Source organism: Ziziphus jujuba, chromosome 3 (genome assembly GCF_031755915.1).
Source record: "Ziziphus jujuba cultivar Dongzao chromosome 3, ASM3175591v1".
Lineage (NCBI taxonomy): Eukaryota > Viridiplantae > Streptophyta > Magnoliopsida > Rosales > Rhamnaceae > Ziziphus > Ziziphus jujuba.
The window spans coordinates 18,573,265-18,645,353 of NC_083381.1; the positions used below are offsets into that span (position 1 = coordinate 18,573,265).

A 72,089-nucleotide genomic window follows, 5' to 3' on the forward strand; every position below is an offset into this window, starting at 1 on the left:
TATTTGAATCTCAACTTGTTTTGCCCATAACTTTCAAACCGTAGCTCCGTTTTTGACGTGCTACTAGTCTACGAACTCGTGCCAACGTGTACTTCGTAACGGTACCTTAGTCATCCTAGAATTCCATCCGAGTCAAAAAGTCAACTTTTGACCCCTTCGGTCAACAGTCAATGGTCAAAGTCAACGGTCAATGGTCACCCTCGATCAAAGTTGGAAAATTTCCGGTGTACTTCGGGACGGGGTGTTACAGAATGGTGTAGTTGAGAGAATGAATCGAACGATTATGGAGAAGGTCAGAAGTATGATCAGTATGGCTAAGCTGACAAAGTCATTCTAGGGAGAAGTTGTTCCTGCCACCTTCTATTTGATTAATAGATCGCCATCAGTACCACTAAATTTTGAAATTCCAGAAAAAGTGTGGTTTGGTAAGAATCCTTCATACTCTCATTTAAGAGTATTTAGATGTTTAGCCTTTGCACATGTATCCAAGGAGTTCAGACAGAAGTTCGACACAAGGACTGCTCAATGCATCTTTATTGGATATGGAGATGAAGAACTCGGATACAGATTATGGGATCCAAAAGCAAAGAAGGTTATCAGAAGTAGGGATGTAGTATTCCATGAAAACCAAACTATAGAAGACATTAGGTAGCCAATGAAGTCTTCTAGTACCAGTACCCATGATTTTGTTCCTGATCCAACACCAACACAACTCACCACAGATGACAACAAGGTGCATAGAGAATTAATAGAAGCAGAATAGGAGAGAGAAGAGGATATTGAGCAGGGAGATGCTCAAACACCAAAAGCTGCAGGACCATCACAACAGTTAAATGATGGTACACTTCTCCAAAGATCTGAACGAGGCCGTATTCTGTCAAAGAGATATACAGAATCTCAATATATTCTGCTTACTGAAAATGGGGAGCCAGAGAATTTTCAGGAAGCTAATTCTCATCAAGACAAAGGAAAATGACTGCATGCAATGCAAGATGAGATGGAATCTTTGCAGAAGAACCATACCTATGAGTTGGTTGAGCTTCCAAAGGGAAAGAAGGCACTGAAAAACAAATGGGTGTTCAAGCTCAAGAAACATAGCAGCGGACATGTGGTGAAGCACAAAGCCCATTTGGTTGTCAAAGATTTTCTTTAGAAGAAAAGAATTGATTTTGGTGAGATTTTCTCGCCAATGGTGAAGATGACTTTGATATGAGTTATTCTCGGTTAAGTAGCCTGTTTAGACCTAGTGCTTGAGCAGATGGATGTGAAAATAACATTTCTTCATGGTAATCTATATGAGGAGATTTATATGGAGCAGCTAGAAGGTTTTGAGGTTTCAGGGAAAGAGAACCTCGTTTGCAAGCTAACAAAGAGCTTGTATGGCATCAAGCAAGCACCTAAACAATGGTACAAGAACTTTGACTTTTTTATAGTGAGTCAAGGATACAAGAAGACTGATGCAGACTAGTGTGTTTATATTCAGAGATTTCAATATGCAAACTTCATTGCACTTTTGCTGTATGTTGATGACATGTTGATTGTCGGACAAGATGCAATGAAAATTAGTCAGTTGAAGAAGGAACTTTCCAAGTCATTTGATATGAAGGACTTGGGACCAGCTCAACAGATTTTTGGAATGCAAATAGCCTGAGATAGGAAGAATCACAAGTTGTGGCTATCTCAAGAGAAGTATGTCAAAAGAGTGATAAAGAGATTTGGAATGGAGAAAGCCAAACCAATCAGCATTCCATTGGCCAACCATTTCAAGTTGAGCAAGAGATCATGCCCTTTATCCAAAGTAAAGATAGAGGAGATGGCTTCAGAGCCTTATTCTTCAGTGGTGGGAAGTCTGATGTATGCACTGGTGTGTACTGGACCAGACATTGCTCATGCAGTTGGTATCATAAGCAGATATTTTTTCAAATCCTGGAAAGTAACATTGGGAAGCAATCAAGTGGATTCTCAGGTATCTTAAGGGTACATCAAAAGTATGTTTGTGTTACGGGGAAGGTGATCCAGTTCTATATGGCTATATAGATGCAGATATGGCCAGAGATCTTGATAGTAGGAAATTGACTTTAGGTTATATTTACACTTTAGCTGGAGGAGCTGTGTCATGGCAGTCAAGATTACAAAAGTGTGTAGCTTTATCCATGGCAAAAGCAGAGTACATTGCTACAGCAGAAGCCGGTAAGGAGATGTTGTGGTTAAAGCGTTTACTCCATGAATTGGGCTTCAAGCAAAATGACTATAAGATACATTGTGATAGCCAGAGTGCTCTGGATTTAAGCAAGAATTCAATGTATCATTCCCGAACAAAGCATATTGATATCCGCTATCATTGGATATGCGATGTGATTGAGCATAAATTGTTCAGATTGGTGAAGATTCACACAAAGAAGAATCCAGCAGATATGTTTACAAAGATTGTCACACCAGAGAGGTTGAAGCTGTGTAGAGACATAGCTGGTTTAGATGGTGGGTGACCATTAAGTTTTTGAAATGTGGCTAGATGGGGAGAATTGTAGGGTCCAGCCTATTATCTCCTAAAGCCCAAGCCTAGGGTTGAAACCCTAAAGAGAGCATTATAAATAGATGCTCATTGTCAGTCTTATAACACATAACACACAATATAAAAAATATAGGTTTTTTAAGAGAGGCTGAGAGAAGTTTTTTGTTGTATAAATTTTATAGTTATAATACATCTTTTTTTTTTTTTTCAATTTTCGTGCTTTTATCTCTTTTTATTTTTCTGTATTAGTTTTGTGTGTTTTTGGTGATCAAAAGATCACAACATCTTTTTGGTCTTATCCCTTTTAAAGGTTTACTTGTTTTAATTTATATTAATTTTTTTAACAGCTAAAATGATGTAACATCAGTTGGCAAGTAAGAGTTATGAATTCGTATAATCATCTAAAAGATAAGCGTAACAGCCCAGACCACCTGTGTCCGATATTATCCTCTTTGGACCTGGGCAATCCTCTTACAACCTAACTCTTAAGGTTTTATCAAAACACATCGTACGGGAATGGGTATCCACACCACCTTATAAGGCGTGTTTCATTCTCCTTTCCAACCGATGTAGGACTTCACAATCCTCCCCCCTTGGGGCCCAGCGTCCTCGCTGGCACACCGATCTAGGTACTGGCTCTGATACCATCTGTAACAGCCCAGACCACCCGCGTCCGATATTGTCTTCTTTGGAACTGGGGAATCTTCTTACAACCTAGTTCTTAAGGTTTTGTCAAAATGTGTCGTATGGGAAATGTATCCACACCACCTTATAAGATGTGCTACGTTCCTCTTTCTAACTAATATGGGACTTCATATAAGAGCTATGGATTTTTTGGTTTTTTTTTTTTTTTTTTTTTAAATTCATCCTATATTCTTCACCGCCCATTTAGTGAAAGTACTTATCACTCATGGCCCATATACATAAGAAGCTCATTCCGTACCTTTGGATACTCTGTTTTTCTAATTCAATTTATTTCCAAGAGTCCATTTTGCTATCAAAATGCGTATAAACCTTATTTAATATTAGTAGGGACTTTATTTAAAGAAATTATCAATTCTTCCATTTAATACAACAATAAACTAATGCAAAAACATAAATACGCAAACTTAATTTTTTTTTTTCAATTATGTCCAATCATCCAATCGCTTATAGATATGTATAGACAAGGATACATAGGATAGGACATGGATATATGACCACCACAATAAATTAACAAAAGCCTCATATTGTGCATACAAAACTATGGGATATTTATCATCCAACTAACGTAACATCCCGATCCAAACCACATCGGAATTCGTGCACGTTGATCGAGGTTGTCCGTTGACCGAGTGGGTCAAAAGTTGACTTTTTATTCCAATTGAAATTTCTAGTTGACCATGGTACCGTGGCAAAGTGCATGATGCCCCGAGTTCGTAGACTAGTAGCACGTCGAAAACGGAGTTACGGTTTGAAAGTTATGGGCAAAACAAGTCGAGGTGCAAACTGTCCAAAAGGTGCTGGGAGTTGACTTTTTATCGTTGTATAATTTTGTTTTGACTTTTGTATGGTTGTAAAATACTCGTCGATACGAGTTCATAGACTAGTAGCACGCTTAAATTGGACATCTGGTTAAAACGTTATGGACGTGTGAAGTTCGTCGGATACCGTAATATTTTATTATATCTGGCTTAAACGCATAGTAACGCCATGTGTCGACACCTGATTGGTCCACGTGGGTGAACAGTGTCACCCACGGTGGCTTTTATTTGGCAAAAACGCTGGAGAGGAGAGAGAGGAAAGAGAGAGAGAGAGAGAGAGAAACGACCGGCCGCCGGAGTTGTCAAATTTTCTAGCCGATTCTTGCTACATGCGCCAGCCAGATGGGAGTGCCTCTCCATTCTCGGCCAACCTTCAAAATTTCACGGCCAACCGACAGGCGCCATAATACTTGCGCGTTAACCACATATACACCGGAACACCAATACTGTATGAGTGCGTCTAAAATAATTGCTAAATTAATTATAACCGTACCGATTTTCCAAAATCACTATGGGAAATATACCAGTTTTCAAATTTACCATCCCACATATTTTCCTTTAACATACCCGGTACGAAACCATCGATAACAATATAAAAATAATTTTTCTCGTAACACGAAGTCCAACAAATAATATTCTACGGGCATAATTATAAAATTTAAACCACCAATTAAACGAATAATTTCCTTAAAATATTTAAACCAATTACGCCCAAAATAATATTAAAACCATATACGATTTATTACTGAAAATACCTTGCTCATGCGTAATAAATAAAATTAAATCACAATAAAATAATAATCGAAAAATTTTTAGTAACCCAAAATTCCGTTTAGCACCAATAAACATACACGTACTTATAAAATAATATTTTTCCATAATTATAATTAAATTTCACCACATGAGCATAATTGCAGATATCAATTAAACACCAATTAAATATAATTAATTGCCCAAAATATTTTTAAAGGTGGGTCACTCACCTCGAGCACGCAATTAAACCACGATCCACCATAGGATCGATTCCACAATGCACACGTGCTCCTAGAACAACGATTCACACATAGTCAAATAAATTAATATTTTATTCGGATAAATAATATCCGGTACCTGGGGGGTCTAACACAAACGTTAACCAAAATTGACAAATTATATGTCTATGGAAAGCTTGTGAGATGAGGATCACATTACCGACCTCCATTGGGCTCAATTCAACCGGCGGTGGCTGAAATTTCGCCAGAAAGCTTCGGCCGGTCTTGATCCCTTCGTATCTTGCAAACCGCTTCGAATTTTGGAAATTGGAGATCATAATTGAACTCAGAGGACCCAAAATAGGGGGAAAAGGGTGGCAATTTGGACTGGGCTGGCCGGAAACGGCAAAATCGCCAGAAAATTTAAACTCGCCGCCGTTGACTTCACCGGCCCGATCTGGGCTCGTCGCCGGCCGGCTGGCCGCCAAATTTGGCTGGTGAGCTCGCCGGCGTGTGGTCTTGGACGATGGCCGGCGCGTGTGGCTTGTGGTGGCCGGAGAAAGATGAACACGGGAGAGAGAGAGGGACGGCCGGTGGGAAGGAAGAAAGAAGGAAAGAAAGAAGAAGAAGAGGCTCAGGTGTTTTCCCACGTGGGGGAAAAGAAAAAAAGAAAAAAGAAAAGAAAAAGAAAGAAAAAGAAATAAATTAAAATTAATTAAATAATATTAAAAATAATATTATTATTTAAAATAATAATAAATAATATGATATTAAACATGGTTGACATGTGGCATCTCAACATGGTGACACATGGTCACATTTATTAAGTCACACGTCGCACATTGTTACACGTTTTAAAAATAATATTAAAATAATACAGTATTTGAAAAACTCTACAGGTCCATAACTTTCAAACCACATGTCCAAATCGGACGTGCTGCTAGTCTACGAACTTGTATCAACTAGTACTTCATAACCATGCATGAGTCAAAGCTCAACTTTGCATGAATAAAAAGTCAACTCCGGCATCCCTTGGACAGTTTGGACCTCAACTTGTTTTGCTCATAACTTTCAAACCGTAGCTCCGTTTTTAATATGCTACTAGTCTATGAACTCGTGCCAACGTGTACTTCGTAACGGTGCCTCAGTCAACCTATAATTCCATCCGAATCAAAAAGTCAACTTTTGACCCCTTGGTCAACGGTCAAAGTTGGAAAATTTCCGTTGTACTTTGGGACGGGGTGTTACAGGTTTCCTCTTCTAATCCAAATAGGAATCTTTTGTCTTACATGGTAAACAATTAGTCCAGCTTTTATATTTCCTCTTAATATATTGTTTTAGAAGTTTTAGCAATGGGAAAACGAGTAGTAAAGAAACAGGTATGCTCCTCAAATTCCTCATCAAATTGGGCAGGTCTTCCTGATGATCTTTTAGATTCAATCTTGGAAGTTTTATTTCTCTTTCTGATATAGTCAGATTTAGTTAAGTTTGCAAACCATGGAATTCCAAGGCCAAAGAAAAATTCATACACCAACCTCCTTGCCTAGTAGTAAACTCTATGTTTTGGCTGAACCCCACAAAACAAAGCAAACTTTATACAATTTTATCAATGCCTATAAAATCCTTAACTTCAAGTTACACATCCCATACAAATACAAAAGTAGAGAATGTTTTGGTTCTTCATATGGTTGGTTGTTTTATAAGGAGATTAGGAACAGTATGATTGTAGTTTTAAACCCAAATTCTAGCAATGCTGTTTTCTTCCCCAGATATTTATCCCGGGCAAATTAGGGCATCATTTGGAGATTTTAAAGATTTTATATTGTCAAGTAACCCTTGTTTGAGATCTGATTTTGAGTTCCTTGGGGCTGGTTGTAGTGATGATTACGACATAGTAGCTCATCTAAAATTTCGTGACAAATTTTTGACATATTCACAAAGAAAGACTACTCTGGATCATTTGTACATCTTTGCATTTTATAAAAATTCTATACTTGGTGTCTCTGAATCGGGTAAAATTTTGTCTTTGGATATAATCCATTCTTTTGATAAGTTTTCTTGGAGCATTATGTTTAAAGAAATTCCACAAAACTTAAATGAGGTTCGAAATTCTTCACCTATATTTTCAAGTACTTTTGTGAGAACCACCAACGATGATCTTCTATCGGTGCATAGCTATGGAAAGTGTGGTGATCCTCAGAAGTATTATAAGTTATTCAAAATCATATACTCAAATGGAAACTTTGATATCATTTAGGTCGTGAACTTGGATGGTCATTCCTTATTTTTGAAAAACAATCAATATCATCCAAATCCATGTATTTCAGTTTTTGCATCAAATTTCAACCAATATCATCCACATCCATGTATTTCAGTTTTAGCATCGAATTATGATGGGATATGCAAGGCAAATTCAATATATTATTCATATGTGATATGTGAAATCCCACATCGATTGGAAAGGAGAACGAAGCATGCCTTATAAGAGGGTGTGGATACCTTTCCTTTGAGATGCGTTTTGACAAAACCGTGCGGCCTGGGTCCAAAGTGAATAATATCTTATGCGGGTGGTCTGGGCTGTTATATGATAGGAGAAAGAGAAGATTTTATTAAATTGTAAAATTGAAGAATTCAACTTGGGGGATGGAAGTGTGAAGATGAAAGAACAATGGTTTCCCATATCTCAAACTGAGTGTATGTTTAAGGATCAAGGTGTTTGGATGGTGCCTTCAATAATGATATGAAAACTTTAATTTAGTACTTTAGTTTTTGTTTAGATATGGATTTAATGAATTAGATATACATTATTTTGGAATCGGGATTCTCACTTTGTTTTTGTTATGTATTTGTTTATGGTTTGGTTTTTACAGTTGAAATATATGTCAAATACATATTTATCTTAGATTTTATTATCCTACTAAAAGTGTAATTTGTTGATACTATTCATTGGCACTACAAAAAATTTGGGCAACCGTTACAAAATTCTCACTGACAAATATAAATTTGTCACTTAACATACACATTACATGACAAAAATAAAAATTGTCATCTATTTCATTTTCAAGTTCAAATACGTGACAAATTCTTTTTCACCATAAAATTTTACCACAAATGTGGTAATTGCTACAAAAATGCTAATGGAAATTGAAAATTTATCACTTTATATAGGCAATTAGTGACAAAAATTTTCTTTATCACATTTAGTGATTAAATCATTTCATTGGTGATAAATTCTTACCTTGTCACCTACCAATTGCCTTTTAAAATTGGGAGGGAAATTTTTTTTGAATTTATTTGATGATAATGGTGACCAACATGTTTTGTAACTATTTTAAATATAAATAATAAAAAAAAAGAGGCAATCACCAAAAAAATAAAAATAAATAAAAGGTAAAGAGGCTCCCCCCTCGATGAAGCTTTCTTCTTCTCCAGCCAGCAATGCCGACCTTCCACAAGTTCTAGTCCTTGAACCACCACCAATCCTGCAACACTATCCAAACTATTTCTCCAATAAATTCCAACTTCTCAAAGCATGGGGACTATTTGCTTCCACTGAACCAGTTCTTAGCCACCCAAGCTTAGTCCGTTAGAGCCCTTCAAAACCCACGCAGGCCGGACTTCCACTCGAAAACCGCTCTAATCTCGACACCGACCTACAACACCGCCGCCTCAACCACCAAACCCAGTCTACCAGTGACTGAACCACGGTGAGAATACTCCAAATGACTACCCGACGCGCTGGGGAAGAGCTGGCCTTGGGCGATCAATATTTCAGTCCGATCACTGGAAACCAGTGGTTCTCAGATCTTAGGGCTGACCTTTTCCACCATTAGTGGACTTCTTGAGCTCGAATCAAAGTTGGATTGGCTTGAAATTTGTTCGTTTGCAAAGTACAAAGGAATCCACTTTGACAGCAACTTTCAGGCGAAGTTTACGGTCACCGACGGCCACCGTTGAGCAAAGTAAGCTCACAAACCTATTACTCTCTTCATAAGATTCATTTTGGTATATAATTTGTCCATTATTGTTGGTTATTTAAGATTTTGCCATTTTTGAGCTGTGATTTTTCTTGGAATTAGAATGGAAGTTTCATTCAAGGATACTACCAATTATATATGATAGTATTCAATGTAGTATATTGTACACTTTTGTTACTGATTTTCTCCCAGCTAAATTCGTTTCTTTATCATTACTATATATGCGTGTATATATATATGTTGTTAGTTTCTGTATATATATATATATATATATATATATATGTTGTTAGTTTCAGTTGTGATTGACCATGGTGAACTGAGAGATAGAAAGGAGCTTGCTAGCTTCTTTTGGTTGGTATACAAAGTGAAGCGGGTGGGTGGGTGTGTGTGTGTGTGTGTGGGTGTGTGTAAATAAATAAAGATGGTGGGTATAAATATTAATTTGTAAATTATGTTTTTTTTTTTTTTGGTTAGAAAATTTGTAAATTATGTTAGTGTAGAAGTAGAAAGAGATGTGTATTGTACGGGATTTAAATTGAATTGAATCAATGAGGTCCGCATAGGAATTCAGTTTTTTGTTAAATTTTAAAACGTTTTTGAATCTTGAACGGTAAAGTGAAGTAGTCCAAATTTTTCTTGTTTTGAAATTGTAGGTGCTTGATGCTTTGGTTAGTCTATTTTGCCGTTCAAATATATCTGCAGAAACATTGTGGGATGGGGGTTGGCTTTTGCGCGCGCCAATTACTCCCTTATAGTGAGGCATAATTTAAGAGCCATCATCTGAGGTTGCTCAATGTGAGTTGTATTTCTTACGAGTAGTTATATACTCTCTTGAGTCTCCTCTATTTTATTACGTGGTGGCTCATGTATTTGCTAAAAACTAAATGTGATACTTCTACTTCTCTTCTCTGATATTTTAGTATAAATGTTACTTTTTTTTTCTTTTTTTTTTTTTTTTTTTACCATATTGTAGCTGTAACATTAATTGATGCTATTTTTCTCTTTTATGCAGGATTCATACAATAACTATGCTGGTACTCTTAAGAAGGAGATTAAAGGAATCTGGCCTGACCTACTTATAACAATCCTCTGTGATGAGTGGAAGAAGTGTAAAAGAGGTATTTAATCTCACGTTTGGTTTTGTGAATTTGTTTAAAGTGGTAATGTGTTTGTGAAATCAAACTTGCTTGTAGTAATTGAAGCCTCGTCCCCACGGAAAGAGCTTAAGTGGATGCTGTTGTCGTCTTAGAAGTCTTCTTCAGAAGGTGAAAATTGAGATCTGTTATGGCTTTCTAATTAAATACTTTTGGTTTTTATTATTTTAATTATTATTGTGTGTAAGGTGGAAAGAGATTTAGTACTGGGTATAGAGTTATTTGTTTAGGAGAGTTTTGATTTGATATCTGTTATACTTGTAGGCACTTTCCTAGGCGAACATATATGCAAAGAGAGAATGTTAATATAATGGGCTAGTAGTAGTGGAATAGGTGGAACTAGTGAAATGACTTGCTAGTTGATTAGCTCATTTGCTTTGTTCATTACAATTGTTCATATATATATATAGGCAGTGTCTGCACACTCACATAAGTACTCTGTTTGTTATTTTTATTATTTTTACAATTGATGCAACACTCGATGGCCTTATTTTTTTTAAGAAGCATAAATGATGCAACACATGTTTATACTACCATTGATGCTACACGAGCTGCTGATTGCATACATCTAATGTTCAGGATGTAGTCATTGATTTGGATAATGATAGGTTTGGATTGTCATATGAGCATGCTCTATCTCTTTGGGCTACCAAGACGAGCAAGCTAGACCAAGTTATAGACAAGCTCATGCTGCAGCTGTACACATTCAGAAAAAGTATCGTGGTTGGAAAAAGAGAAAAGAATTCCTAATCAAAGACAAGATAAATGCCTAAGCTTACCTTATACTTCAGTTTTTTTTTTTTTTTTTCCACATGCCTTGAAAAGAGTAAGTTCAATGAAATATTTGTCCTCCTCTGTTATGCCAGTAGTTGCAGAAAAGAAGCTAAAAATTTTCTTTTCCTGTCCTAGTTTTTAATTGGAGATTTTTCATCTAAGAATTGTTCTTATTATTCCTTTTGAAAAATTGTTCTCAAAATTGATGGCATTTTATACTCTGATAGTGTGATTATTACTGATTCTCATGTAACTAATGATTGGTAGATTTGGAATAGTGGTTGGGAAGCTGGGGGAATTGAAGAAGAGGTTGGAATGCTTGGCAGGTAAAGGATTGGCAACTTATAGGAACTTAAGAAGTCTTGAGCTTGTTCTTTACTCTTTTGCTAATTACATTGGTTTTTTACTAAATGATTCATGTTTTTTTTTTTTTTTTTTTTTTTTTTTTTACATAGGATCTTTGGAAAATATATTAATAAACTGCATTGGAAGATGGAGATTGTAAAGATTTAGTGGGTATAGGCAGGCATCTTGTATATATATTTATTTTTACCTAGAATTACAAACTGCTTTTTGTTTATATATTTTTTTTAATGTAATCTTATTGTATTTGATACACATTATATGGTATTAGTTGCTGTCTAGTGAATTTTGTAGTACAAGATAATTGTTTAATAAAGTATTATTATTTTTTGTTAATTGCATTTTAAAAGTGTCATATTATATTTGTAAATGATAATTAATGATATTGTAATCAATTAGCAATATCTAATAAAAAGTTGTTTATTTGTCATGGGAAGGGTTCGGTGACAAATTAGATGTGTCACTGATGTTTTAAGTGAAATTAGATGTGCCATTGATGATTTAAGTGACAAATAATATTTTGTCATCTAATTGTATGCATTGTCACTAATGGATAAGTTTGACCAGCTCATCCATATGTATTGGTGACAAAATTTATGTGAACAATGACAAAATAATATGCTTTACATGACAAAAATTGATGTCACAGTAAGATTCCAATCTATGACGAAAATTTTTTTCATTGCAATTAGATGTTCTTTTGTGACCAACTAAAATGTTCGTCACGAATAAGCTTTGTGACGGATCTATCATGGCAAACACAAGACAAATTGATTTTGTCACCTAAACTCAATAAGGTGACAAAAAGTGGCCTTTAAGTGACAAAACAGCGTTGTAGTGTAGATTGGCAGTAATTGACAACTAATGTTGGTATTAAAAAAAATAATAAAATAAACGAGCAAAACCAAAGCATAATATTTTTTAAAAAATGGTTTTAAATTTGGTATTTAGTAGAAATTGTGCGATAGTTTAATAAACAAAAAATTTGAATCTTTAAATGATCATATTTAATTATTTGTACAAATGAACCAATAAGGATTAGTGTTAGTAACTTAAAATACTTCAGTAAGCTTGATATAGATTAATGTGATCATATTGCTGTTTGCAATTGTTGATGGGCATTATTATTAAGAAAATAGTACGTTTAAGTTGTATGCTTATATATTATAGCATTATTATTAAGAAAATTGTACGTTTAAATTATATGCTTATATGTTACACTAAGTCCCACTAGCTCTATATTAAAAAGACATATATATATATAAAAATTAATCTCATGCTTATCTGGTTTAGTGAAAATATCATAATAATAATAATAGTAATAACGCTAAGGGACAACTAATTATAAGACATATACAAGCTTGAAACTGAAACTGATAAGCTTGCAGTTATAGTTTTGAAATTTGAGTAGCTAGGTATTCTTTGGCATATGAATTTCCTTTAAAGAATGTCGATTCAGTTTCTTTATCAAAATTAGAAAGATAATTAAAAGAATTTTTTTTTTTTTTTGGGTATTAACAGGGTTAACCATGCGTAACTTATTGCACAAGTAAGATCCTTCATGGTAAAATGTTGCCATAATGTTGTCGGGGATCAATATCGGGGGAAGATGAATAACGATGCCAGAAAATGGGTCTAAAAGTACTATAACACGGTTCCTCATCTTATAAAAGGGTTCTTTGAATGTATATGACTCTTCTCAGAGCATTAAATTTAAAGAAATTTCACAAGACTTCAAGGAGGTGAGTGATGATTGTTTACAAATACTTTCAGCTTTTATGGAAACCACTAATGGTGATCTTATATTGGTGCACAAGGGTCCTCAGAATTATAAGTTATTCGAAATCACATACTCAAATGGGCAATTCAAATGCATTCCAACTGTGAATTTAGATAGTCATTGTTTATTTTTGAAGAAAAACAAGTCATGTATTTTGGTTTTAGCATCGAACTATGCTAGCTGGAATTTATAGGGAAAATTCAATATACTATTTAAGCAAGATAAAAGAAGGAACAGGACATTTTTTTTTTCTTTTTTAATTTTAGAATTGAAGAATTCAACTTGGAGGATGAAAGCATGCGGTCGAAAGAACAATGGTTTCCCTTAACTCATACTAAGTCTATGAATATTGATGATGTGTTTTGAACTGTGCCCCCAAAAAAGTTGTGAATAGCTTAATTTAGTACTTTTTTTTTATATTTATATATGATTAACTGATTTTTTGGAAGCATATAGAATATCTGGCTGTGCATCACATGCAATGAAATTTCATGGTTACTCTGCTTCTAGTTGATGCACTTGTAGTTTGTAACCTTATATATATATATATATATATATAATGGAGAATTAGCTTGTTTATCTCACAGATTCCTTGTCAGGACCCGTCCAGAATTCCTTCCCCGGAACCCTAGACAAGCCCTGATCCCAGGGAAATACCACCGAACCTTCCAACGGAAAATCCGGCAGCACCTCCCCTAAGGGTAGAACTAACCAAAAATTTCCTGCACTGAAAACACACTTCTATAATTGTCCCCTTATTCCTCCCACAGTACTACAAGTTGATTCCACAAATTTCAGCACTTCAAAATAAATACAGTAATCCAGTGCATAATAAATACAACAAGAGTGAAAGAAATAGTACAACTGCAATAAAAGAAGAACAGGATACTTCACGAAGTAAAACAGCGATGAAGATCAAGTCCGCTCCGAATGAACACCGACAACCTGGTACCTAGAGGAACGGAATTTAAGAGTGTGAGATGCTAATCATCTCAGTGAGCGACCCTATCTACTATACAATATAATACCACGGTAATAGGTATATAAATAATAATTATTTGGAAATAATATTTTCTCTCAAAACCCTTACAATTCTCTCAGTTGGAAAGGTTCCCCTTTTAAAACATTTTCACAAAACCCTTTATTCATATTCCCCGAAAACCAAGACATCAAATAAATATCCGAACAGTAATAATTATATTTTTAATTCCAATACAGTTTCCAAATATTTTATTTTTAAAACACAGTTCTGAAAATCATTTGATGCACCCACTATATACCAGTGGCGCCAGAGTACCCAGCGTCCCGAGGTACTGCCGGACAGGAGGTTATAGAGAGAAACCGGCATACGGTCGCGTGGCGTCCCACTGCGCCGCTACTAACCTGGTGTCCCGGCCAAAGGGGGGTGGCCGCCCTCTCCGATGGCATCCACAGGACACCCTCATAATATCAACCGCGCGCTACTCACACCCACCTGCGCGCTAATCACATCACCTGCGTGCTAATCACACCCACCTGCGCGCTAATCACAACCGTGTGCACACTAACCATATCACATATAAACAGAACACCAGTACGTGCACGGTGCATCTAAAAATCATAAAATCCATAAATTTAAATCATAAAACAAATTTCACATTTTTCATAAGCATAGCGGGCATAATCCATCCGCTTGAACCGGGAAATTCTCCACAATTTCTTTATAATCAATGCCATAATTTCCATGATTTTCAAATCCACCAACTCCCAAATCCATCAATTCAAATATCCACATTTTCCCAATAGCATAAATAATTTCTCGAAATACCATAATCAAATCTCATAATATTTCATGGGCATATTTTATAAAATTTGAAATCACCAACATAACCAAATATTTTCCTTGAAATATTTGAAAATCAAATCGTGCCCAATTTACCATTAAAACCACACCAATTCCAAAATCCTCAAAACCATAAAATAATTTCACATGGCATAAATTGGTGAAATACACATTTTCTTAAATCCGATAAATTCACAAATAATTCCACAATAAATCAAATAAATATTTGGCACATGGAAATTAAATTCCAAATATTTAAATCACACATAATATATTCATCAATTAAATTCCCCAAAATTAATTTGAAGGTGGGTCACTCACCTGGAGCACGCAATTAACCCATGATCCACTACGGGATCAATTCTACGACTCACCGGTGCTCCTAGAACAAAATTCACAGACAGTCAAATAAATTAATATTTTATTCGGATAAATAATACCCGGTACCCGGGGGGTCAAAACACAAACGATATCTAGAATTTACGAGTTATATACCGAATCGAAGCTCGAGTGATGCTGATCACAGATTCGGTCTTACTTCCCGGTGATCGGACCCGACGGGGTCGGAATCTCGCCGGAAAGCTTTTCGAGTTTCGGCTCTGCAATTCTCCCAAACCGTCACGAATTGGCGGAAACGGAAGCCGGATTCAGATTCAGGAGGTTGAACACAGCGGACTGGAGCCGGCCGGAAATTTCGGGTACTCGCCGGAACAGTATTTTTCGGCGGGCCGCCGCGGTCACCGGCAACCGTCGCCGGCGGCGCGTGCGTGCGGTGGCCGTTGGCTGTGAAATTTTGCAGACTTGTAGATCGTGAGGAGAGCAATCCAACAGGACCGACGGTGAGCAAAACGGAGGTCGGACGGCGGAGAAATCACCGTTTGAAGATTTCCGACCCCTCACCGGAAAACGCTCCGATCCCGGCGCGTCGGTGGTCCGATGGCCGTGATTTTTGGTGAGTAGGCCGGACTTGAGGAGAGGATGATGGGTGTACGGCGCGTGTACTGTATGTCAGCCGGAATAGTGCCGATTCGCGGTGGCCGGCGGTGGAGGGGGAAAAATCGCCGCCAAACTTCGGACGTCCGATCCGGGCGCGTCCGGCGGCCGTTCGCCGTGAAATTTGGAGGTTTTGCCGAAAATGAGGTGGGCAATCTGGCTGGCCTGCATGTGTACAGTAACTAGGCCGGAAAACATGAAAATGACCGGCGGCCGGTGACTCTCTCTCTCTCCTCTCTCTCTTTCTCTCTCCTCTCTCTCTTCCCCGAGTGTTTTAACAAATAAAACCCCTGCGTGACACTGTTCATGCCACGTGGACCACTCAGAAGCTGACACGTGGCATTTCACTGTTCACCACCCAAAAACATTAAAATAATACGGTATCCGGTAAACTTCAAACGTCCATAACTTTTTAACCGGATGTCCGTTTTGAGCGTGCCGCTAGTCTGTGAACTCGTATCGACGAGCACTTCACAACCATGCATGAGTCAAAGCTCAATGCCCCATAAACAAAAAGTCAACTCCGGCACCCCTTGGACAGTTTGGACCGCAACTTGTTTCGTCCATAACTTTCAAACCGTAGCTCCGTTTTCGACGTGCTACCAGTCTACGAACTCGTGGCATCGTGCACTTCGCCACGGTACCCTAGTCAACTCAAAATTATCACCGAGTCAAAAAGTCAACTTTTGACCCCTTCGGTCAGCGGTCAACGGTCAACCTCGGTCAACGTGCACGGATTCCGGTGCGATTTGGGACGGGGTGTTACATTCCTTCCCCCCCCCCCCCCAAATTCATTGATTTCATGGAGGACACCGATTTGATCAAAATGTTTAAGACTCTGTTTTCCCACAATTTATTTCCGACTTTCACTTTATTCTTAAATGCAAATGAAACTTCCATTTATATATTGAATCTGGTTTCAATTATATTGCAGAAAATGCACATAACCATTAACGATCTAGAGAGGTAAGAGTTGTGAATTTTGGAAAGTTCGGATAAAAATAGTTTTTATCTCATATTGTTTGAAGAAGATTGTGAAAATCTGAAAGTTCGAAATTCTAATAATATGGATAAATACGGACGAAACAGAGAAACCTGAAAATAAATAAATAAATAAATAAAAGGATGTGAATGTGCTGCTTCATATAACCAATCATTTAAATACCAGTTTTGATATTTTGATGCATAGCTTATAGTTCTACAGTCAATGGTGAAAAGGTCATGTTCTTCTATTCAACTTCATCAGCCCTCTCACCAAACTGGGAATGTCAATGGTGAAAAGGTCATGTTCTTCAATTCAACTATATCAGCCCTCTCACCAAACTGGGAATGTCTTCTTACTGATCTGCTAGATTTAATCTTAGAAAAGTGAGTCCTTCATTCTAATTATTTTTAGTTCAGTGCGTATGCAGATGGTGGAATTGCATTGCTTTGAATCATAAAGGCGTATGACAACCAACCGCCAACTTCCTTGGTTACTTACAAGTTCCTATGATGAAGATAGAAGAAAGGCTCATGAGTTTACAAAATTTGGTTACAATTGAAATCTGCAACTTCCGGTTATGTATCCCTTCCATATATCTCCATATGATTCATTTTGGATCTTCTCATGGTTGGATGCTCTTCTCGTCAAGTATTGATAGATAGAAGTTTTAAACCCATTTTCGGGTACAACCATTAGTCTTCCTCCAATTGAAAACAAAGGATATTATAGAAAAATGAAATAATGTTAAGGGCCCTTCTCTGGGATCTTTTGAGATCTTTGACAATAATTCTATTTCAAATCAGGTAGCCTATTTGAAATATGGTGATGAATTTTGGACCTATTCAAAAATGAGGAAGAGATATCATGTCTGTATAGCTTTGCATTCTTTAAAAATCGTATACTTGGTGTCTCTCAATTCCATGGAATTTTATCCTTCTAATGAGATTTCTCATAGCATTAAGACTGATGAAATAACCCAAATTTTCACTATAAGAACTTGGATTATTCACCTATACTTTCAACTTTCGTGGAAACCACCATAGGTAATCTTCTAATGGTGCACAGATATGAGGAGAATCTTGGTCAGACATATTAAAAGATATTCAAAATTATGCACTGAAAAGGGAAATTTGATTCCATTCAAGTTCTGAATTTAGATGGTTCTTGTTTATTTTTGATGATTTATAACTGGAAACAATATATAGAAGTTATTAATGTAGTATTACATATAAGTAAGAGAGTAAGAATAAACAGGCTCAAAAAGCAGAGGCCATATTCTATTGTAAACTATAATTAGTTTTATCTTATCTTCTCTCTTTGTCTTTCAATATATGTTTTTCATTATTTTTATCTGAGGGGTTTGTGCTCACGAACACTGCAAGTTTGCCAATGCATGTGCTGTCTTTCAATGTTCTAAACTGTTTCGTTTTCTTAAAAACAATATTATTAAAATTAAAATGCCTATTAGTCACCAAGAAGTAATTATTTAAAAAAAACTCTAGCAATATTTAAGTAAAAAATAATTCTTTCTTTCTTTATTTATTTTTTATTTTTTTTCCCAGTAAAACTCTAGCAATATTTAAGTAAAAAAACAAAGTAATGCAAACATAAATAAACATAATATGACACCTTCTTTTAAAAAAAAAAATATTAATCCAAGTGGACCATTCTATGATAATAGTTTTTTTATTTTTTCATTAGAGAGAGAGAGAGAGAGAGAGAGAAATGTTTGTCGTAAAAAATTCCTTTCGTAAGTTCTTGTTTTTTTAGTCTCGTTTTATTTTATTTTTTTCTTTCCTTTTTGGTTTTGGGTTACATTATTTATATTATATAGAGAAATAATATTTTTTTAAAAAAATATTTTATATTTTTTGGGACAGAGGTCATTGTATTGAATATATGACAAATTCGTTTTACTATCCTATATATGTAGTTGAAAAGAATAGGAGTCCTTACTCTTTTGTGGAGTTTTCCGTCTCTATCATGCATTTATTGTAGAAATAGGAGTCTTTTATAATTAATATCTTGTTACCTTTACGCCTTCACAGTAGACAACAATACCAATTTTGATATTTTCGTCCCTTTGTTTCTACTTCTACAATGGCGAAAACGTTAAGTTCTTCAACCTCATCAGCTCTCTCACCAAACTGGGCATGTCTTCCTGTTGATCTGTTAGAGTTAATCTTAGAAAAGTTAGTCTTTCTTTCTGATTATATCCGATTTAGTGCCGTATGCAAATTATGGAATTCTATAGTTTTGAATGATCACAAAGAAAATCGTATAAGCCTAAGCAACCACCAACTTCCTTGGTTGCTAGTAAGTTCTCGAGACGAAGACGAAGACAAAGATGAAGATAGAGAAGAAAGGTTCAGTTTATACAATTTCGTCAAGGCAGAAATCTGCAACTTCCGGTTAGGTATCCTTCACAACTATCTCAATAGAAGGTATTGTGGATCTTCTCATGGTTGGATGATTTTCTTGTCAAGTTCGGATCAATTAGTAATTTTAAACCCACTTTCCGGCACCACCATTCATCCTCCTCCCTTCAACGAAAATCATAGGGTTGCGAAAGTTATATTGTCAAGGAATCCCTCTCTGGGTTCTTTTGAGATCATTGCAACTTTTTATGGTTTAACAGAAGTAGCCTATTTGAAATTTGGTGATGAATTTTGGATCCACTCAGAGGGTAATAATTTAGCCTTTTTTATTTATAACTTTATATTCTATAAAGATCATATATTTGGTGTCTCTCATCGTGGTAGAATTGTGTCTCTACTTGTAACCAATGGTGATCATAATGGTATCCAATCGTCAAAAGAGTCTTTTTCTCGACAAATCAAGGTCAGATTTGAAGATATTGAACCACACTTAGAAAAAATGTGGGCATCCATTTCATTTATTGTGGAAACCACCCAAAATGATCTTCTACTGGTGCACATTTTTGAAAATTTTGGGCATAGCATATATAAGATATACAAACTCATTGTACTCTCAAATGATCAATTCAAACGTATTCCAATGGTGAATTTGGATGGTCATTGTTTATTTTTAGGAAAAAACCGTCCTATATCAGTTTTAGCATCAAATTGTCCTGGATGCAGACCAAATTCGATTTACTATTCATATGGCATATCAAGAAGACGTTCAGGAGGTGCATATGATATGTATGGAGTTGAAGAATTCAACTTAGAGGATGAAAGTGTAAGGGAGCTTCATCGAGGAATTGGTTCAAAATATGGAGGATCTTGGATTGTTCCAACAATGAATGCTCAATTTGAAGTTGATAAAAGCCTGGTTTAGTGCTTTTTTTTCTTTTCTTTTGTTTTAAAATTTTTTTATTGAAAGTTTAGTGTTTGCTTGGATATCTTATCTGACTTGATTATATTTCAAAATAATAATAATAATAATAATAATAAGTTGATTGCATAAATCATATTGATTTTAATTCCAAATTTGATTTTGAAATTATAGATTTTTGGCATTCTGTGATTATTATTATTATTATTACTTTTTTTGAAAAATATGTTGCGATTATTATACAGACAAGATTTGCTCATATGTATGGTATTTGGTACAATACCTTTAAAGCTAAATTAGAATAAGCTTTTTTTTTTTTTTTAATCTTATTTTTCATCATTATATGGTTTTTTATGGTTATTACAAATTTTAATAAATTAATTCATATGTTTTCTCTTCTTGCATGTGAAAATTATGTTATTCCTGATGTGAAGTTGTAACTAGCTTTTATGCACAAAAACTGCAACAATACTACCACCACGATTATTGTATAAGTCTAAATAAAAAATTTGCACGATTTGGAGATTCATGAATATTATTAGTATATTCTCTGAATCTATTGGTGCAACCAAATTCGTTGTTTTCATGTAAATATTAATCAAACAACAATTTTATGCAATTGGGATGTTTCATATCATTCTAGTTGTAAACTTAGACGGACATTGTTTATTTTTGAAGAAAGAACCATATCATCAATGTGTTTCAGCTTTAGCATTGAATTATCCCAGTGCAAATTGGATATACCTTTCGATTTGGATACAAGAAGGAAATGATTATATGTCATTTTATAGTGAAGAATTCAACCTGAAGGATCAAACTAAGCAGATGAAAAGCTAAAACATTCACATACATCCTGCTGGATCTAAGATTGATACTGTGTTTTGGATGGTGCCTTCAATGAAGTTATGAAAAGCTTACTCATCTTTTATTTTGTTTTATTTTATTTTATGTTTTGTCAATTTTGGCTGGGAACTGCCTTAGTAAGCTTTTAAATTGATTAGTCTCGTTTGAGTATTACAAGAAGTTTTTATTGAACTCTGCTTTGTGTAGACTCTGTCCTCTTATCTCTGCTCGATACTCTGTTGTTTCTACTCTGTTTTTACTCTCAAATAAAATCGTAACAAAGTTTGTATCCTCGCTAGTCATGCTTTCCTATCTTCTATAATTTTCAGCATGGTACCAATTACCAAATCTGCTTTCGATTATAAACAAAATAGAACTTCCATCTTCTGAGTTGAGTATGAATTTTTGACATTCAAATGAAAGAACTTTCAATTTAATAGAATATTTGTGGAATTTAACCTTAAAATCCAAATAATCTTGTTATGAAAAATAAGAATATAAGCAAAATGTAGGGAGATATGCAGGAGCATTGCTTCTCACACAAAATAGCAAATTCAAAAAATTTGAGGCTAAGAAAAAGTAGCTGGCGATTTTTCAACTGGGTTAATGTAATAGAAACTGGCTCTTCCTATAGAGAAATTCTTCTTCTATATTTTCATATAATATGCCCTTTAGCTTCAAACTGTTCATATTAATCCATGATCCATGTAATTTAACTTGATCATCAGTCATGTCTAATTGAGAAAGCAGTTATATGTAGGACAAAAGAAAAAGAAAAAAAAAAATGGTTCTTTGAAACACTTTGAAATTCAATGCTCATGAACGTTGCCGTTTACTTTTTTTTTCCCCCTCGGAATATATATTAATGCATGCTTAATTTAAACAATAATGTTAAAAATACCAAGTCGTTTACCTAAGCTCTAAAACAACAATGTCAGGAATGAAGTATTGCTACGTCTTATAGAGGATCTTAGATTGCTTCAACAATGCTCAAATATATGAAGTTGATAAATCATAAATCATATGATTGAGTGCCAAATTCAATCATGGAGTGTGATATATTTGGCATTATGTAATTACCAAACTTGTTGAGGAATTATCTAGATTATGTCTAATTGAGACAACAAAATTTTCTCACCAAGCAAATTAACTAATAAGGAAATATACAAGCAACCAATCAAGCAACACAATCAACATTTTTTTGGGTAAAATACACAATCAACTATATTTAGGGAGAGTAAGTCGAGCATAGAAATGAAAAGAGAGAGAGAGAGAGAGAGAGAAAGAGAGCAAAAAGCATGCACACCATGAAATAACGTGGTTCGATCAAGGTGATCCATGTCCGTGGGACAAGCAAGGAATAAATCTCATTAATCTCATTAATCTTGGGGAAATACGAGCAAGGGTACTGAATTTGCTCATATATATTGCATTTAGTAACTTTTTTTTTTTTTTTATCTTATTGGTTACTAAAGATGAAGTTATGATTCTTACAAATTTTAGTTAATTAATTAATTATTTATTTATTTATATATTTTTTGTGAGAAGTAATACATGAGTTGAAGTTATTATAATATGCTTTGAATTATGCACAAAATTGCAGAAAATAAAAAAATAAAAATAAAAATACTGCCAATACAATTTTTTTTTTTTTTGTTTTTTAGCACACTCACCATAATTACAACTAGTGTAGTAGTACAGGCAAGTTATGAATTTTGAAGTATTTAAATGAAAAATCGATCCTTCTTGTTAAAACTCTCCGAATTGCAGGACACTATACCATAAATTAATCTTCACGCCAACCATAAAAATATATTAAATATGTTTTAAATTTATAGCAAATAAAATTTTGGTTGCATTATTTTAAGTTTTTCACATCAAGTTTTTTATTTTTGAATTATCTCTATTGCAAGCTTAAGTTCAAAGACTTTGAATACATATTAAAGAATTAAAAGAAAACCTGTCCCAATAAGCTCTCCGTCTTTGTCTCTGTCCCAATAAAACAGAATATTTGTGGAATTTAACCCAAAAAATCCACAAAATCTGGCCATAAAGGATAACTATGATACCAAAGGAATGGAAGCAAAATATAGGGAGAGATGGAAGATCGTTACTATTAAAAAAAAAAAAATGGCAAAATAATCTTCATTAAATTAATCAGACTCTTTGTAATCAATTTGGAAATTAACAATGGAAAACAATAAAACTACGAAAAATAAACTTTTCCTCTCTCAAGTTATGGAATTATCAATTAAATTATAAGTAGTGGAGATATCATCACAAATTGGGCAAAAAGACAGACACTACGCGTGGTCATTAAAGTACTATAACGAGTTTGATACTTCTCTCGTTGTTTTTTAGATACAAAGAGTGATAATTATGACTTTAAATGGTTAAGTGAAATTTGATATAAATACTTTTTTTTCTTCACTCAAGGCAAGGAATTTGAAGTCAGAATCTTTGATATTACTAGGCTGTCCACAAAGTTACAATATATAAACCATATATAATGTAGATACAATGTCATACAATGCCTCACTATCAAATATTATTCCATTTTTCTTAACAAAATGCAATTTTGTGACAGAATTTGAACAGATAAGTCCCCATATAAACTAAATATAGATATATTGGAAACCCAAGAAAAAAGAAAGAACAACTAAACAGAAGTATTAGATATAGAAAATGATTTTCCATTAGAATGATCTTAGGAAGAAGTGAATCCCAGCAACTTTTCCCTAACATCCTTATAGAAGACCAACATTCGATGGGGATCAGGAACGTTTCGTTTAGTTACAGAGACTTGTTTGAAATCATTACTCCATGCATGCAATCTAGGAAATGCCTGATCTTCAAACAGCTTCAGTCCTACTACTTCTTCAACTACTCCAAGCCAATAAGCAAACCCTCCAAAAGCAATATCCACTATACCAATTTCATCTCCTCCGAAGAACTTTTTGTCTCCAAGGGCATGTTGCTCCATTGTTCTCAGCATCTCCAAGCTCTCCGTCTTTGCCTTTTCATGTTCTTTGCCTCTACTTTTGAACATCCTCCAGATTGCCGGACCCTATACCAGAATTTGATCATAGCACAATGAGAAAAATAAAATAGAAAGAAGGAAATTTAAATTCTTATCATCCCAGAATAATATAGCCTAGAACAGAGAGCTCTGTTTTGGCAATGAACAGAGTAATTAATAATTGTGGATGGCTAGTATTTTGGTCTTTATCTCCATAGGAATGGTAATTCGTTAGAAAAAATATTAATAAACAAATAAAATAAAGACTATGTATGTGTAATGCAGTCGTTAAAAAATTATGTCTTACCCTTAAATTAAACTAATGTGAATTTTTTAGATAGCTAAAACTTTAAGCTTTTGCAACAAAAATAACTTCTTGCTGAGATAATTAATTAGTTGAATTAATATTGAAGTTGTACAAGATTTTTCATGACCGAAATGGAATTTGTTGCCTATGATCAATTGTGAAAAAATTAATTCAGTTTTCTACATGAGTGAATCTTGAAACTAGCTCTCTGTAAAATTCAAAATAAAATATCTATACTTTTAGCATACCTTATCGTCGACAAATTTGACCCAAAACCGAGCCAAGGCTCTCTCATAAGGATCACGGGGGAGCAAGGGATTATGTGGCCATGTCTCTTCGATGTATTCGACGATGATCATGGACTCGCAGACAGGTTTTCCACCATGAACAAGAACAGGGATCTTTTTGTGAACTGGGTTGTATTGCAATAGCAACTGGCTTTTGTTGTAGGGAAAGTCTTCTTCTATACTCTCATATGATATGCCCTTTATCTCTAAAGCCCATATCACCCTGAAACTATATAAACTAACCTATGATCCATGTAACTTCACCTGATCATCAGCCATGTCTACCAATGGAGAAGACAATTATTATGTGCGATAAAAAATTGTCAAAAATTTTGCTTGAGTAACAAGCTTTACAACTTCTCTAATCAAACATATATATATATATATTCATAAAGTTTTTAATCTAACACTGTGGAGTGACTTGTGACTAGCCCAAAAAGGTGTGCGGATATAAATGGTGACTTGTGACTGACAAGCTTTACATCTTCTCTAATCCAGCATTTATATATATAAGTTTTTTAATCTAACATTACGTATTATAATAAAGTGTTTATTTAATTAATTGATGTAGTGACTTGTGACTAGCCCAAAAAGGTGTGCAGATATAAATGGTGACATCTAGGCGTTTCCAATAGCTTGGCAGTATTATTTGACTCCAAAACATGATAATATATTAATTAAAGCATAGGACCAGAGATTTTGTCAAAACATATATACCTAAAGCAATTATGCCCCATGCAAATATAGAAGAATGGTATGTGGACACAAACCTCATCTACTGAAATTTTTTTTTCCCAAAAGGAAAAAGAAATAATAATAATAAAAAAAATTAAAATGACAAGGTATATGCTGATACGTCCTCCTGGAATTGAGAACAAGAATAAAATTAAACAATAAATGGACCGACCAAACTGTACAGATTCAACAATATGGTCTTCTTTGCTCCAAAAGAAAAAAAGAAAAAAAGAAAAACCATATATATATGTCCATACTTAACCAATTAGACGCTTATAATAAAACTAGGAGTCCTCTGCCTTATATATATATATATATGTATATATAATTTTTTTAATAGTCCGTTGCCACTAAGTTTTCTCCGCAATAATGGCAAAACAAAAGGCCGAAAAGAACCAGGTATGGTCCTCTAATTCCTCATCATTAAACTTGGTAGGTCTTTCATCTTCTGTTTTAACTTGTTACTTTTCTTTTCCACCTTCACACAGACTGTACAATCAGTTTCTTCTTCAATGGCAAAAAGAAAATCAAAGAAACAGAGATGTCCCTCAAATTCCTCATCAAACTGGGCAGGTATTCCTGATGATCTTTTAGATTCGATCTTAGCAAAATTGGTTTCTCTTTCTGATGTGATCAGATTTAGTTACGTATGCAAGTCATGGAATTCAATGGTTTTTGTTATGAAAAATCGAATAAAACAATAGCAATAGAAGAATAAAATAGAACACACAGATTTACGTGGAAAACCCTTGACGGAAAAAAACCACGAGCAAAGAGAAGCAAGCTTTTATTAATGAAGATTAGTACAAAAGATGAGCAAAATAAAATGATTAAAACCCTCAAAGAATACAATTGAAAAACCCCCGAACAAAAATATATATATATAAATATTGTACGGACGGTCTCGGGCCTATCGGCCCTCTACCTCCGCTACCACCACAGAGCCCATTTTTTCTTTTAAAATAGATTTCATCAAACGGGTCGCACCGGGACTTTTTCAGATCGGGTCAACAAGAATTCAGGTCACCGACTCTAACAATCTCCACCTTGACACGAATTCCATATAAGGAATAAAACACACAAAACTCCAATCTTCGATAACAGTTGCCATCCTTTTCCACACAAAACCAAAGCTTAGGAACGAACACTAACCAAGTCCAAGCAATGCTCAAACTTAGCGACTGGAAGTGTCTTAGTCATCATGTCAGCAGGATTATCATGAGTACTCACCTTGTGAATAGCAATATCACCACAAGCAATAACATCACGCACAAAATGATACCGAACATCTATATGCTTTGTCCTCTCATGAAACATTTGATCTTTCGTGAGAAAGATTGCACTCTGACTATCACAAAATACTGTGGTAATTTGTAAATCATCACTAAGCTCACCAAATAATCCTTTCGACCAAATAGCTTCCTTACAAGCTTCAGTAATAGCCATGTACTCTGCCTCACTAGTTGACAACGCAACTGTATTCTGCAAAGTAGCTTTCCAACTAATAGCACAGCCACCAATAGTAAACACAGACCTTGTGAGAGATCTTCTTTTATCCAAGTCTCTAGCAAAATCAGAATCTACATACCCAATGACACCATCTCTACTCCTCCTAAACTGCAAACAAACATCAGAAGAGCCACGCAAGTATCTGAAAATCCACTGAACTGCTTTCCAATGTTCTTTACCAGGATTCGCCATGTATCTACTAACCGCACTAACTGCATATCCCAAATCTGGACGTGAACAAACCATAGCATACACAAGGGATCCCACTGCACTAGAATATAGAACTCGAGATGTATAATCAACATCATCATCTGATTACGGAGATAAAGCAGATGAAAGCTTGAAATGAGCTGCTAATGGTGTACTAACAGGTTTGGCATTCTGCATATTGAACCTACTAAGTATTTTCTCAATATATCCTTTCTGACTTAGATATAATCTGCCTGCCTGTCTATCTCTAAGAATCTCCATTCCTAGAATCTTCTTTGCCGCTCCCAAATCTTTCATCTCAAACTCTCTACTAAGTTGGGCTTTAACCTTTCTTATCTCTCTCTTATCCTTGGCTACTATCAGCATGTCATCCACATACAAAAGTAAGTAAACAAACGACCCATCATCACTCCTCCTAAAATAAACACAACTATCATAATTGCATCTCTTAAAACCATTAGAGATCATAAATGAGTCAAACCTCTTGTACCATTGCCTGGGAGACTGTTTCAGACCATAAAGGGACTTTTTCAACAAGCACGCATAGTCCTCTTTGCCTGAAACTATAAAGCCCTCTGGTTGTTACATGTAGATGTCCTCATCAAGCTCACCATGTAAAAATGTTGTCTTCACATCTAATTGCTCAAGCTCAAAATCATGCAAAGCCATAATACCCAGCAACACTCTAATTGAACTATCCTTTACAACTGGTGAAAACACATCTATAAAGTCAACACCTGGAATTTGACTATAACCCTTTGCAACTAGTCTTGCCTTATATCTGGCTTCTTCAACTCCAGGTATCCCTTTCTTTCTTTCGAACACCCATTTGCAACGAACAACTTTCTTATCCGTGGGCGATCTTACCAACTCTCATGTGCCATTCTTATGTAGAGACTCTATCTCCTCCTACATAGCAATCATCCACCTATCAGAATCATCACAACTAACTGCCTCTGAATAAGTAGAAGGCTCTTCATTTGAATCAATACTCTCTGCTACATTCAAGGCATAGGCAATCAAATCAGCCTCAGCATATCTCTGTGGAGGTCTAACATCTCTTCTAGGCCTGTCCTTAGTGATCGAATACTGTGGTGCTAGAGGTGGTGATGTAGGGACAGCACCACCATGTGTCTCTAAACTAGGCTGAGGTGTCAACTCTGATGTAGACCCTGACCCAATCTGAAACTCAACCTGTGTACTTGATTTTTGCTGACTTGTATCAGAAAAATCACTAGAAGGCAAATTTCACAGCATAGCATTTTCATCAAAAACAACATCTCTGCTAATTATGATCTTACCAGTTTCAGAACACCACAGTTTATATCCTTTAACACCAGACTTATAACCCATAAAAACACACTTAACAGATCTGGGTTCTAGTTTTCCATTATCTACATGAGCATATGCAGGACATCCAAAGATCTTCAAATTAGAGTAATCAATAGGAGTACCAGACCATACCTCTAGAGGAGTCTTTTTGTCAATAGCAGTTGAAGGAGACCGATTAATGAGAAAACAAGCTGGAGAAGCCGCTTCAACCCAAAATGACTCCAGCATTAGAAAGTATGCAGCGTACCTTCTCCATTATTGTCCTATTCATTCGCTCTGCTACATCGTTTTGTTGTGGAGTTTGACGAACTCGATGGTGTCTCATAATTCCTTCTGACTTGCATAAACCATTAAACTAGTCAGAGCAAAACTCCAAGCCATTGTCAATGCGCAAATGTTTTATCTGCTTCCCTGTTTGCTTCTCTATCATGGTCTTCCAATCTCTAAACATAGCAAAAACTTCACTCTTCTGTTTCAAAAAGAATACCCAAAGTCTCCGAGAGAAATCATCAATAATGGTTAACATATAATTGGCACCTCCTTTAGAAAGCACTCTAGATGGTCCCCATAGATCAGAATGTATATAATCAAGTATCCCGTTGGTGTTGTGAATGCCTTTTGCGAATCTGACTCTCTTCTGCTTCCCAAAGACACAATGCTCACAAAACTCCAATTTACTAATACTCTGACCGTTAAGAAGATCTCTTTTGCTCAACTCAGCCATACCATTCTCACTTATATGACCAAGACACATATGCCAAAGTCTAGTGATATCAGAATCTGACAAAGTACGCGTAGCAATAGCTGCATCACCTATAACAGTAGAGCCCTGCAAGATATATAACTTGGCAGATTTTCTATGTCCTTTCATCACAACGAGAGCACCTTTGCTAACCTTCAGAACTCCACCTTCACCAGTGTACTTGTACCCTTTCGAATGAAGAGTACTCAATGAGATGAGATTCCTTTTCAAATCTGGGATGTGTTTCACATCCCCTAGTGTCCTGACAACTCCATCAAATATCTTAATCCTGACTGTTCCAACACCTACAATCTTACAAGATGCATTCTTTCCCATCAACACAGCACCTTTAGATACAGTTTCATATGTTGAAAATCAATCCCGATTGGGACACATATGAAATGTACAGCCAGAATCCAGAATCCACTCATCACTGGGTTTCGAGTTATCAGAGACAACAAGGAGTTCTCCATCACTGTAATTATCTTCTGCAACACTAGCTTAGCTTGAATTGTCCTGTTGCCTTCCCTTTTGATTAGCAACAGCCCTCTTATTCCTATTCTGTAATTTATAATACTCTGATTTAATGTGTCCTTTCTTCTTGCAATACCTACACACCTTTTCCTTGTTACTTGATTTTGATCTGCCTCTTCCGTCACCACCAAAATTCCTCTCTTATGTCCTGCCTCTAATAGCAAGACCTTTTGCCTGAATCTCGGATCCCACTACAAGCTGCTTCATCTTTTCCTTAGAGAACAAAACATCATAAACCTCTTCCAAAGTAAGAGTATCACGACTATATAAAATTGTATCTCTAAAAGTAGAATATGAAGAAGGCAGCGAACGTAGCAAAATCAACCCTAAATCGTCATTCTCCTACTTAACCTCTATAGCCTCTAAATCAGCAACAATTTCCTTAAAGACAGTTAAGTGATCAGCCAAAGACGTACCTTCAGACGATGAGAATACAATCGCTGCTTCAGATGCAATTTGCTAGTCAAAATTTTTGTCATGCACAATTGCTCCAATTTCAGCCATAATGCAGCGGTAGTTTTCTCCTTCAACACGTCCTGCAGAATATGATTAGAGAGATGAAGTTGAATTTGAGTTAGGGCTTTACGATCCTTCCGTTGTTTCTCTTCCGCAGTCCAAGACGAGGGCATTTTATCAAACCCTAATAGCGCATCCTCCAAATCCATCTGCGCAAGAACAGCCCGCATCTTAACTTGCCATAACGCAAATCTGGTGTCGCGATCCAATAGCGAAATATCATACTTCACGGATGCCATTGTCGAAAAAAACAAGCCTGGCTCTGATACCACTTGTTACGAAATATTGAATAAAACAATAGCAATAGAAGAATAAAATAGAACACATAGATTTACGTGGAAAATCTTTGATAGGAAAAAAACCACGGGCAAAGAGAGAGCTTTTATTAATGAAGATTGGTACAAAAGGTGAGCAAAATAGAGTGATTAAAACCCTCAAAGAATACAACCGAAAAACCCCCAAACAAATATATATATATATATATTGTACGGATGCAATAAACTAAAAATTGGAAAGGTCCATACCGCAGGGGCGCTGCCCTCGCATCCCCGTCGGGCTCAATGGTGGGCTACGGTCTCGGGCCTATTGGCCCTCGACCTCCGCTATCACCACAGAGCCCATTTTTTCTCTCAAAATAGATTTCATCAAACGAGTCGCACCGCGAGTTTTTCAGATCGGGTCAATAAGAATTCGGATCACCAACTCTAACAGTTTTGATTCAGAAAGAGAAGCTAAGGAAGCTTACAACACACCAACCTCCTTGGTTATTGATTACCTCTATGAATCGGATACTCAAAATCTTTATGGATTGGAAGGGTAGCAAAAAAGGAAGGCCAATATTGAAAAGAAAGCAAAACTTGTACAATCTGGCAAGTGGCTCTGAAATCGTCAACAAATTAAATATTCCATTTAGTTACAAAAACTATCAGTGTTTTGGTTCTTCTCATGGGTGGTTGTTTTACAAGGAGTACAAGAAGCGTGTTGTAGTACTTTTAAACCCAATTTGTGGCATCGTTATTAGTCTTCTTCGGATAACTAGGGTATCTTTAAAAGATGTTAATGATTTTATTTTGTCAAGTGACCCTAGTTTGGGATCCTTTGAGGTACTTGCAATTTGTGAAGGTTCCAGTGGTGACCTAGTAGTCCATCATAAATTCGGTGATGAATTTTGGACTTTTTCAGTAACAATGCATCCTGACCGCATGCTTAGCTTTGCATTTGATTGCGATTCGGGTAAGCTTTATTATCTGAATATAATTCATTCTTCAAAGAAAACTGACTTACAAGAAATTATTACAGAGAATAAAATTTTCTCTGAAGATTTGCCACCTGAACTTTCAGTTTTTGTGGAAACCACCAATAGTGATCTTCTAATAGATACAGAAGAAAGCAGTATAAAATCTTCAAAATTGTGATCTTGAGTGGGAAATATTATATCACTTTAGCTATGAATTTAGGTGGTGATTGTTTATTTTTGAAGAACCATTTAGCAGGTTCAAATCAATGCATATCAGTTTTAGCGTCGAATTTTGTTGGATGCAGAGCGAATACAATTTACTATACAGATAAGTTATGGCGGGCAGGAGTTAGTTTTCATAAGTGTATAATTGAAGAATTCAACTTGAAGGATAAGAGTTTTCGAACAAAAGTACAAATGCTTCCCAAATCTGATGCTGGGTCTATGTTTGATACTCATTTTTGGTTGGCTCCTTCAATTAAGCACGGTTAGAACATGCATCGGATACATATGCATTCGCTCAACCAAATTCTCAATTTTTTTTTTTTTATGGGTTTTCTTCATGCTTTGGTGTTTTAAACTTGAAATATATGGAGGTTTTTATTTTGCATTTCATTATCCCATTGAAAGTTTTTGTTGATAAAAATGGCTTGCACTAACTAGTGGATTGACAATGCTCAACAAACCAGCATAGTTTTTGATTTTTGAATTTAACATTTAAATACAAAATGTGTGATAGTTAATAAACGAGGAAAAAGGATTTCTTTCTTTCAGAAATTAGAAGAAGACTGTTAATTTGTAAGTAACTTAAATATGATAGGTTTTCTTTTTTTTCCTTTTTGTCATTACTTAGATATTGTAGTTAACTTTGATGAGCCGATTAATGCGTGAGAAAGATTAAAGCGATTATTGTACTTTCATATTTATTGATGCATACTCAGAATTTACTGTTTAGTGTATATCTCCTGTTGATCGAATTTACCAAGGGATCATGATGCTTGAAAAAGAAACGGACAAGCAATTTTAATAGCTAATTATAATTTCCATATTAATTCTTTGAAAAAAATGTCAATTACAATTTTATCATTAAAATTAGGGAGGTTACGCGATTTAAACAGGCTATTCTTTATTTTATGAATATCATGTAAAATCAGTTTTCTTTTTTTCCATTTTTTTTTGGGGCCCACCCAGTAAAATTGGATATGTAACCCTTATTTGCATAGACTCCGTCCTCATACCTCTGTTTTTATTAGGGTGGTACGATTCTATTTCATCAGTAAAAAGTGAAAAATGCATGCACGTGTTTGATAGTGGAACAGAAGTAGCTGTGAAATTGTAATAATTAATTATAATTTCCATATTAGTTTCTTTTCTAAAAAATGTCAGTTTCAATTTTATTGTTGAAACTAGGGAGGCTACTCTCTTATGAATATCGTGTAAAGAGTAATAAAACTGGATTTTACTCTTCTTTAAATAGCCTTTGTCCTACTCATCTTAACTGTCTTTGAATAATAAATAAAGAAGAAAAAGAATAAAAACCTTTTGTTTTAAAACTCTATTCGTGAGGTAGGTATTTTCTCTGTTTTCAACTTTTTGTTAATTGAATGCCAAACGTTGATTCAGTTAGGCCTCTTGACAAACTTCCACATCCAAATGAAAAAATAAAAAAGAACATTGAAGTTTCACTTAACAATATTTATTTTATATTGAACGTTCAACTAATTAATAAGATAATCACACTTCGTTTTTGCCACATCACTTGCTAATAAGTAGGTAAACTTCTCATAGCACTACTGTATTTTAAATTTAGTTATCATTGCAATGTTTTTTTACCGTAAAAAAATAAAATAAACTGAAGGTCGTAATAATTAGCCATATTTATATAATTTTTTTTTTTTTTTTTAAGATCAATCTTATATATTCATCTACCGAAATGTTTTCCAAAAAAATAAATTGATTGAAAAGGCATATATATATTTTAACAGAAATATACACATCTAGAACATTTTTAATGGCTTGCTAGATTTTTTTTTTTTTTTTTTTGTTGGTTACGTGGAGAAATGGACAACCATAAAAGAGAAAAAAAAAAAACAAAAAAAAAAAACACAACCTCCCCAATAAATCTGTCTAAACACCCTGTCAAATTGAGTTGTGGTGAGGAAAAAAAATAGACAATGTCAATGTGACTCTTGAGGATTTATCAGACATTCTAAAATTTTCTAAAATATAATTTTTTTCTTAAAAATTCAATTATTTTGAAATGTTAAAATATTCTTTTAATTAATAGCCATATATATCTTTTTATGCACATTATAATTGGAGAACAATTTTAAAATATTTATGCTATTTAAATTTAGATGGTATTAATTACTATAGTACATAAGCATGAATCATATTCACCATTAAAAATACTCTTAGGCTTAAGGTTTCATTTTGGGCAAAATTCCATTTTGGATCTATATATATGTATATATATTTAGTATGTAATAGAGTGATTAACCATTAATACTTCATTTGGAATTGAAAAAAAAAATCAAAATTAAAATATGGGGCGACCACATTATACAAATTCAACAATATGGTCTTCTCTGCTCAAAAAAAAATTGTTAGCTAGAATAACTATAAAAGAAAAAAAAATAAAAATCCAGACTTGACCACGCGTTGGAAAATTTTTAGCGATTCACACTGAGAAGCTTTTATAGTAAAAACAGGAGTCCACTGGCTAATATATATAAATATATATAAATTTTAAATAAGTATATTATGATGGTGGAGGGACTGTATATATAAATATATATATTTACACAATGAAAATCAAATAAAGTTAATGAAACCATAAAATTGGACCTTATTTGATCTAACTGTGTGTGTATATATATATATACAATTTATTTTATACTCCGTCGTCACTAATCAGGTTCCTTGCAATAATGGGAAAACGAAAAGCAGAAGAGAATCAGGTATGGTCCTCAAATTCCTCGTCATCAAACTTGGCACGTCTTCCAACTTTTATATTAACTTTTTAACTTTTTACCTTTTCTTTTTCCACCTTCACAAAGTATACAATCAGTTTCTTCTTCGAAAATAAAATTAAAGAAAAAGAGATGCTCCTCCAACTATTCCTCATCAAACTGGGCAGGTATTCCAGACGATATCTTAGATTCAATCTTAGCAAAATTGGTTTCTCTTTCTGATGTAATCAGATTTAGTTCCGTATGCAAATCATGGAATTCAATGGCTTTGGTTCACAAAGAGAAGCTAATAAAGCTTAAAATCTACCAACCTCTTTGGATGTTGATAAACTCTAGGTATCCGGCCTTCTACAAAAGAAGAAAGCCAATGATCAAAAGAAAGTGAAACTTATATAATTTAGCTAATGGCTCTGAAATCCTCAACAAATTGAGTATTCCTTCTAAATACCAAAACTATGAGTGTTTTGGTTCTTCTCATGGCTGGTTGTTTTATAAGGAGTTGAAGGAGTGTGTTGTAGTACTTTTAAACCCAATTTGTGGCACACATATTCGTCTTCCTCCTATAATTGGGTTATCTTTCAAAGATGTTCATGATTTTAAATTGTCAAGTGACCCTAGTTTGGGATCCTTTGAGGTACTTGGAATTTGTGTAGGTCCCGAATATGTAGTAGTCCATCATAAATTTGGTGATGAATTTTGGATTATGTCAGAAGGATTGCATTTTATTTTTCATAACGCGTGGTTTAGCTTTGCATTCTACAAAAACTGTATACTTGGTTTCAATAGCATGTCTGGTAAACTTTATTCTGTGGATATAATTCATTCGTCTACAAATTCTTCCTCCCGGAGAATTGTGCTAAAAAAACATTCCACTTAATAGGGTGGTTATGAAATCTTCACCTAAACTTTCAGTTTTTGTGGAAACCACCAATGGTGATCTTCTAATGGTGCATAGATATAGTAAAAGTCAGTATAAAATCTTCAAAATTGTGTACTTGAGTGGGAAATTTTATATCACTCCAACTCCGAATTTAGGCGGTGATTGTTTATTTTTGAAGGGTCATTTTTCTGGTAAATTTTTTGATTCTAATCAATGTATTTCGGTTCTAGCATCGAATTTCGTTGGATGCGGAGCGAATTCGATATATTAAATAAAAAAGATACTGCTGGCTGGAGATGGATTTGACAAGTGTATAATTAAGGAATTCAACTTGAAGGATAAAAGTTTTCAGAATAAAGAGCAAATGCTTCCTAACTCTGACGATACTATGATTGATAGTCTTTTTTGGCTGGTTCCTTCAATTAAGCACGGATAGAACATGCATTGGATGCATAGCAATTGCAGAACTGGACTCTCTATTCAGCTTTTTTTTTTTTTTTCTTTCTTTCTTTTTTTTTTTTTTTTCGTTATGGGTTTTGTTTATGCCGGGTTTTTTTACACCTCAAATATATGACAAATACATGTTTATTTGAATAATTTATTTTGCGTTTGATTATCCTATTGAAAGTTTTCGTTGATAAAAATGACTTGCATTACCTATTGATTGACAATACACAACAAATAAACATAGTTTTGATTTTTGAATTTAGCATTTGAATACAAATTGTTTGATAGTTAATAAACGAGAAAAAGGGTTATTATTATTATTTTTTTTAAATTAGAAAAGGACTGTTTGTTAGTAACTTAAATATTGTAGGCTTTTTTTTTATTTTTCTTATACATTGTAGTAAACTTTGATCAATTGATTAATGCTTGAAAGAAAGATTAGCGCGATTATTGTTGCAAGCAATAAATCATAAGAGTCACTGTTATATTTATTGATATGAACTAAGAATTATGTATTTGTATATATATCTCGTGTTCATCTGAGTTCCCAAGAGATATGCTCAAAACATAAACGGATAAGCAGTAGATATGAGATTTTATAACTAATTGTAATTTCCATATAAATTGTTTTAAAAAATTCATTAAAATTCTGTAGGTTAAGCTTTTAAACAGACTATATTCTCATATTAATATCATGTAAAATTGGATATCTTTCTTTTTTGGACCTATAAAATTGGATATGTAACCCTTCTTTACATAGCCTCTGCATCTTCCCTCTGTTTTAATTAATACTTCCCTAAAAAAACAATAAACAGAGTGTACACTCTGTTTTAATACTCTGTCCTCGTGAGACGGGTGTTTTCCTCTTTTTCCATTTCTTTTTCTTTGAAGCAAGTTATGCCTCCAAGCAATTAAACAACAAGTCAAGGCGAAAATTGATTCAATAAATGTTCAAAAAATTTTAGATCAAAATAAAAGAAAAGAAAAATAAAAAAACACACACACAAAGCTTGAAAATTTTGTTTCCAATATTAAAATCAACCTAGCTACTACCTCATCATATCATATATATAATTTTCTTCTTGAATTTTTTTTTTTTTTTTTTTTTTTGGTTTTGGCTGGATTTCCCTTTTTTTTATTATTTTTTAATATTCGGGGTGAAGTGAATTGACTTGGATAATTGTTCAAAAAATAGTAGGTTTTTGCAGCTATTCGTATAATGATCTAAAATAATCTATCAATATAAATGTGAGAACTTTGTTTAAAAAAATAATTATAAATTTGGAGGCATTTTTGTAACACCCCGTCCCAAAGTACAACGAAAGTTTTCCAATTTTGATCGAGGTTGACCGTTGACCGTTAATCCAAGGAGGTCAAAAGTTGACTTTTTGACTTAGATGGAATTCTAGGTTGACTGAGGTACCGTTACGAAGTACACGTTGGCATGAGTTCGTAGACTAGTAGCACGTTGAAAATGGAGCTACGGTTTGAAAGTTATGAGCAAAACAAGTTGAGGTCCAAACTATCCAAGGGGTGCCGGAGTTGACTTTTTATTCATTCAAAGTTGAGCTTTGACTCATGTATGGTTGTAAAGTGTTCGTCGATACGAGTCCGTAGACTAGCGGCACGTCCGATTTGGACATATGGTTTGAAAGTTATGGACCTGTAGAGTTTTTTCAAACACCGTATTATTTTAATATTATTTTTAAACATGTAATGATGTGCCATGTGTGACTTAATGAAGGTGACCATGTGTCACTATGTTGAGATGCCACATATCAACCATGTTTAAAACCAAATTATTTTATTATTATTATTTTATATAATAATATTATTTTTAATATTATTTAATTAATTTTTAATTTCTTTCTTTTTTTCTTTTTTCTTTTCCCCACGTGGGAAAACACCTTTCTCTTTTCTTTTCCTTTTCTTCCCTTCTTCTTCCCCGAGCCCGACAGAGACAAGAAACACACAGAGACTTCTCTCTCTCTCCTTTGACTCTCTCCCCCTCTCTCTTTGACCGACCGTTTGGCCGGATTTCAGTTGCCGGATGGCCACACGCACCGGCCACCGGTGAAGCCCAGCTCCTCGAGACCTCAACCTCCAATTTTCCCGGCCAGTCGCCGCCGGAGGCGCCCAAATCGGGCCGGTGAAGTCGGCGGCTGCCGATTAAGTTTTTCTGGCGATTCTCACCGTTTCCAACCAACCCAGCCAGACCCATACCTCTATCCCACCATTTTCGACCCCTCTGAGTCCATTTCCGGGGTTAGATTGCCCAAAATCCTCACCGTTTGAGAGATCCCTCAAGTTTAAATTCGGCCGAATCTTTCCGACCAAATTCCGGCCACCGCCGGTCGAATTGAACTCAATGGAGGTCGGTAATGTGATCCTCATCTCACAAGCTTTCCATAGACATATAATTTGTCAATTTTGGATAACGTTTGTGTTTGACCCCTTGGTACCGGGTATTATTTACCCGAATAAAATATTATTTTATTTGACTATGTGTGAATTGTGTTTTAGGAGCACGGGTGAGTTGTGGAATCGATCCTATGATGGATCGTGGTTTAATTGCATGCTCCAGGTGAGTGACTCACCTTCAAATTAATTTCGGGAATTAAATTGGTGAATATTATGTGTGATTTGAATATTTGGAATCTAAATTCAATGTGCCAAATATTTAATTGATTTATTGCGGAATTATTGGTGAATTTATTTTGATTAAAGAAAATATGCATTATATAAATTTATGCAAATGTGAAAATTATTTTATGGTATTGAGGATTGCGAAATTCTTGTGGTTTTAATATTAATTTGGGCATGATTTGATTTTCAAATATTTCAAGGAAAATATTTGTTTATGTTGGTGACTTCAATTTTTATAAAGTATGCCCATGAAATATTATGTGATTTAATTATTATATTTCAAGAATTATTTATGCTATTGGAAAAATTGGAATATTTAAATTGGTGGATTTGGGAGTTGGTGGAGTTGAATTTTCATGGAATTTATGACGTTGATTATAAAAAAATTGTGGAGAATTTCCGAGTTTAATTGGATGGAATAAACCCGGTATATTTAAGGAAAATTTGAGATTTTGAGATATAAAATAAATATGTGGATTTTATGATTTTTAGATGCACCGTGCACGTACTGGTGTTCTGTTTATATGTGATATGGTTAGTGTACACATGGATGTGATTAGCGCGCAGGTGGGTGTGAGTAGCGCGTAGGTGATTTTATGAGGTTGTCCTGTGGTTGCCATCGGATGAGGGTAGGCCGCCCCTTCATGGCCGGGACACCAGTTAGCAGCGGCGCGGTGGGACGCCATGCAACCGTATGCCGGTTTCTTTCTATAACCTCCTGTCTGGCAGTACCTTGGGACGCTGGGTACTGTTGGCGCCACTGGTATATAGTGGGTGCATCAAGTGATTTTTAGAACTGGAATTTTAAAATAAATATTTTGAAATCGTATTGGAATTAAAAATATAATTATTACTGTTTCTGGTATTTATTTGATTGGGGATTTTAAATTGGTTTAATTTTTCCTTTACTTAATTATTCAATAAATTAATTTCTTTTAATTATAATTTTTGGATGCTTGACTTATTATATTTTATTTGATATTTAGTGAATAAATTGATGTCTTGGTTTTCGGGGAATACGAACAAAGGGTTTTGTGAAAAAGTTTTAAAAGGGGAACTTTTCCAACCGAGAGAATTGTAAGGGTTTTGAGAGAAATTATTATTTCCAATTAATTATTATTTATCTACTTAGTTATCGTGGTATTATAATTGTATAGTAGATAGGGTCACTCACTGAGATGATTAGCATCTCATATTTTTAAATTCCGTTCCTCTAGGTACCAGGTTGTCGGTGTTCATCCGGAGCAGACTTGATCTTCATCGCTGTCTTAGTTCGTGAAGTACCCTGTTCTTCTTTTATTGCAGTTGTAATACTTCTTTCATCCATGTTGTATTCTATACTTAGTAGTACTTCATGAAGCTCTGTATACTGTATTGGACACTTATGTATTTATTATGCACTGGATTACTGTTATTTATTTTGAAGTGCTGAAATTTGTGGAATCAACTTGTAGTATTGTGGGAGGAATAAGGGGATGTTTATAGAAGTGTGTTTTCAGTGCAGAAAATTTTTGGTTAGTCCTACCCTTATGGGAGGTGCTGTCGGATTTTCCGTTGAAAGGTTCGGTGGTATTTCCCTGGTATCAGGGCTTGTCTAGGGTTCCGGGGAGGAACTCTGGATGGGTCCTGACAATTTTAGTTTACAAGCAAAAGTAAAAATGTATTTAGTATTAATTTAAAGCGAATAGCACAATAAGCGGAATGACATCGTTAGAAACATATTCCAGTGAGAGAGACCAACCAAATTCTCGAAGTCAAACATGTGAAAATACAGGTCTCCTTTTGGTCATGGCAGGGAAGCTTGCAAGCAACCAAGGAAGAGGTTTTTCCTCTCCGGAAATTTGATACAGTAATCTAATTAATTTGATACAATCGATTCTAATTAATTGGGTTTTTTTTGGTTTTTAGTTATTAATTATGTTTGACTATAGAAAAAACGGTGAGAAAAAAAAAATCGTTAATTATTCAGAGAATTCTTTTGGTTAGGGCAAGCATGTTAGTTCAATTACTATCTATTTGAATCACGTATAAAACTTTCGAAGTATGGGTGGTTTTCTTTTCATTTTTACTGATTTTCTTCCTAACCCAACGGACCCACAAGATAGTGAAACCTAGATGTACTTGTTCAATTGTTTACTAAAAAATAAATAAACAAACAAATTAATAAATAAATAATGTTCTATATGGTTCATAAAGGCTGTTAAATTCTGTTATTATTTGGGAATTGAAACAAACGCTACGCTTATTTATTTATTTATTTAAATGAAAATTGAGATGTCACTGAAGCAGAACTAGTGGCACCTCAGAATGTTTTGTAGGTTCAACATTTATTGTTAGAAACACAATTATATGACATTCTTTATTAATTCTCTTGTTCTTCTTTGGTTGGTCCAGGGTAATTTAAGATTGGTAGGGAGAAACCACATGCCCAGTGAGGCCATAAATGTTATGTGGGATTTATAGTGTTGATGTAAATTATCGAAATTTAAGTCACAGTGCTGTTTCCTTATGAGCTCAATGTGTTTGAGGGTGCGTGAAGTTATGGTATTTAGGTTAATTTGTCTAAGTTAGCTTGTTATGTATTTCATTTATCTTGTTGAAGGGTTCATACTTCATGGTAATTTGGAGATAAAGAGTTAATATTGGCTGCTTTATCACACCAATATAAGGACTCCTCCTACTGAGAGATTGGGTGAAACAAATTCTGAAATTAGAGTGATCTTTTGTTTCACCTGCAGTATGTTATTGGGGCTGCTAGTTATCAGTGTTATTAGGCTTAGAAAATTTTTTGGAAGGGAATCAGATCTTACAGTACTATGTTTATAACCTATGGGTCTTACAAGCTCAAGATCTATTTTTAGGTTGTAGCTAGCTAGAGCTAATCCTTTTTGGAAACCAAGATTCTGGTTTTTCCTAGTAGTGTTGTTTATTTTAACATGAAGCTGTATTTCCATATGTTTTTTTTTCTTTTTTTTTTTTTTGTATGGTAAATCTAGAAAACTCAATTCACATTACAATCCGAGGTAAAAAGGTAGTTCTTTGAATCCAAATGGAAAATGGTGGAAGTTAAGTTCTTGTTACTTTTGGGGCGTAAACAGTTTGTATAAATAGTTTGTCCAAATAAAAAAGTTTATATATAAACAGTTGCTCAATTAGTGGACTACTTTTGGGGCTCAAAGCAAGACTCAGTACCATGTAACAAGCTCCTAGGACTTGCTGTAGTATCCCTGACAAATGGCAATAAAATCATTGCACCTTTAGCATTAGATTAATTAGTAATAATATTAACTCATCCAATAGATTATAGGAAATTCAAAAGAGGACTTCCATTTCTGCTATAATTATTTGTTGAAATCCTAAATTATTTTATTTTGTGTTGTTTGTATAATATTTTATTCAATTTAATTATATATTAAATAATAAAATAATTTATATTTTTTGCGTATATATAATTGTATATATAGTGTTATAATAATTTCCTCATGATTTTTTCTTCTTATTTTTTATTTTTTATAGCTACGTCAGAGAAAAAATCCCAATTCCCAAACATTAAGCATGTTTTGATTTTTTTTTTTAAAAAAAAAGAACTAGTAGGTTCATTTAGAGAGAAGATATTTATAAAAAAGGGAAAAAAAAAAAAACATGGATAGAAGAATATATATTACGTTAAAAGTGGAAAAGAGGGTAGCTGGGCTTGGAGGGATATTCAAGATTCTCTTGGGCTTTCTATGTAAGTGCCATTAGGTTTCCTCGGCTCAGGCCTCGAACCGGCCCTTCAAATTCATTTGAATTTTCATTGTGTCCCATAATTTATTTTCTTTGTTTTTTATTTATTTATTTTAATAGTTCTACCACGATCGGTTTGCATATGATTTTTTTATTTTTTCATTGGGAATATTGTCAAATAAATTATTAGAAATTTGAGATTTGGGGCAATTTCGATCGGAATTTTCCGCTTGTCGTTGTTAAACGTCCGATTTTAATTTCAATTTTGATTTTTGATTTTCAGTTTTTTTAATTTTTTTTATTGAGATCTACTTCGACCTGTTTGGATATATATACATATATATATATATATATTGTCTTCATCTGATTTTTATCAGAGATAATGCCTTTTTTTTTTTGTTTTTTGGGATAAACAAGTGATAATGCTTGAATAGAAATGGATAAGCATTCTTCTTATGAACATCATGTAAAATTGGATTTTTATTTTTATTTTTGGACCCAGTAAAATGGGATATGTCACTCTTAGTTATTGCCTAGCCTCTCTTCTTACCTCTATTTTAATTAATAATTCCCTTAAAAAAACAATACATAAATAATAATAAAGTAAGCACGCTATTTTAATACTCTGTCCTCGTGAGGTAGGTATTTTCTAACAACAAACTAAGCTTGGAAAATTTGCCATACAGGACAGAAAAAGAAAAAACAAACTAAGCTTGGAAATTTTGTTTCCAATAATAACAAGTCAAGCTAGGTACGAACTCAACTCATATATATATGTATATAGTATTGTTTTCTTATCTTATGTTATGGGGTCAAATATATAACATGTTGACCAATAACCTTTTTTTTTTAATTTTTTAAAACTACCAAACGGTTTTTCAAATATATAAAATTTTAACAATACAAAAAAGTGGGGTTTTGTTTTTTATTTTGTCAACATAAGCATCGCAACCCTGAAAGAATGATATAATTAACAAAAGCACTTCGAATAAAAACGAAGATGTAATCTTAATTTCAATAGAAGGGAGTCCGATCTCAAGCACCGAACCACTTTTACGTGACAAACAGAGAAAAAAAAATAATAATGAAAATAAATAAATAAAAGCCTCATGAGATCCCCGAGGGAGAAGCAAAAGCTGGATCAACTATAAAGTGATTTATTATTATTATTATTATTATTTTTAATTTAAAGAGTGGCAAAAGCAGCTATTCTGAATTGGAATTTCCCCATCCCATATATCAAAAAAAAAAAAAAAAAATCTTCTAAAAAAGGAAATTTTAGTCTTTTAATACATTAATTTTAACTTTATCGTTCTTTTTTTCAAACAATAATTTTTATTATATTAATTTTATCTTTATCATTCTGTTTTTTAAAACGATAATTTTAACTTTATCAATCCTCATTAATTATTAAATAAAACCTAAAGACGTTGTATATACAATTATAATTATTAAAAATCCAATGGTTTATACGCAAAGAAGAAAAAATACAAAAAAGAAAAAAAAGAAAAAGAAAAAGAAGTGGATTTTGTGCAATTTACCTCGTAGAGTGTAGGTTTTTTTTTCTTTAACAAAAAACAAAGTAGGTTTCTTTCTTCCAATCTAAGTACGAGTCTTTAGTCGTTGATATTTAACTTTACTTTACCACTGTCTTTTCCCTCTCAAAATTTCTTTCTTTCAAGGTTTCAACAATACTAAATGGCAAAAAGAAGAGAAGCCGAGAAACAGAGATGCTCTTCAAATTCATCATCATCATCATCGAACTGGGCAGGTCTTCATGATGATCTTTTAGATTTAATCTTAGAAAAGTTGGTTCATCTTTCTGATATAATCAGATTTAGCTCCGTCTGCAAACCATGGAGTTCCAAGGCTTTGATTCACCAAGAAAACATAAGAAAGCTCATAAACCACCAACCTCCCGGGATATTGTTATCCTCTATAGATTTGGAAGTTAGCCAAGAAAGAAAGTTAAGTTTATACAATCTTTTCGACAGCTCTGATCAAATCCTCAACAACAAATTACATATTCCTCCAGAATACAAAAACCATGAGTGTATTGGTTCTTCTTATGGTTGGTTGTTTTACAAGGATGTTGGAAACCGTGTTATACAACTTTTAAACCCAATTTGTGGCACTGTTATTCCTCTTCCACCGATATCCATCCCAGGCAAAAAAAATTTGGTTCCTTTCAACGATTTTGAAAATTTTACATTGTCAAGTGACCCTAGTTTGGGATCTTTTGAGGTACTCACAATTCGTAGTGATTGCTTATTAGTAGCACATCTGAAATTCGGTGATGAGTTTTGGACCTGTTTATTAGTAGATGAGGGTATTGAAATACCTAAGTTTACATTCTACAAAAATTTTATACTTGGTTTTGATTCCAGATCGAGTAAACTTTTTTCTCTGGATATAATTCGTTCTTCTAATGGGTCTTCTCGGAGCCCTGAGTTAAGAGAAATTGCTGTAGTACCAAACAAGGTCAGCTATGGTTTTCCTTTTTTCTCAACTTTTGTGGAAACCACCAATGGTGAACTTCTAATGGTTCATAGATATTGGCACAATCAGACGAGATATAAGATATTCAAAACCATATGCTTGAATGGACAATTTGATATCATTCCAGTTGACAACTTAGATGGTCATTGTTTATTTTTTAGGCAAAACTTTAATGATTCAAATTTATGTATTTCAGTTTTAGCATCGAATTTTGCTGGATGTAGGGCAAATTCAATATACTATCCACTTTGGTTTCGAATTGAAGGGTGCAATTTAAAGTTTACAATTCAAGAATTCAATTTGGAGGATGAAAGTGTGCAGATAAATACAAAAAGTGTTCCCATCTCTAATACTGGGTCTAGTCTTCGTGATGTGTTCTTGTTGGTGCCTTCAATTAAGCACGCTAGAAGAACGAATTAAATACATGGGTGTTATCACCATTATTCTTATTTTTTTGGAAGAATATGGATTCTCTGATTGGTTTTTGTTATATATATTTATATATTTTATGCATTAGAAATATATGTCGAATACATCTTTATTTTAAACTTTGTTGTGAAAATAAATTGATACCATATACAATTCCAAGTCATTCAATGGCAACAATCACAAGAGAATACTTTTATGCGTCCCCATCATCATTGAACTTGACATGTCTTCCTGATGATGTGGCAGATATAATTAAAGTTTGGTTAGAAAATCTTTTTTTTTTTTTTTTTGAATTATTATGCCGGCTTCGTTACCATCTGCATATCATGGAATTTCATAGACCGCCAAAAAAAAAAGGTTGCTTTTATTCTATTCAATTTCGAAATTACTAATTGTAAACTCACTTTACAGCACCATTATTTATTTGTTTTTGACCTTCTAATTGGAGCTAGCTTGTTTATTTCACAAATTCATTTTATAGTCATAGTTAAAGCTCTCTTCTTTTTTTTTTTTCTTTTTCTTTTTCTTTTTTTTTTTTTTTTGGTTGTTTTTTTGGGGAATTTTGGCTGAGAGAACAGCCCGGTAAGCTTTGAAACTGACTATTCTCTTTTGAATATTATAAGGGATGGGACTCTTCCCTTCGTAAAGAGTTCCCTTTTAACTTGTTTTCCTACACTTTACATTATCTGACTAAATTACTAGTCGTAAACCCAATTTACAGGTCCATTATTTATTTGTTTTCGATCTTCTTAGTAAAGCTAGCTTGTTTATTTCACAAAATTTATATATTCATTTTATAGCCATAGATAAAGTTTTTTTTTTTCTTTTTATGTCAATTTTCTATTCTCCTTTGAATATTATAGATGATGGGACTAAATTTTCCTTTGTATAGACTCTGCCCTCTTAATTCTGTTTTGATACTCTGTTTTCCTACCTTTTACGTCATCTAGTTCAAATAAATTCGAATAAATCCCTACAAAGTTTTGGTCATTTATTTTTTTTCCTACATGTTTTAATCATTGTAGCAATTTGCCAAATCTGCTTTCAGTAATGTACAAACTAGCATACGAATATACTAAATCTTCTTTCACAAATGTACAAAATAGAATACCATTTTATCAAATCATAGTACCAATTTACCAAATCTGCTTTCATCTCTACAGAGTGTTTTTCTTTTTTTTTTTTTTTTGGTGATCAGAACTATCCAGAGTTGAGAGTTGAATTTTGAACTTTCAAAGAAAACACTTTAATTTCACAAAATATATGAGGTATTTAACCTGAAAATCCAAAAAAAAAATCCTGAAATAAAGTAATAAGGAAACCATATGTATAGAGCAAAATGAGGGAAAGATTCAGGATAATTATTTTTCATCAAAAATAAGTAATTTAAAGATTTGGAGGCTAATGAAAAGTAATCGCCATCAAACTGATCGTACTCTTTTAAAACAATAAAGCTGAATAAAACTTTTGCCTTTTTCCATAGAGTTTATGAAATTATCAATTAATTAATAAGAGACAATAACGATGTGGGAAGACAGCTCTGCTTTGGAGAAAATCAGAAAATAATTTGAAAAAAAAAAAGAAGAAAAAAGAGTCTAAAAACTCACCATTTTTATAGACACAATTTTTATTGTGGAACAATGAGTTGATACTCCACATGGATCACAGCCCATATAAATTATGCCCAGTTATCAAACTTCCCTTTTGATGACTTATAAAGCACTTTTTCAGATCAAATGTAGGACCATTGGTTTCAATTGCACTGCTACCATTTAAATACATGACAAGACAGGAACCAAAATAACAATTTATCATATCGTAATACCACGGATGAGATATGTAACTCAACGATAATACAAACTCATACCTAAGTGCTTCATCTATGCCCCAGGGCAAGGGCAGGAACCTAGTGTGCAATTAATTGAGATATTAAGTCTTACCCGGCCATATAAGAGTAAGAAGGGTATGCGAAGAGAGCTTTGATTTGGCTATGGTCAGAAAAGAAATTAAAAGAAAAAAAAAAGTTTAGAAAAGTACGTAAAAACTCAGAGTCTTAAAGTGGAATGTTAGTTTGGTAGAAATAATAATAATAATAATAATAATAATAAGTACTGCTACATATGTGGAACCAAAATTTTGGTATCCAATCAATATATAAATATATTCACCTATATATGTTCATATATATTCACATATATATATATATATATATATATTTTTTTTTTCACATGTATATACAAAATCTTTTAACAAATATATATGTATACATATGTATTTATATATTCATACACTCACAATATATATATACAAAAAATATATGTATTTGCAAACATATATACACACATATACATCTTAACATATATATTTTCAATTTTACACCAATTTCACACCATTTTAACATTAAATACAACACTTTATTAAAAAATTGCAACCAAATACATCACCTAATTCACAAAAAGACACCAATGAAAAGCTAAAGGCATGAGAAATAAAATACTAACCTCTGTTGGGGTCGAAATCACTAGAGGTAGTCGAAAAATGATCAAAAAGTTTCAACCAAATTTAAACCATTGTATCTCTTCAACCACTTGGAATTTAAAAAAATGAAGACTATATTTGGACTCAGGGGGTCAAAAACTAAACGGAAGGACAGAGCTCGTGGTCGGAAGCTGTTGGAAAACTGACAAATGGAGGGATGCCGACCGCTGGCGACGGAACATTGATCCTGGTGCATCTACCAGCCAAACAATCGTAGACTTAGCCTGTAACACCCCGTCCCGAACCATGTCGGAAATTTTTGCACGTTAACCGAGGTTGACTGTTGACCGTTGACCAAAGGGGTCAAAAGTTGACTTTTTGATCCGGTTGGAATTCTAGGTTGACTGAGGTACTGTTACGAAGTACACGTTGGCACGAGTTTGTAGACTGGTAGCACGTTGAAAACGGAGCTACGGTTTGAAAGTTATGAGCAAAACAAGTTGAGGTCCAAACTGTCCAAGAGGGGCCGGAGTTGATTTTTTATTCATGCAAGGTTGAGTGTTGACTCATGCATGGTTGTGAAGTGCTCGTCGATACGAGTCCGTAGACTAGCGGCACGTCCGATTTGGACATGTGGTTTGAAAGTTATGGACCTGTAAAGTTTTTCAAATACTGTATTATTTTATTATTATTTTTACACGCATAACGATGTACCACGTGTGACTCAATGAAGGTGACCATGTGTCAACATGGTGAAATGACACATGTCAACCATGTGTAAAAAAAAAAAAAAAAAATCAAATTATTTTATTATTATTTTAAATAATAATATTATTATTATTATTATTTAATTATTTCTTTTTTTATTATTTCTTTTTCCTTTTCCTTTTTCTTTTTCTTTTCCTTTTTCTTTTCTTTTTCTTTTTCTTTTTCTTTCCCCACGCGTGGGAAAACACCATTCTTTCTTTTTCTTTTTCTTTTTCTTTTTCTTTTCTTTTTTCCTTTCTTCTTCCCCGAAATACACACACACACACGCAGCTTTTCTTTCTTCTCTCCCGACCGTCCCTCTCTCTCCTGTGTTTCAAATTCCGGCCACCCATAGCCCTCACGCGCCAGCCACCAAGGAAGCCCGCCACCTCGCGAGCTTGGCCGCCAAGTTTCACGGCCAGCCGCCGCCGGACGCGCGCCGATCGGGCCGGAGAAGCCGCCGGCCGGCCAAGTTTCTCTCTCCTCTTTTCTTGTGTTTTCCGACCAGCCCACTCCCAATTGAGCCTCCTATCCCCCTATTTTGGGTCCTCTGAATCCAAAAATGGCCTCCAATCCCAGAAATTTGAAGCGGTTTGTGAGATATGGGGAAGTGAACACCGGCCGAAACTTTCCGACCAAATTCCGGCCACCTCCGGCGGAATTGGGGTCGATGGAGATCGGATTTGTGATCCTCGTTCCACGAGCTTCGATTCGGTATATTATTCGCCTATTTTGGTTAACGTTTGCGTTTAAGCCCCCGGGTACCGGGTATTATTTACCCGAATAAAATATTAATTTATTTGACTGTCTGTGAATTTTGTTCTAGGAGCACCGGTGAGTCGTAGAATTGATCCCGTGGTGGATCATGGGTTAATTTCGTGCTCCAGGTGAGTGACCCACCTTCAAAAATTATTTTGGGCAATTAATTATATTTAATTGGTATTTAATTTAGTATTTAAATTATGCTCATGTGGTGTGGTTTAATTATGGTTTTAATGCGGTTTAATTTAATTTATTTGTTATGCATGAGCAAGGTATGTTTCGGTATTAATTTTACGTGGTTTCAAATGTGATTTCTCGGGCATAATTGGGTTAAATATTTTACGAAAATATTTGGTTATATTTTATAAAATATGCCCGCGGTATTTTTATGGTTGCATTTCGTATTTCGAAAAATTGTGGTTTGTTGTTATCAATGTTTTGTACCGGGTTATTAAATAAAAATATGTGGGATGGTGTTTGTGAAAATTTAGTATACTTCCCACGGTGGTTTTTGGAAAAACGGTACGGTTGGTTATTATTGTTTATTTTTAGACGCACTCATACAGTATTGGTGTTCTGGTGTATGGTGTATGGACACGTGGTAGTGCGCGGTTATTATCTGGTTTAGCGCACGGTTATTACTTCACCCGTGAGTTGCCATTGGACCGTGGGCAGGCAAGGTTATTGTTGTGCACAGCCGCCCCCCTCCTTGGCCGGGTGATGGTTTTTAGCAGTCGGTACTGTCGGGACGCCGAAGTGACCACTGCAGGTTTCTCTCTTTAACCTCCCGCCAGTCGGTGCTCGGGACGCTGGGTATCGGAGGGCATCACCGGTATATGGTGTGGTGCGTCAGGTGTAATTGTCGGTGTAAATTGCAATTAAAGTTTAAAACCCCAAAGGTGTTCAAAAAATTATTTATTATAATTTATTGCAGTTATTTATATTTGGGGTATTTATGTATTTATTTGTTTATTTGTTGTTTATTAATTTGTTTGGTTCCTTGGTTTTTGGGAAGTATGTACAAGGGTTTTGTGAAAATGTTTTAAAAGGGGAACTTTTCCAACGGAGTGACTAGTGAGGGTTTTGAGAGAAAGTATTACTTCAATTGTTTATTTATTTATTTATTTAATTGTTCGGTATTGGTTAATTAAATTTCCTTATTTTTATATTATTATTATTAAAGGTGTTTAGTAGATAGGGTCACTCACTGAGATGATTAGCATCTCACACTCTTAAATTCCGTTCCCCTAGGTCCAGGTTGGAGACGTTGATTGTCCGGGGCGAGCCCAACGTCTCAGTTCGTTGCCGAAGGTTCAAGAAGTTTTTCTTCCCTTTTTCCTCTCTATCCTGTATTGCTTCTTTATCTGTTATTTTTATAAATTCCACATTTGTCGTATAATGCTCTGTATACTGTATTGGACGTGTCGTTGTTTTTATGCACTGGGTTGCTGCTGTTGTTTTATTTTTGAAGTGCTGAAATTTGTGGAACAATTTGTAGTTTGTGGGAGGAATAAGGGGATGCTTTTTTTAGAAGTGTGTTTTCAGTGCAGGTAGTTTGTGGTAAGTAAATCCCTTAGGGGAGGCTCTGCCGGATTTTCCGTTGGAGAGTTCAGTAGGGTTTCCCTGGGATCAGGGCTGTCTAGGGTTCCGGGGAAGGAATTCTGGACGGGTCCTGACAGTTGGTATCAGAGCTCTAGGTTCTAGTATTCCTAAGGGACTGTGCATTGTTGTGCATCCCATCCGTGTCTAATCTCTCGTTTTATCCGTCTTAAAGCGTTCTTTCCGTTTGTCTCGAAGCAAATTCGTTGCCCGAGTTTGAATAACTCTAATCTTCGGGGGTGTCAAAATATTTTTCCGATCGATTATGAAAATTAAATACTTTTCAACGTGGTATTTGAAATTAAAGGTGTTTTATTCAAGTATTTTTTGTTTATGTTCGTATATGTATTTGTATGTTATATTGTTTGATATTATATTGCACCATACGGAGGCGGCGAACCATTGTGGTCCATGTAGAGCTAGCCCCATGATCATGTTGCCTACGAGTCCAGGGGATTGGACGGCCAATATAGGCAACCACCCTGGTTTGTATTGGTAGCAGAGTGTCGGCGACAATTGGAATCATGGATTACATAGCATGTAGAAGGGGTCGTACGTACCTCCATTACCAGCGTGCATATATGTTTTATGTTATGGTTTTTCCAAGACTGACTTCAGCGACGTAAGAAATTTCGAGGACGAAATTTTTGTAAGGGGGGAAGGTTGTAACACCCCGTCCCGAACCATGTCGGAAATTTTTGCACGTTAACCGAGGTTGACTGTTGACCGTTGACCAAAGGGGTCAAAAGTTGACTTTTTGATCCGGTTGGAATTCTAGGTTGACTGAGGTACTGTTACGAAGTACACGTTGGCACGAGTTTGTAGACTGGTAGCACGTTGAAAACGGAGCTACGGTTTGAAAGTTATGAGCAAAACAAGTTGAGGTCCAAACTGTCCAAGAGGGGCCGGAGTTGATTTTTTATTCATGCAAGGTTGAGTGTTGACTCATGCATGGTTGTGAAGTGCTCGTCGATACGAGTCCGTAGACTAGCGGCACGTCCGATTTGGACATGTGGTTTGAAAGTTATGGACCTGTAAAGTTTTTCAAATACTGTATTATTTTATTATTATTTTTACACGCATAACGATGTACCACGTGTGACTCAATGAAGGTGACCATGTGTCAACATGGTGAAATGACACATGTCAACCATGTGTAAAAAAAAAAAAAAAAAAATCAAATTATTTTATTATTATTTTAAATAATAATATTATTATTATTATTATTTAATTATTTCTTTTTTTATTATTTCTTTTTCCTTTTCCTTTTTCTTTTTCTTTTCCTTTTTCTTTTCTTTTTCTTTTTCTTTTTCTTTCCCCACGTGGGAAAACACCATTCTTTCTTTTTCTTTTTCTTTTTCTTTTTCTTTTCTTTTTTCCTTTCTTCTTCCCCGAAATACACACACACACACGCAGCTTTTCTTTCTTCTCTCCCGACCGTCCCTCTCTCTCCTGTGTTTCAAATTCCGGCCACCCATAGCCCTCACGCGCCAGCCACCAAGGAAGCCCGCCACCTCGCGAGCTTGGCCGCCAAGTTTCACGGCCAGCCGCCGCCGGACGCGCGCCGATCGGGCCGGAGAAGCCGCCGGCCGGCCAAGTTTCTCTCTCCTCTTTTCTTGTGTTTTCCGACCAGCCCACTCCCAATTGAGCCTCCTATCCCCCTATTTTGGGTCCTCTGAATCCAAAAATGGCCTCCAATCCCAGAAATTTGAAGCGGTTTGTGAGATATGGGGAAGTGAACACCGGCCGAAACTTTCCGACCAAATTCCGGCCACCTCCGGCGGAATTGGGGTCGATGGAGATCGGATTTGTGATCCTCGTTCCACGAGCTTCGATTCGGTATATTATTCGCCTATTTTGGTTAACGTTTGCGTTTAAGCCCCCGGGTACCGGGTATTATTTACCCGAATAAAATATTAATTTATTTGACTGTCTGTGAATTTTGTTCTAGGAGCACCGGTGAGTCGTAGAATTGATCCCGTGGTGGATCATGGGTTAATTTCGTGCTCCAGGTGAGTGACCCACCTTCAAAAATTATTTTGGGCAATTAATTATATTTAATTGGTATTTAATTTAGTATTTAAATTATGCTCATGTGGTGTGGTTTAATTATGGTTTTAATGCGGTTTAATTTAATTTATTTGTTATGCATGAGCAAGGTATGTTTCGGTATTAATTTTACGTGGTTTCAAATGTGATTTCTCGGGCATAATTGGGTTAAATATTTTACGAAAATATTTGGTTATATTTTATAAAATATGCCCGCGGTATTTTTATGGTTGCATTTCGTATTTCGAAAAATTGTGGTTTGTTGTTATCAATGTTTTGTACCGGGTTATTAAATAAAAATATGTGGGATGGTGTTTGTGAAAATTTGGTATACTTCCCACGGTGGTTTTTGGAAAAACGGTACGGTTGGTTATTATTGTTTATTTTTAGACGCACTCATACAGTATTGGTGTTCTGGTGTATGGTGTATGGACACGTGGTAGTGCGCGGTTATTATCTGGTTTAGCGCACGGTTATTACTTCACCCGTGAGTTGCCATTGGACCGTGGGCAGGCAAGGTTATTGTTGTGCACAGCCGCCCCCCTCCTTGGCCGGGTGATGGTTTTTAGCAGTCGGTACTGTCGGGACGCCGAAGTGACCACTGCAGGTTTCTCTCTTTAACCTCCCGCCAGTCGGTGCTCGGGACGCTGGGTATCGGAGGGCATCACCGGTATATGGTGTGGTGCGTCAGGTGTAATTGTCGGTGTAAATTGCAATTAAAGTTTAAAACCCCAAAGGTGTTCAAAAAATTATTTATTATAATTTATTGCAGTTATTTATATTTGGGGTATTTATGTATTTATTTGTTTATTTGTTGTTTATTAATTTGTTTGGTTCCTTGGTTTTTGGGAAGTATGTACAAGGGTTTTGTGAAAATGTTTTAAAAGGGGAACTTTTCCAACGGAGTGACTAGTGAGGGTTTTGAGAGAAAGTATTACTTCAATTGTTTATTTATTTATTTATTTAATTGTTCGGTATTGGTTAATTAAATTTCCTTATTTTTATATTATTATTATTAAAGGTGTTTAGTAGATAGGGTCACTCACTGAGATGATTAGCATCTCACACTCTTAAATTCCGTTCCCCTAGGTCCAGGTTGGAGACGTTGATTGTCCGGGGCGAGCCCAACGTCTCAGTTCGTTGCCGAAGGTTCAAGAAGTTTTTCTTCCCTTTTTCCTCTCTATCCTGTATTGCTTCTTTATCTGTTATTTTTATAAATTCCACATTTGTCGTATAATGCTCTGTATACTGTATTGGACGTGTCGTTGTTTTTATGCACTGGGTTGCTGCTGTTGTTTTATTTTTGAAGTGCTGAAATTTGTGGAACAATTTGTAGTTTGTGGGAGGAATAAGGGGATGCTTTTTTTAGAAGTGTGTTTTCAGTGCAGGTAGTTTGTGGTAAGTAAATCCCTTAGGGGAGGCTCTGCCGGATTTTCCGTTGGAGAGTTCAGTAGGGTTTCCCTGGGATCAGGGCTGTCTAGGGTTCCGGGGAAGGAATTCTGGACGGGTCCTGACATAGCCACCGGCATCTCTTGGCTATGGGTTCCCATGCTGGTTGGCACGTGCCCCATTCGATGGTTGGAGCAGGGCCAATTAGTCGGTCAATGAAGAGAAAGAGACCCCTATTTGTTGGGGGGGAAGAGAGAGAAAAAAAGAGGGAAAGAAAGAACAAGAAAAAGAAAAGAAAAAGAAAAAAAATATTTTTTTATTATTTTTTGTGGTGACACAGGGCACTAGCACCTACTAATTGATGACATATGGCACCAGACCCCTCTAGATATTCTACCACCGCGGTAAAGTCAATCCCAAAAAAAATACAACTTTATAGATTGGTAACTTTTCAATTGTAAATCTAAATTAAGTGTGCCCTAAGTCTACGAACTCGTTTTGATGAGTACTATCACATCGTATATTAGTAAACATCAAAATCTATACAAATAAAAAATCAACTCGTACTTACCGATCAGTCCGAACCGTACTTTATTTTAATCATAACTTTCTAATCTCAACTCTGATTTTGGTGTACTAATAGTCTATGAAATCATGTCAATGAATACTTCACCATGGTATCTCGGTCAAGGTGAACTCCTTTTGCCGTAAAAAATCAACCTTAGGATCCACTTGGTCAACTAAGATCAACCTTGGTCAAAGATTCAAATTCAAAGTTTTTTCTAGAATCGGGATGTTACAAATTTGGTAAATGTACAACACTAAAACCTAAAGACAATGTATATGCAATTAATTATTAAAAATCCAATGGTTTATTTATGTATGAAAAAAAAAGCCAAAATGGATTTTATGCAATTTACCTTGTAAAACAATAGGGTTCTTTCTTCCAATCTAAATAAATAGGACTCTTTGGACATTGATATCTAAATTTACATTTCCACTGTTTTTTTGGAATCAAAATATCATTTTCAAGGTTTCAGCAATAATGGAATATTCCTCCTCATCATCATCATCAAACCAAGCAGGTCTTCATAATGCTCTTTTAGATTTAATTGTAGAAAAGTTGGATTCCTTTTATGATACAATCAGATTTAAAGCCAATAGCACAATATGCGGAATGACACCATTAGAAACATATTCCAGTGTGAGAGACCAACCAAATTACAGAAGTCAAACATGTGAAAATACAGGTCTCCTTTTGGTCGTGGCAGAGAAGCTTGCAAGCAAGCAAGGAAGAGGTTTTTCCTTTCCAGAAATTTGATACAATAATCGAATTAATTTGATACAAATGATTCAAATTAATTGGGTTTTTTGGTTTTTAGTTATTAATTATGTTTGACTATAGAAAAAACGGTAAGAAAAAAGAAATTCGTTAATTATAGAGAGAATTCTTTTGGTTAGGGCAGGAATGTTAGTTCAATTACTATCTATTTGAATCGAATATAAAACTTTTGGAGTATAGGAGCTTTTAGTAAGAAACTTGAAATTTGAAAGGGTAGTTTTCTTTTCATTTTTACTGATTTTCTTCCTAACCAAACGGACCCAAAAGATAGTGACACCTAGATGTACTTGTTCAATTGTTTAGTAAAAAATACATAAATAAATAAATAATGTTCTATATGGTTCATAAAGGCTGTTAAACTCTGTTATTATTTGGGAATTGAAACAAAGGCTGCATCTTTTTTTTTTTCTTTTTTTCTTTTTTTCTTTTTATGAAAATTGAGACATCACTGAAGCAGAATTAGTGGAAACTTATAATATTTTGTAGGTTCAACATTTATTGTTCCGAATACTATTATGTGACATTCTTTATTTATTCTCTTGTTCTTCTTTGGTTTGTGCAGGGTAATTTAAGATGGCAGGGAGAAACCACATGCCCAGTGAAGCCAAAAATGATATGTTGGATTTTATGCTGTACATGTAAATTATCGAAATTTAAGTCATAGTGCTGTTTCATTATCAGCTCAATGTGTTGGAGGGTGCGTGAAGTTATGGTATTCAGGTTAATTTGTCTAAGTGTTTTCCCTGTTGGATATCTTTTATTGAAGCTAATAGCTTGTTGGACATTATTTAGATGGAAGTGCTATTTATGTATTTCATTTATCTTGTTGAAGGGTTCATACTTCATAGTAATTTGGAGATAAAGAGTTAATATTGGCTGCTCTATTGCACCAATATAAGGATTCCTCCTACTGAGAGATTGAGTCAAACAAATTCTGAAATGAGAGTGATCTTTTGTTTAACCTGCAGTATGTTGTTGGGGCTGCTAGTTACAAGTGGCTGAGAAAAATTTTTGGAAGGGAAGCAGATCTTACAGTACTATGTTTATAACTGATGCGTTATGCAAGCTCAAGATCTATTTTTGGGTTGTAGCTAGCTAGAGCTTATCCTGTTTGGAAAGCAAGATTCTGGTTTTTCCCATTAGTGTTGTTTATTTTAACAAGAAGCTGTATTTCCATTTTGTTTTTTTTTTTTTGGGGGTATGGTACATCTAGAATAATTAATTCACATTACAATCAGAGGTAATGGTGGAAGTTGAGGATCCTGTTACTTATGGGGCAAAAACAGTTTGTATAAATAGTTTGTCCAAATAAAAAAGTTTATATAAACAGTTGCTGAGTTAGTGGACTACTTTTGGGGCTCAAAGCAAGACCCACTACTACGCAATAAGCTCCTAGGACTCCCTGACAAATGACAACAAAATCATTACACACATTTAGCATTCGATTAATTAGTAATAATAGTAACTCATCCAAGAGATTATAGGAAATTAAAAAAAGGACTTCCATTTCTGCAAAAATTATTTGTTGAAATCTTAAATTATTTTATTTAGTGTTGTTGGTATAATATTATATTCAATTTAATTATATATTAAATAATAAATATTTTATACTGTTTGCGTATATATGATTGTATATATACTGTTAAAATAATTTCCTAAAGATCTTTTCTTTTTTTTTACCTACGTCCGAGAGAGAATCCCAGTTCCCAAACGTTAAGCATGTTTTGATTTATTAAAAAAAATAATAATAATAATTTAAAAAAAAAAAAAAAAAAAAACAGATAGAAGAATATATATTACGTTATATACAAAGTGGAAAAGAGGGTAACTGGGCTTGGAGGGAAATCCAAGATTCTCTTGGGCTTTCTACGGCCCATAAGTGCCATTAGGCTTCTTCGGCTCAGGCCTCGAACCGGCCCTTCAAATTCATTTGATTCTTGATTTTGTCCGATAATTTATTTTCTTTGTTTTTTATTTATTTTTTTTAATAGTTCTACCACGACCTGTTTGCTATGATTTTTTTTTTTCATTGGGAATATTGTCAAAGAAATTATTAGAAATTTGAGATTTAGGGCAATTTGGATTGGAATTTTCTGCTTATTGTTGTTAAATCTCCGATTTTAATTTCAATTTTGATTTTTGATTTTCAGATTTTTGATTTTTTTATTTTTTATTGAGATTTAGTATACAACAAAGTCGAAGTTTTTTTTTTTTTTTTTGGTTCCAAAAAGCATCGGATAGATATGGTCCGTATGCGAACCAGTCTGTACTATAGAATTACTATATATATATATATATATATATTGTGTTTATATGATTTTTACAAGAGATAATGCTTTTTTATTTTTGATGTGATAATGCTTGAATAGAAATGGATAAGCATTCTTCCTATGAATATCATGTGAAATTGGGTTTTTATTTTTATTTTTGAACCCAGTAAAATGGGATATCACTTTTCATGATTGCATAGCCCCTCTTCTCACCTCTATTTTAATTAATAATTCCCTTAAAAAAACAATACATAAATAATAATAAAATAAGCACTCTGTTTTAATACTCTCTCCTCATGAGGTAGGTATTTCCCAACAACAAATCAATGCAAAACATTAAGTTGAAAAAATTTTCCCATACAGGAAAGAAAGAGTAAAAACAAACTAAGCTTGGAAAATTTTGTTTCCAATAACAAATCAACCTAGCTACGAACTAATCTCATATATATATATATATAGTATTGTTTTTCTATCTTATGTTATGGGGTCAAATATATAACATGTGTTTTTTACTACCAAAATGCTTTTTCAAATACATCAAATTTTAACAATACAAAAAAGTGGATTTTTTTTTAAAATTTTTTATTTTGTCAATTTTTCCGAGAGCTGGCACAATATGGATTTTCTGTTTCTTTATCCTTTTTTTTTTTAAAAAAGATAAAAGTGATGATCATGGTAATGGGAAATGAAAAATGTCAACATCAAGGATAATAAAGAACATAAAAGAATGAATAGTGTAAATGATTTGACTAAATTCTCCTTTTGTCACATCCTTAGTTGTAGTCAAGGTTTAAAATATCCAATATTTTCTCGATATTTTTTTGATATTTTCATTTTTCGAAGGGATCGAAGTAAAATTTAAGTTCGACATGGAAATTGATAGAATTTGCATAATATCCATTGAAATTTCTGAAATTTCTGCAAAATTTCCATGAAAATTTTTATAAAATATCTACATCAAATCTTTAATGATTTAGTTAAAAAATCTATAATTTCTATGGAAATTTCTGAAATTTTCACTGAAATTTTGAAAATATCAGATATTTTTTTAATTTTTTTTAAAAAATTCATAAATATTATTGATATTTAATAAAACTTTTTATCAAATTAACTTCATTGATAATTTTTTTATCCTTTAATTGCTTTTTAGACATTTACTGATATAAGCAAAATAGAATGAATTGAATTGAATAACATTAATAAGTTCTACTTATTTATTGAATATCGATAAAACAAAAATATAAAGATTGTAGATTATATTTTTGAACCTTGGAAATCTTAATATTTGAAACTATAATGGAAGATGATAATGAAGAGGGCAATCAAATGTACCAATGGATGAACATGAAGGGAATCCTGATCCAAAGATTGCTCAACAAGGTGAAAAAGAGAGAATAAATGTTCAAAAAGTGATTGCTGAAGAAGTAAATTCTAGTAGTGGTGATTCATTTCAAAGACTTATGACAGAGCCAACTAGAACTACTAGTGCTTCAGCTCCATCAGGTGGTACACATTCACAATTTGAGACTCAGGGAATCTTGATCCAAAGATTGCTCAACAAGCTGAAAAAGAGGGAATAAATGTTCAAAAAGTTATTACTGAAGAAGTAAATTCTAGTAGTGGTGATTCATTTCAAAGGCTTATGAGAGAGCCAACTAGAATTACTAGTACTTCAGCTCCATCAGATGGTACACATTCACAATTTGAGACTCTTAGTAGTCACTCTAGCTCTAGTGGTGATGAAGATAACTTCAATAAATTATCTGAATTAGAAGTTAGAAGAGGTAATGGCCAAAGGGAATCACCAAGTCAAAAAGTTGGGTTAAGCCCATTTACTGGTGAACAATATTACACTCATGTAACACAAGATGAAGATCATGGAAGTAGAGATGCAGGTCAAGGAGTCGGTGCTATTGGAAAAGACTATATACATAAAGAAAAATCTATAATGGAGATGTCACAACAAGAAGAAGATTCAATTTCTATAAATTTTGGATCTATGAAGGTTGGAAGTCATTTTCATAATCCTTGTTCAATGGATATGTATAAAATATCATCAAGTAGCAACTCATGATTACCATCTCACACTCAACCATCAAAGAGTAATAGTTATGCACATAATCAACTAATAATGCAAGATCCATATGGTTGGCATATTAATAATTATATCTAAAATTATAAGGGAGATACATCTTTTCATAACTACTTCTCATATTTCGCATCTCAAAATCAAAATGAGGAAGAAACTAATGATTTTCAACCACCTAGAAGTTCTATGTAATATTAAGATGACATTTATGAACTACAATGTAATTGTAACAATCCTTTTATATAATTTAGTTAATAAATAATCTTATCATATATGTATTTTTTGATATATTTTTATTAATAATAATTCATCTATGATCATTAATGCTTATTACAAATCAATTCACTAAGAAGAATATAACATCCATTCAATATTTTAGCAAGTTTTATAATCAATTTGATAATCAATGGATTAAATAAGCTAATTCTAAAGTTTTAAAAAAAAATTTCACTTTTTAAAATAAATTTCCATCATTTTTTATAATTTTTTATCGGTATTCGATATTTTCTAATATTTTCATGGAAATTTTCGTATTTTAAACTCTTGATATTTCATCGATATCAATTTTTTGAACCTTGGTTATCGTATTAGGAATAGAGTACGAACGCTGGGACTCTTTACTTAGTGTATGAATTGGCTGTTGCTAAACAATAAGAAGATTTGTTATATAGTTAACATAAGCAATCTCAGCCCTGAAAGAATGATATAATTAACAAAAGCACTTCGAACAAAAACCAAGATGTAGCCTTAATTTCAATAGAAGGGAGTACTCAAGCACCGAGCCACTTTTATGTGATAAATAGAGAAAAATAATAATAATGAAAAAAATTAAATAAATAAATAAAAGCCTCATGAGATCTCTCTCCCATATATATATATATATATATAACCTTTTTTTCTAAGAAAGGAAAGTTTAGGGTTTTACTACATTAATTGTAACTTTATCATTCTTTTTTTTTAAATAATAATTTTAACTTTATCATTCCTCATTAATTATTCAATAAAACCTAAAGACGATGTATAAACAATTATAATTATTAAAAATCCAATGCTTTATATGCAAAGAAAAAAAAAATACAAAAAAATACAACCGAAAAAAAAAAAAAAAAAAGAAGAAGCGGATTTTGTGCAATTTACCTCATAAAAAGTAGGGTTCTTTTTTGACAAAAAAACAAAGTAGGTTTCTTTCTTCCAATCTAAGTAGGGGTCTTTATTCGTTGATATTGAACTTTAATCTTCCACCGTTTTTTCCCTCTCAAAGTTTCTTTTTTCAAGGTTTCAACAATATTTAATGGCAAAAAGAAGAAACGTCGAGAAACAGAGATGCTCTTCAAATTCATCATCATCATCATCGAACTGGGCAGGTCTTCATGATGATCTTTTAGATTTAATCTTAGAAAAGTTGGTTTATCTTTCTGATATAATCAGATTCAGCTCCGTCTGCAAACCATGGAGTTCCAAGGCTTTGATTCACGAAGAAAACATAAGAAAGCTCATAAACCACCAACCTCCCTGGATATTAATATCCTCTAAAGATTTTGAGGTTAACAAAGAAAGAAAGTTAAGCTTATACAATCTTTTCGACAGCTCTGATCAAATCCTCAACAACAATTACATATTCCTCCAGAATACAAAAACCATAAGTGTATTGGTTGTTCTCATGGTTGGTTGTTTTTCAAGGATGTTAGAAACTGTGTTATACAACTTTTAAACCCAATTTGTGGCACTGTTATTCCTCTTCCACCGATATCGATCCCAAGCGAAAATTTTTTGGAACCTTATTTTGACAATTTTACATTGTCAAGTGACCCTAGTTTGGGATCTTTTGAGGTAGTCACAATTAGTAGTGATTCCTTAATAGTAGCCCATCTGAAATTCGGTGATCAGTTTTGGACCTGTTCATTAGTAGATGAGGGTATTGGAATATCTGGGTTTGCATTCTACAAAAAATTTATACTTGGTTTTGATTCCGAATCGAGAAAACTTTTTTCTCTGGATATAATTCGTTCTTCTAATGGGTCTTCTCGGAAACTTGAGTTAAGAGAAATTGAGGTAGGACCAAACAAGTTCAGCTATCGTTCTTCTGATTTCTCAACTTTTGTGTAAACCACCAATGGTGAACTTCTAATGGTTCATAAACATTGGAAAAGTCAGCCAAGATATGAGATATTCAAAACCATATGCTTGAATGGGCAATTTGATATCATTCCAGTTGACCACTTAGATGGTCATTGTTTATTTTTTAGGCGTAACTTTAATGATTCTAATCAATGCATTTCAGTTTTAGCATCGAATTTTGCTGGATGTAGGGCAAATTCAATATACTATCCACTTGGGTTTCGAATTGAAGGGTGCAATTTAAAGTTTGCAATTCAAGAATTCAATTTGGAAGATCAAATTGTGAGGACAAATACAAAAAGTGTTCCCATATCTAATATTTTGCCTCATCTTAATGATGAGTTTTTGTTGGTGCCTTCAATTAAGCACGCTAGAAGAATGAATTAAATACACGCGTGTTATCACCATTTTTATTTTTTTTGGGAAGAATATGGATTCTCTGATTGTTTATGTAACATATATATATATATATATATTATGCATTAGAAATATATGTCGAATTCATCTTTATTTTAAACTTTGTTGTTAAAATAACTTGATACCGTATACAATTCCAGGTCGTTCAATGGCAACAATCACAAGAGAATACTTTTATGCATCCCCATCATCATTGAACTTCACATGTCTTCCTGATGATGTGTTAGATATAATTAGAGTTTAGTTGGTAAATCTTTTTTTTATTATATCAGCTTCATTACCATCTGCATATCATGGAATTTCGTAGATTGCCAAAAAAAAAAAAGGTTGCTTTTGTTCTGTTCAATTTCGAAATTACTAGTTGTAAAGTCACTTTCCAGCACCATTATTTATTTATTTTTGACCTTCCAATTGGAGGTAGCTTGTTTATTTCACAAATTCATTTTATAGTCATAGTTAAAGCTCTATTTTTTGTATTTTTTTTTTAATTTTTTGGCAATTTTTGCTGAGAACAGCCCGCTAAGCTTTGAAATTGACAATTCTCTTTTGAATATTATAAGAGATGGGACTCTTCCCTTTGTATAGACTATTCCCTTTTAACTTACCCTTTACATCATCTGACTAAATTACTAGTTGTAAACCCAATTTACATGTCCATTATTTATTTGTTTTCGATCTTCTAAGTGAAGCTAGCTTGTTTATTTCACAAATTTATATATTCATTTTATAGTCATAGATAAAGCTTCTTTTTTTTTTTTTCTTTTTTTTTCTGTCAATTTTCTGTTCTCTTTTGAATATTATAGATGATGGGACTAAATTCTTCTTTGTATAAACTCTGCCTTCTTAACTCTGTTTTGATACTCTGTTTTCCTACCCTTTACATCATCTAGTTAATTATTTTACTCTCAAATAAATTCAAATAAATTCCTACAAAGTTTTGGTCATTTATTTTTTTTTCCAACATATTTTAATCATTGTAGCAATTTACCAAATCTGCTTTCAGTAATGTACAGACTAGTAAACGAATATACTAAATCTTCTTTCACTAATGTACAAAATAGAATACCATTTTATCCAATCATAGTACCAATTTACCAAATCTGCTTTCATCTCTACAAAGTCTTTTTTTTTTCTTTTTTCTTTTTTTGGTGATCAGAACTATCCAGAGTTGAGATTTGAATTTTGAACTTTCAAAGAAAACACTTTAATTTCACAAAATATATGAGGTGTTTAACCTGAAAATCCAAAAAAAAAAAAAAAAATCCTGAAATAAAATAATAAGAAGGAAACCAAATGTATACAGAAAAATGTAGGGAAATATTCAAGATCATTAATTTTCATCAAAAATAAGTAATTTAAAGATTTGGAGGCTAATGAAAATTAATCGCCATCAAACTGATCGTACTCTTTTAAAACAATAAAGCTGAATAAAACTTTTGACTTTTCCATAGAGTTTATGAAATTATCAATTAATTAATAAGAGACAATGACGATGTGGGAAGACAGCTCTGCTTTGGAGAAAATCAGAAAATAATTAAAAAAAAAAAAAAAAGAGTCCAAAAACTCACCATTTTTATAAAGACACAATTTTTGTTGTGGAACAATGAGTTGATACTCCACATGGATCACAGCCCATATAAATTATGCCCAGTTATCAAACCTCCCTTTTGATGACTTATAAAGCACTTTTTCAGATCAAATCAAATGTGGGACTATTGGTTTCAATTGCACTGCTATCATATCGTAATACCAGGTTTGAGATATGTAACTCAACGATAATACAAACTAAGTGCCTCATCTATGCCCCAGGGCAAGGGCAGGAACCTAATGTGCAATTAATTGAGATATTAAGTCTTACCCGACTATATAAGAGTAAGAAGGGGTATGCGAAGAGAGCTTTGCTTTGGCTATGGTCAGAAAATAAATTAAAAGGGAAAAAAAAAAAGTACGTAAAAAGTCATAGTCTTAAATTGGAATGTTAGTTTGGTAAAAATAATAATAATAATAAGTACTGCAACATATGTGGAACCAAAATTTTGGTATCCAATAAATATATAAATATATTCACACACATATATATATATATTCATATGTACAGTCCGTCTATGGTGGGGACGGTCCTCATGCGGACCACAGTATTGGTGACAGTTTTTCATAGTATTGGTGACGATTTTCTAAAAAATCGTCGTTAATATTATGAAAAACCATCACTAATACTGCGGTCCTCATGCGGACCGTCCTCACCATAGAATTTCCATTCATATGTATATACAAAATCTTTTAACAAATATTTATGTATATATATTTATATATTCTTACACTCACAATATATATATACAAAATATATGTATTTACAAACATACATACACACATATACGTCTTAACATAATATTTTCAATTTTACACCAATTTCACATCATTTTAACATTAAATACAAAACTTTATTCAAAAATAGCAACTTTCCAAATACACCACTATAATTCACAAATAAGACACTAATAAAAAGCTAAAGGCATGTGAAACATGATACTAACCTTTATTAGGGTCAACATTGTCGGTGGTAGTCGAAAAATGATCAGGAAATTTCGGACAAATTTAAACCATTGTATCTCTTCAACCACTTGATATTTGGGAAAATGAAGGCCATATTTGGACTTAAGGGGCCAAAAACTAGGGGGAAGGACAGAGCTCATGGCCGAAAGCTGTCAAAAAACTGACGAACAGAGGGACATCAACTGTCGTCGAAGGAGCGCTGATCCCAGCGCGTGTGCAAGCCAAACAGCTGGAGACTTGGCTACTGGTGTCTCTTTGCTGTGGGTTCCCATGCCAGCCGATGCATGTCCTGTCCAGTGGTCGGAAAGAGGCCAAGCAACCCTTTAACATAGAGAGAGAGAGAGAGAGAGAGAGAGAGAGAAAGAAAGAGAGAGAGACCCTCTTTGTTGGGGGGAAGAGAGAGAAACAGAGAGGGCAAGAAGGAAAAAGATAAAGAAAAGAAAAAGAAAAAAATTTATTTTTATTATTTTTGTGGTGACACATGGCACTAGCACTTACTAATTGGTGACCCATGGCACCCATCAGGTACCCCTCTAAATATTCTACGATTGTAGTAAAGTAAGTCCCAAAAAAATAGATAGCTTTATAGATTGATAACTTTTCAATTATAAGTCCAAATTAAGCGTGGCAATAGTATGCAGACTTGTATTGATGAGCATTATCGCATGGTATATGAGTCAACATCAAAACCTAGAAAATAAAAAGTCAATCCCATACTTATCTATCAGTATGGGTCGTTCTTTGTTTTGACCATAACTTTTAAATCTCAGCTCTAATTTTGGCATATTACTAGTTTACAAAATCGTGTTTGTAACACCCCGTCCCGAATCGCACCGGAATCCGTGCACGTTGACCGAAGGGGTCAAAAGTTAACTTTTTGACTCGGTGGGAATTTCGAGTTGACCAGGGTACCGTAGCGAAGTGCACGATGCCACGCGTTCGTAGACTGGTAGCACGTCGAAAACGGAGCTACGGTTTGAAAGTTATGGACGAAACAAGTTGCGGTCCAAACTGTCCAGGGGTGCCGGAGTTGACTTTTTATTTTTGGGGAAATGAGCTTTGACTCGTACATGGTTGTGAAGTGCTCGTCGATACGAGTTCACAGACTAGCGGCACGCTCAAAACGGACATCTGGTTAAAAAGTTATGGACGTTTGAAGTTTACCGGATACCGTAATATTTTAATGAACAGTGAAATGCCACTTGTCAGCTTCTGATTGGTCCACGTGGCATGAATAGTGTCACACAGGGGTTTTATTTGTTAAAACACTCGGGGAAGAGAGAGAAAGAGAGAGAGGAGAGAGAAAGAGAGAGAGGAGAGAGAGAGAGAGTCACCGGCCGCCGGTCATTTTCATGTTTTCCGGCCTAGTTACTGTACACGCGCCGGCCATCCAGATTGCCCACCTCATTTCCGGCAAAACCTCCAAATTTCACGGCGAACGGCCACCGGATGCGCCCGGATCGAACGTCCGAAGTTTGGCGGCGATTTTTCCCTTCCACCGCCGGCCACCGCGAATCGGCACTATTCCGGCCGATCTACAGTATACGCGCCTTACACCCATCATCCTCTCCTCAAGTCCGGCCTACCCACCAAAAATCAAGGCCATCGGACCACCGACGCGCCGGGATCGGAGCGTTTTCCGGCGAGGGGCCGGAAATCTTCAAACGGTGATTTCTCCGCCGTCCGACCTCCGTTTTGCTCACCGCCGGTCCCGTTGGGTTGCTCTCCTCAAGATCTACAAGTCTGCAAAATTTCACGACCAACGGCCACCGCACGCGCCGCCGCCGGCGACGGTTGCCGGTGACCGCGGCGGCTCGCCGGAAAGTACTGTTCCGGCGAGTACCCGAAATTCCGGCCAGCTCCAGTCCGCAGTGTTCGACCTCCTGAACCCGAATCCGGCATCCATTTCCGCCAATTCGCGACGGTTTGGGAGAATTGCGGAGCCGAAACCCGAAAAGCTTCCCGGTGAAATTCCGACCCCGTCGGGTACGATCCTTGGAAATTGAGACCGAATCTGTGATGAGCATCACTCGAGCTTCGATTCGGTATATAACTCGTAAATTCTAGATAATGTTTGTGTTTTACCCCCCGGGTACCGGGTATTATTTACCCGATTAAAATATTAATTTATTTGACTGCCTGTGAATTTTGTTCTAGGAGCACCGGTGAGTCGTAGAATTGATCCCGTAGTGGATCATGGATTAATTGCGTGCTCCAGATGAGTGACCCACCTTCAAATTTATTTGGGGAATTTAATTGGTGAATATATCATGTGTGATTTAAATATTTGGAAATTAATTTCTTGTGCCAAATATTTATTGGATTTATTGTGGAATTATTTATGAATTTATTGGATTTAAGAAAATGTGCATTTTGATGCCATGTGAAATTATTTTATGGTTTTGAGGATTTTGAAATTGGTGTGGTTTTAATGGTAAATTGGGCACGATTTGATTTTCAAATATTTCAAGGAAAATATTTGGTTATGTTGGTGATTTCAATTTTTATAAAATATGCCCATAAAATATTATGGGATTTGATTATGATATTTTGAGAAATTATTTATGCTTGGAAAAAAATATGTGGATATTTGAATTGATGGATTTGGGAGTTGGTGGATTTGAAAATCATGGGATTTATGGCATTGATTACAAAGAAATTGTGGGGAAATTCCTGGTTCAAGCGGATGGATTATGCCCGCTATGTTTATGAAAAATGTGAAATTTGTTTTATAATTTAAATTGCGGATTTTATGATTTTTAGATGCACCGTGCACGTACTGGTGTTCTGATTATGTGATATGGTATATGTGATATGGATATTGTGCACACGGATATGATTAGCGCGCAGGTGGGTGTGAGTAGCACGCAGGTGATATTATGAGGGTGTCCTGTGGATGCCATCGGGGAGGGTGGCCACCCCCCTTTGGCCGGGACACCAGGTTAGCAGCGGCGCAGTGGGACGCCACGCGACCGTATGCCGGTTTCTTTCTATAACCTCCTGTCTGGTGGTACCTTGGGACGCTGGGTACTGTTGGCGCCACTGGTATATAGTGGGTGCATCAACTGATTTCAGAACTGTGTTTTAAAAATAAAATGTTTGGAAACTGTATTGGAATTAAAATTATAATTATTACTGTTCTGGTATTTATTTGATGTCTTGGTTTTCGGGAAATATAAATAAAAGGTTTTGTGAAAATATTTTAAAAGGGGAACCTTTCTAACTGAGAGAATTGTAAGGGTTTTGAGAGAAAATATTATTTCCAAATAATTATTCTTTATACCTATTATCGTGGTATTATATTGTATAGTAGATAGGGTCACTCACTGAGATGATTAGCATCTCACACTCTTAAATTCCGTTCCTCTAGGTACCAGGTTATCGTTGTTCATTCGGAGCGGACTCGATTTTCCTCGCTGTTTTAGTTCGTGCTGTACCCTATTATTCTTTTATTGCAGTTGTAATATTTCTTCACTCTTGTTGTATTTATTTTGCACTGGATTACTGTATTTATTTTGAAGTGCTGAAATTTATGGAATCAATTTGTAGTAATGTGGGAAGAATAAGGGGATATTTTTAGAAGTGTGTTTTCAATGCAGGTAAATTTGTGGTAAGTAAATCCCTTAGGGGAGGCTCTGCCGGATTTTCCGTTGGAGGGTTCGGTAGGGTTTCCCTGGGATCAGGACTGTCTAGGGTTCCGGGGAAGGAATTCTGGACGGGTCCTGACAGTGTTGGTGGGTACTTCACCATGGTATGTGACAACTCAGACCACCCGCATGTGATATTGTCCTCTTTGGACCTGGCCCGCACGATTTTATGTTCCCTCATGGGAAGGCCTCGTGAGGGAAAGGTATCCACACGCTTATAAGCCATGCTTCGTTCCCCTTTCCAACCAATGTGGGACTTCACAATCCTCCCCCTTGGGGCCTAGCGTCCTCGCTGGCACACCAATCCGGATCCGGCTTTAATACTATCTGTGATAGCCCAGACCACCCACATGTGATATTGTCCTTTTTGGGCCTGGGGAATCCTCTTACAACCCAACCCTCAAGGTTTTAAAAGGCTTCGTAAAGGAAAGGTATCCACATGCTTATAAGCCATACTTCATTCCCCCTTCCAACCGATGTGGGACTTCACATGGTATCTTGATCAACGCAAAACTCCTTTTGTTAAAAAAAAAAGTCAATTGTGGAATCCACTTTATCAACCCCAATCAACCCTGGTCAAAGATCCAAATTCAAGTTGTTTTCTCGGGTCGAGGTGTTACGAATTTGGTAAGTGTACAACATTAAAACCTAAAGACAATGTATATGCAATTAATTGTTAAAAATACAATGGTTTATTTATATGTGAAAAAAAAGTCAAAATGGATTTTATGCAATTTACCTTGTTAAAAAATAGGGTTCTTTCTTCCAATCTAAATAAAGAGGAGTCTTTGGTCGTTGATATTTAAATTTACATTTCCAGCTCTTTTCCAATCAAAATATCTTTTTCAAGGTTTCAATTAAATGGCAAATTCCTCATCATCATCATCATCAAAACAAGTAGGTCTTCATGATACTCTTTTAGATTTAATTGTAGAAAAGTAGGATTCTTTTTTTGATACAATCAGATTTAGTTTTGTATGCAAATCATGAAATTCCAAGGCTTTGATTCACTAGAAAAACCTAAGCAAACTGATAAATCACCAACCTCCTTGGATGCTAATTTCCTCTGTGAATCAGGAGGTTAGCAAAACAATAAGAGAATTAAGTTTATACAATATCTCCGATGGCTTTGAAATCCTCAACAAAGAATTACGTATTCTTTCAAAATATAAAAACTTATAATTTCCATAATATTATCTTTTTAAAAAATGTCAATTTCTATTTCATCATTACAATTTGGGAAGTTAACAATAGCTTGTATTGTAGCAAGGCAGGGCCATTTTTCATTTTGTGGTACACTTTTAAATGGCCAATTCTCACATGAATGTCATGTAAAATTTGATAGAGAAGTTCTAATTGCATTACCAAACTAACTCTATGCATTTTTATTATAACTTTACATTTTTATTCTTATTTGAAATTACTATTAATGACATTTAATAACTAAATATATTTTTGTTTAAAAGTATATGATCAAACATCTCAAATGCACTCATAAATATGTGATTAAACATCTTAAATGTATTTATAAGTAACGCAATCAAATGTCTTTATAGACAAACATCCCATATGTGTTCGGAAGTTGCATTGAACATTTCAATTGTATTTAGAAGTACGCAACTAAATGTTTTTAAAAACATTCATAATGTAACACCCCGTCCCGAAGTACATCGGATTTTTTGCATGTTGATCGAGGTTGATCGTTAACCAAGTGGGTCAAAATTTTGACTTTTTGCTCCGAATAGAATTTTGCGTTGGCTGAGGCACCGTTGCGAAGTACACATTGACCCGAGTTTGTAGACTAGTAGCACATCAAAAATGAAGCTACCATTTGAAAGTTACAAGCAAGAGAAGTTGAGGTTCAAACTATCCAAGGGGTGCCGAAGTTAACTTTTTGTTCATGCAAAGTTGAGCTTTGACTCATGCATGATTGTGAAGTACTCGTCGATATGAATTCATTGACTAGCAGCACGCCCGATTTGGACATGTGGTTTGAAAGTTATGGACATGCAAAGTTTTTCGAATATCGTAATATTTTAATATATTTTGACTAGAGTGAAGAGTATGTGCCACGTGTCATATTTTTAGTCAATCCCACGAGTAAACAGTGTCACCCACGGGTGGCTTTTATTTTGGCCAAAACACATGTGGGCCGGGAGGAAGAGAGAGAAAAAGGGGAGGAGAGAGAGAGAGAGAGGAGAGACCACCACCATCGGCCACCACCATTGACCATCGTTTGGTCAGTTCCCACCTACATGTGCCACCCCACCTTGACACCCACCTGAAAATCAGCCGGCCAGCCAAAAATCACAGCCAATCGACCGCCGACATGCCCGGATCTAAAGTTTTTTGGGCGACGGCACCGATTGCTTCAAACCTAGATTTCTCTCCATTCCAACCTCCATTTGCCTCACCACAGGTCCCATCCATTCATCCATTCTTCAATCTACCTGTTCTCCAAAAATCACTGCCAATGGCCACCTGAAGCGCCGTTGGCAATGATGGTTTCCGATGACCACGAAGGCTCGTTGGAAAACTTGATTCTGGCAAGTTTTCAGTCACACCGCCCATCCTCTTCCACTAATTCCGACCCCTTGAACCCATATCTGAGGTCGGTTTTCTCCAACTCACAGCAATTTGTGAGATCCGAGAATCCAAAACCCGAAACTTTCCCGGTGAGATTCTGGCCATCTTATGTCCAATCTCTAGAAGGTAAGGGTCAATCCTTAATCCTCATGTTATAAGCTTCATTTCGATATATTATTCGCGAATTTTAGTTACCGTTTGTGTTAGCTCCCCTAGATAACATGTGTTATTTATCCGAATAAAATATTAATATATTTGATCTTGTGTAATGTTGATATTTTAGGAGCACGTGTGAATTGTAGGATCTATCCTATGGAGGATCTTGATTGAATTGCGTGCTTGAGGTGAGTGACCCACATTCAAAACTACTTTGGGGACTATTAAAAATATATATTTTGTGTTATTTGAAATTATGAAAAATAAATGTGTTTTATATTGAGTGGAATTGATATTTAAAATTTATAATGTCAAATTATGATTAATTAATATATGTAATGTCACTGAACTATATTTTGGGATTGTGAATATATATATATATATATATATATATGGTGCTAATTGAATTTATGAAAAATGTGCTATATATGTTTAATATTTAAGAAATTGTTATTTGAATTTATAATTATGATTTATGTTGACTTAGTGCATGTATTGCATCAAAAATTATATTTCGGGTTTTTAAATAAATTATGTTTTAAATTGTTATTATATTTATTTTTGAATTTATGATGCCAAAATTTTATTAATTTAAGTATATATTGCATGGAATTCATATATTTGGTTTTAAAGAAGTTATGGATTTAAATTATGATCAATTATTGTTAAATTTATATTATGGAATTTATTGTGTATAATAAATGTACTTATGTGGATTTAAGCAAATATGAAATTTATGTGATTTTGATATAAATTGATTTTAGGATTTTGTTAGAAATAATTGTATTAAAGTATTGAGTTCAAAATCTGTATTTATACGTTTGATTATTTATGGATCTGGTTTTCATGGCTTTGAAAATTGTTAT

General features: G+C 34.4%; 3 protein-coding genes and 1 long non-coding RNA gene across 4 annotated transcripts; 3 read left to right on the top strand and 1 right to left on the bottom strand.

Annotated features, from left to right (window-relative positions):
- Positions 1-18,954: 18,954 nt before the first annotated feature.
- Positions 18,955-20,154, top strand: LOC107422757 (putative F-box protein At4g22660). Its single transcript, XM_060815373.1, has one exon. It carries the CDS (start codon positions 18,955-18,957, stop codon positions 20,152-20,154), a length of 1,200 nt encoding a protein of 399 aa, XP_060671356.1.
- Positions 20,155-23,526: 3,372 nt separating this feature from the next.
- Positions 23,527-24,901, bottom strand: LOC107422765 (probable glutathione S-transferase). Its single transcript, XM_048476670.2, is given in 2 exon segments — positions 23,527-24,061; positions 24,569-24,901. Coding segments are annotated over 2 exon segments (678 nt in total). The 5' UTR covers positions 24,887-24,901; the 3' UTR covers positions 23,527-23,701.
- An 18,890-nt stretch (positions 24,902-43,791) lies between these two features.
- LOC125423214 (uncharacterized) lies at positions 43,792-45,012 on the top strand. Its single transcript, XM_048476861.2, has one exon. It carries the CDS (start codon positions 43,792-43,794, stop codon positions 45,010-45,012), a length of 1,221 nt encoding a protein of 406 aa, XP_048332818.2.
- Positions 45,013-48,448: 3,436 nt separating this feature from the next.
- On the top strand, positions 48,449-53,956 carry LOC132803074 (uncharacterized). The gene is made up of 5 exons (XR_009638207.1): positions 48,449-48,960; positions 49,073-49,133; positions 50,260-52,446; positions 52,559-52,619; positions 53,746-53,956. It is a non-coding gene; the product is annotated as an uncharacterized LOC132803074 (long non-coding RNA).
- Positions 53,957-72,089: the final 18,133 nt, after the last annotated feature.

Bases quoted from the DNA above. Each gene is read 5' to 3' on its own strand.
- LOC107422757 (XM_060815373.1), top strand. From the start codon at position 18,955: ATGGCGAAAACGTTAAGTTCTTCAACCTCATCAGCTCTCTCACCAAAC.
- LOC125423214 (XM_048476861.2), top strand. From the start codon at position 43,792: ATGGCAAAAAGAAGAGAAGCCGAGAAACAGAGATGCTCTTCAAATTCA.